The following is a 72089-nucleotide window of genomic DNA, read 5'->3' as shown; positions in this document are numbered from 1 at the left end:
TTATTATTTTTATGTGTTAAAATATTTTATTTAACGTGGCATTTTAATTAAGTTAATAACTAGGGTTATTTATCGAGTACTTTAGTTATTAAGCGAGTAGAGTGAGTTAACGCGTTATTGGGCCAAGCCAATTGGGCTTGAGGCCCAATGGGCCTTGAGTGTGTGTGAGGGGGCGCCCATTAAGGGCAAGGAAGAGAAAGAGAAATTCATTTCTCATGTTCTTTGTGTTCTTGAAGAGAGGAGGAGAGAGCTTGAGGAGCTAGGGCGAGAAGAAGAGCTAGGGATTCGAGAGCTTCGTCGTGTTTTCTTCGAATCCAGGTAAGAGAGTAGATTTCATATTCGTGGGTGACTCGAGGAAGGGGAGAATGTCGATTTCTCCTCACCCGAACTTCCTCCACCCCATTTTCGTTTTAGTTTGGATGGATTTTCTTAATGGAAATCGATTCTAAGGTTCATAACATGTTTAACATGCTCTTATCATGATGTATGAACGAATCTAATGGTTAAAAACGAGATTTATAAAGGATTAAACTCAAGAACATTGTGTTCTTGAGTGTTTTGAGTAAAAGTGTTCAATCATTACTTTTTCGATGTTTATGATGTAGATCTGAGAAATGAACTGTCCTTTTGTGTTTAGATATGCTTGTTGCACATGAATATAAACTTATTTGGGGTTTATAACATGAAAAATGGGATTTTTGGGTGAATTTGGGTGGAAATCGCATGTTTTGAGCAGTTCTGGCAGGAGCTGTTCGCTACAGCTCGCTGCAGCTCGCTACGAGCAGGTGAGCCACTGGTGTGGTTCGCTGAAGCTCGCTGACCTTCGCTTAGCGAACAGCTCGCTACAGCTCGCTAAGGCTCGCTTAGCCACCGTGTCAGCACAGCACTTTGCTGTTTTGGAATTTGAATGACTTTGAGGGTTCTAACATGTTATATTATGTATTTTACCCAGTTTTTCGAGTAGATTCCGATTCCGGAGTTTGTTTTATGATAAAATGCATGATTAATACACTTTACTTATATTATTAGTATTGTGTTAAAAATGTGAGTAAATGCATTGTATGTGTTGATGATTGTTGATGATGTTTGTTTAAATATCAAAGAAGTATATTAAGGTGTTAATCAACTTAATAAAGAAGGATATTAGAGTATGTTATTCTAATAAAGAAGTATATCGAATTATGTTATTCGATAAATACGGATATTAAGGTATTGATTATCTTAATAAAGACGAACGTTGGATAGTGTTCCACGTTATTGTTGATGGGCTATATGCCATAATTGTTGATGAATATATTCATGAGTTTTGAGTGCATGCATCATGAATATTTAGGGATATTGGCTTGTCCAATAAAGAAGGATATCGAACTATATTTGTTTGATAAAGAAGGATATCGGGGGTGAGATACTCTGATAAAGACGATGGTACCACATGCATTAGAGGTGTCTAGAGGACATAACATGAATGTGAAGCATTAGATTGCATTAGGGATTTTGTGTGCATTTTATGATAAATGATGTTTGACACATACTTGGTAAATGTTGATTGTTAATCCGTATGTGAGGAGCAGAGTCCGTCATGACTATAAAATGAACAACGCAGGGTCCGTCATGACCATAATCTGAACAATGTATTTGTTAATGTTTTGGTATTGTCCGAGACGACGTGAAACTATATGTTTGGTGTATTTTGTGAATGATTGATTATGTGATAAATGAAGTATATGCATGATATATGAATATGCATGAATGATGGTGAGGTATATGTATAATGTATGATTATGCATGTTTTTATGAAGAAGTGTCTAAGTACCATTTACTTACACTTATATTTTGAGTATGTTGTCTAACTCTCTTTTATGTGTTATGTGCTGGATCGTTGGGGGTCCAGATTTACAGGTTTTGTGGTATTCGATGTCGAGTCGTCGGTGAAGCTCTGCTCTGATTGTGACACGGGAAAGGGTTTTATATTGTATATAAAGTCTACTGTCTAGGTGGTTTTGTATAATCAATAAATACATTATTTGATTCAAAGATTTGTATAAACACTATTTTTACTAATTAATTACATTAGTATTATTTTGATAGAGGAGTGTAATACTCGAACCGATATTCAATAAATTAAATGTGATTTTCCGTTGCGTATTTTGAAAAAGATTTTACTAAAGGTAGAAATATATAAATAATGGGTTTGGGTGTTACAACCAGCTCGCTGTCGCTCGCCAGAAGCTGTCCATGTACTGACCTTGCTCGCCATCCCTCGCTAAGCCGTCGCTGAGCGACCAGTACTGTGCAGAACATATTTTGTTGATGTTTTAAAGTGAAATTAGGCTCTTGTAACATGGATTTAAGGTATCCTAACATGCAATTAGGTGTTTATAACCATGATTAATTGTATTGTGATGAATTGTTGATTATATTTGTGGAATATGATTGTTTTTTGATTGTGTTGATGATGTTTGTTTAAATATCAAAGAAGTATATTAAGGTGTTAATCAACTTAATAAAGAAGGATATTAGAGTATGTTATTCTAATAAAGAAGTATATCGAATTATGTTATTCGATAAAGACGTATATTAAGGTATAGTGTTATCTTAATAAAGACGAAATGTCGGATAGTGTTCCACATTATAAATGACGAGCAAAATGCTAATTGTGTGAGTGTGAATTCATGAATTACATACATGCATTCATGAATTGTTGATGTATATTGGATATTCCAATAAAGACGGATATCGAATTATATTTATCCGATAAAGACGATTATTAGAGGTGAGATACTCTAATAAAGACGATGGTACCACATGCATTAGATATGTCTAGGGGACATAGCATGAAGATTGTGGCATTAGATTGCATTAGGATATGTGTACATTATTTGATATTTGATATGTGACACATATGTTGCATTTATGTGATAATTGTTATGTGACACATATTTTGCTAAGTGTGCTTATTGATATTCGATGAAGTGATGTTTGATTTTAATGATCTAGAACTTATAATTGAATGATAGATGATGATGTATATGTATAATGTATGATTATGCATGAGTTAGAATATGCATGATTTGTAATGAAGTGTTTAAGTACCATTTACTTACACTTGGATATTATTTGAGTATGACTTCTAACTCTCTTTTATGTGTTATGTGCTGGACCGTTGGGGGTCCAGATTTTACAGGATATGTGTGTTTCGTTGTTCGAGTCTTTGGTGAAGCTCCGCTCTGATTGTGACACGGGAAAGGGTTGTATTTAGTATATAGAGTCTTCATGACTATTTGTATTTACTTTGGAAAATGTATCTTTATAAAGAAAATTTATTTTGTATAAACTAGCATTTTACTAATTAACTACATTAGTATTGTATTGGTTGAAGAGTGTAATGCTCGAACCATGACTTTTATAATAACAAACTTTGATTTTCCGCCGCGTATTTTGAAAAAGATTTATCTTGGTAGAATTTTATTAAATAATGGGTTTGGGTGTTACAATTGGTATCAGAGCCCCGTTGTCTTCGGACTGTGTGGGTTATGTGTCTATCAGAGCAGGTCTGTGCAGTCAGACCAAGTGAGTATTGTGTGTCAGTCGTGTTTGTCTAACGATTTTGTGTTGTTTGTTTTGTGAAATCATTCATGTTGTTCATTTAGGAACTATGAGTGATGTGAAATGGATTAGATTATCCATTCTTTTTGTGAGTAGTTGTGTGAGTGTTATACTTCTATGTTTATAATGGTTGTATATGATTAGAGTTTAACCTTTGTGTAGTTTAAACTTGGTTGGTTGATGCTTATTTGCTAATTGTTGACGATCCGGCATGATATAAAACTGCATATGACGATCCGGCATGATATAAAACTGCATGTGATGATCCGGCATGATATAAAACTGCTTGTGGTGGTGACGATTTGAAATAATTTTAAAAGAAAAACTAATGTTATTTTCTTGATGATGAAGATTTTGGTGAAAATATAGAGTTATTTTCTTTGAGTAAGTGAAAATTAAATTTTCAAAATGGCGAGAAGATTAGGATATTAATGTGTCCTGGTATGTGTTTGTTATATGTTTGTTTATAACATGTGCTAGATGATTACTAAGAACTTGAATTGTTATGCGTTTTATGAGTAAAAACATGAAGATATCATAATTCTATGTTGTGATTGTTGATGCATGATTCTAATTGTACTTTCAAGTCTATAATGATATTATATGCTTGAAGTTCTGGATTTTGTGGATCAGTGAGTCGAGAAAACGAGAGTTTAGTGAGCGTAAGTTCAAAACCGTAGCAGAGCACCCAGATTTTTGGATGTGCTCGCTAGGCGAAGAATGAACCTCGCTGAGTCTCGCTAAGTCTTGATAGATCCTGTGAATGTTTTGACTTGTCTCGCCGGGAGCTCGCTAGCTTTTGCTAAGCGGGGGAGCCAGACAAGAATTTTATTTTGTTGATGCCTTGTCCTAAGTTGATTGGATGTGAGATTCTTGTCTCCTTGTGTTTGTTAGGACTAGAATAAATGCGAATATGAATTATTGCGTTGTAATGTTCATTTTTCTTGTGTTGTTTTGATTTCCTAACTTTGAAAAGTGAGGGAAGTATAGGTTACTTGGATGCTTGCATGATTTTGTGTAAGTGTTTAGGTATCGTGGGTTGGGTTTTTCCCATGTATGCGACATGCGTGTAAACGATGTCAATACTAGTTTCTTCTTTTGGGAAGAATATGTTTAGAGACGATTGAACCGTTAGGTGTGAGCACCGGAAGTTCTAGTGGAAGAGTACGAGTGAGTTTGAAATAAGTGGGGGAGAAGGTTATATCCCTCCGAGATGTTTCGAACGTGAGAAGATGAGATGAGTAGAGATGCTCTTGAAGCGAAATATTCAGGAAGTGGTGACGTTGTTCGAAGTGGAATGAATGGGAGCAACAAGTTGTGAGAAACTACTATAAGAGAAGTTGTCGGACCAAGTGTTTCGCCGTAGGGGCGTTAGTGAGATTGGTTAAGTGAGATGAAGAGTATTCGGAACGGTTGGAGATCGTGTGTTGCACTAAAAGTAGGGGTGTACATGGGTTGGGCAAATCCGGTCGACCCGGTCAAACCCACCTAATCCAACCCAAAAAAGTGGGTTGGGTCGGGCAAGTGGGTGGATATGGATTTCAAAAATGAAAAACCCATTAAAAAAATCGGGTTTCGGGTAAAACCGGATCCAACCCAAAAAACCCATTAACCCACTAGTGCTATGTTTCTTGAAATTTTTTATGAAAATACTAAAGATTTTTTCATTTGATTATTAAATATTTTTATATTGAAAATGAGTTATACTATTTTTTACGAAAATAAAAAAAATTGAATAATTTTTATAAACAAATATGATAATTTTTCGCATTATTTTTTTAAAATTTAAAAAAATCGAATAATTTTCATAAACAAATATAGTGATTCATGGTTTAGTCATTTGATATTAAAAAAAGCAAAAAAATCATTTGAATAACACGCTATCCAACCCGTAAATTAGTAGATTTATACCAAAAAAAATGGGTGATTATTTTTTATAGTGAAAAAAAGTTACCCTATTTTTCAAGAAGATACATTGATTGAGTTATTTTTTATAAGAAAATATGATGATTCAACATTTAGATATTTAATTAAAAAAAATAGAAAAATAATTTGGGTAACCCACAACCCAACCCAATCCAACTCGGAAATTAGTGGATTTACCCAACCCGGCCCAATGTTATAACGGGTGGTTATTTTACTAAACCCAACCCGGAGTACCATATGTGGTTTGGGTTTTGGTTTTGGCCAAACTCAACCCAATCCGGCCCACGTACACCCCTAACTAAAAGTATGAAGGCGTCCTTTTTGTGGACCAAGGTTGAAATACCTGTTTGATCGGAAGGAGTCGAATATGAGAAAGAAGAAGTGATTAGGATTCTTGAGAGGATGATGATTTGAAGTAATTTGTCATCCAAGTGGATTGGATGTTGTAGTAGACGCTTGATTAAAGAAGTTTGTGGATAGATTAGTACTCATAGTAAAAGAGGTTGAATTGGTTGAAAAATTTGGAGTTCTAAGTCTAGTGTGCGAGGTGATTTCTAGAAAGTATGACGTTGGGTATGTTTGAAATGATTAGTCATTTCTTGAGAAGATTGGAGAATCTTGGGAAATAGATGTTAAGATTAGCGGACCGTTGGTGTTAATTAATCGAGGAAATTAAAGGAAGTAGCTTTTAAAGTAGATGAGAATGGAATTGAGAAATATCATAATATGATTGGTATGTTTGTTGAATCGTTGGAAGTAAGGATTGTATGAGTAGTCAAGTTTATTCGACGATGGAAGTAGGATAACGATTCGAAAGATTTTGTGAAAGGCTTGTCGAAGAAAGGGTAATTGGATTTGGATAATGACCGGACAATTAGTGTCGCATGTCGAACGAGAACGTAGAGTATTGGAGGTTGAAATGGAGCTAAGTGAGTAGTAACATCTTAGAATGATGTGAAATAAGAAAGTTAGCCGTTGGAGAACGAGCTGAGAATGAGTAATATGAGGTCATGTTGGAAGTGACTTGTGTTAGGTGAGAATTTGCGAAAAGGATTACCGCACATGTGAGTAGATGTTGTGTTTGAGCACATATAGTAAGGAGTTGAAGGCGATGCCTAATGTAAGTGTCGAAGAACTTGTTGTATTATCCAAAAGATAAGAGTGAGAAAGTATTTGCTAAGGAATCTGGATTTATGGAATAGGAAAGTCAGTGGAGACTAGTGTTGTTAAATTCATCGTAGTAGTTGGTGTAGTATGGTCTCATCGTGGACGACGGAACGATAGTGATTCGAGGAATAAACTTAGAATGCATTTTAGACGAGAATTTTTGGAAATTTTCTAGAGATGTCATACTGGGAGTAGACAAGGAGTCATTAGTAACAATACTAAGACAAGAGTCGATTAGAATTTGATGGATAGAATTAGATCGTATGGCGAATATTTGGAGCTTTGTAGATTTAATTCAAGAGTTTGATTTTGGGATCGAATGTACTAAGGAAGAGTTTAAAGATAGCTATCCATAGAGAGATGATGATTGGTAGAGGTCGGAGGTGAATAAGAAACCGATGGGTGAATAAACAGAGAAGAGTATGCTTGTTGCAATGCAAGATGATGAGGAACATGGATAGATGGATTGTGGACGAATTGAAGATGTCGTTTTGGAATCAACGAAATAGAAGTTATGATTGTTTAGAGAACCAATTTTAGGCGGTAGCCTAATTTTAAAGTAGCAAATTACTAAGGGATTAAGGAGAAGTGGTATTGGAAAATGTTTGCGTTAAGGAATGCAAAGGTTGGATGAGAGATTACTCGGGAACGGAATAGACGTATTGGGATTCGACTCAATGACTAGAGTTATGTGAAAAAAAAAGAAAAAGGAATTTGACGGTTAGAGACGGTAGTTTTTAGCATGTGTCAATGAAGTTTGAGAATGTTGGTCATCAACTAAATGATGAGATGGCATTATAGAATGTTAAGTTGGAATAAGGTTCAAATATAAATGGGTGATGTAGCTCGGTTAAGTGATTCATGAGGGAATCAAAGATTTATAAGGATTTGTGGCGTATTTCACGTCTTTTCGGAGTGTGTTCGATTGGTTGTACCTATTTTGGGGTAACATTGTGAGGTCGTAGAATGGGAATCTATGGATGTTTCGTGCGAAGTGGACGTTTTAGCGGTTTGATAAGAATGGTTTATGCCGATATCATAATTGTTGACTATCTATCGACAAATTGAGGAACTGGCCGTCCTTGATCTCTTGTTGATAAATAGACAAGAAAAGTGTTCGATGGGATAAACTAATTTTGTCAAACTTAGTTTTGTGTGGCGTTTTGTTGGAGGGTCGGATACAGGAGTGATCCGGAGTTGATTTAGTCGCGTAATTTTCGAGGGCGAAAATCTTTTAAGTGAGGGAGAGTTGTAACGACCCAAATTTATTATTCACTACGTAAGTGTTTAATTATTTGGTGACGTGGTTTTTAAGTAAGATAGTAAATTTAAGTTATTAATCGAGAGTTTTAGTTAACGCGCGAGTTAGTGAGAGTTAACACGAGTTGGGCCAAGTTAGTGGGCTTGAGGCCCAATGGGCCTTGTCTCATGAGAGGGGGGCGCTATTTATAGCCCATTAGAGAGAGAAAGTCTCATTTTCTCAACAATTGTGAAGGAGGAAGTGAGAAGGGAGAGCTCAAGAGCTAGGGCAAGAGGAAGTGAAGGGATTCAAGAGCAAATCTTCGAGTTTTTCTTCGAATAAGGTAAGAGAGTAGATTTCATATTTGTGGGTGATACGAGGAAGGGGAGAATGTCGATTTCTCCTCACCCGAACTTCCTCCACCCCATTTTCGTTTTAGTTTTGAATGGATTTTCTTAATGGAAATTGATTCTAAGGTTCATAACATGCTTAATATGCTTTTAACATGATGTATGAACGAATTTAATGGTTAAAAACGGAATTATAGATGATTAAACTCAAGAACATTGTGTTTTTGTGAGTTTTGAGTAAAAGTATTAAATCTTTACTTTTTCGATGTATTTGATGTAGATCTGAGAATCAATCCGTCCTTTTATGTTTATATATATGTTATGTACATGAAAATAAACTTATTTGGGATTTATAACATGAAAAATGGGATTTTTGGGTGATTTGGTGTGAAAAACACGAAGTTTGAACATTGCTGTCAGAAGGCCGTCGCTAAGCCTTCGCTTAGCGAACAGGTGGCGAATCCTGCTATCCTGAGGCCCTCGCTGAGCGACCAGAGGCCCTTGCTGAGCGACCAGCTCGCTGTCGCTCGCTGTCGCTCGCCAGAAGCTGTCCATGTACTGACCTTGCTCGCCATCCCTCGCTAAGCCGTCGCTGAGCGACCAGTACTGTGCAGAACATATTTTGTTGATGTTTTAAAGTGCAATTAGGCTCTTGTAACATGGATTTAAGGTATCCTAACATGCAATTAGGTGTTTATAACCATGATTAATTGTATTGTGATGAATTGTTGATTATATTTGTGGAATATGATTGTTTTTTATTGTGTTGATGATGTTTGTTTAAATATCAAAGAAGTATATTAAGGTGTTAATCAACTTAATAAAGAAGGATATTAGAGTATGTTATTCTAATAAAGAAGTATATCGAATTATGTTATTCGATAAAGACGTATATTAAGGTATAGTGTTATCTTAATAAAGACGAAATATCGGATAGTGTTCCACATTATAAATGACGAGCAAAATGCTAATTGTGTGAGTGTGAATTCATGAATTACATACATGCATTCATGAATTGTTGATGTATATTGGATATTCCAATAAAGACGGATATCGGATTATATTTATCTGATAAAGACGAATATTAGAGGTGAGATACTCTAATAAAGACGATGGTACCACATGCATTAGATATGTCTAGGGGACATAGCATGAAGATTGTGGCATTAGATTGCATTAGGATATGTGTACATTATTTGATATTTGATATGTGACACATATGTTGCATTTATGTGATAATTGTTATGTGACACATATTTTGCTAAGTGTGCTTATTGATATTCGATGAAGTGATGTTTGATTTTAATGATCTAGAACTTATAATTGAATGATAGATGATGATGTATATGTATAATGTATGATTATGCATGAGTTAGAATATGCATGATTTGTAATGAAGTGTTTAAGTACCATTTACTTACACTTGGATATTATTTGAGTATGACTTTTAACTCTCTTTTATGTGTTATGTGCTGGACCGTTAGGGGTCCAGATTTTACAGGATATGTGTGTTTCGTTGTTCGAGTCTTTGGTGAAGCTCCGCTCTGATTGTGACACGGGAAAGGGATGTATTTAGTATATAGAGTCTTCATGACTATTTGTATTTACTTTGGAAAATGTATCTTTATAAAGAAAATTTATTTTGTATAAACTAGCATTTTACTAATTAACTACATTAGTATTGTATTGGTTGAAGAGTGTAATGCTCGAACCATGACTTTTATAATAATAAACTTTGATTTTCCGCCGCGTATTTTGAAAAAGATTTATCTTGGTAGAATTTTATTAAATAATGGGTTTGGGTGTTACAAGTTTTCTCTCTCTACCTTGCCCTATATGGGCGCCCCTCACATGCCAAGGCCCATTGGGCCTCAAGACCAATTGCTTGGCCCAACTCGCGTTAACTCTCACTAACTCGCGCGTTAACTAAACTCTCGATAAATAACTTAAAGTTACTATCTTACTTAAAACCACGTCACCAAATAATTAAACACTTAAATAGTGAATAATAAATTTGGGTCGTTACATAGGCCCAACTCTAGAGTCCATGATGGGTGGTACTTGTTATCTTATAAATAGATAAGCTATGTCCCCTTTGCCGTCACGTTGTCAAGTTAGCAATAAGCTGAACGCTCATTTGTTGTCTTCCCCATCAAAGACCTCAAAGAATGGAGCATGTGATTTGATTAGGCAAAGGAAGATCTTGTCTAATATATCGATGTTTTCGATATTGGCGCGCTTCCGGTAACGATGGTTTGTGATTATGATTATAAAGTAAGTGTGTTCTAATTTCATATAATATGTCGATCTCTAATTGTTAATTCTTTCATATGGTATCAGAGCCCTTATTATATGATTTAGAACCCTAATCTTTTATCGTGAATCATAGCCGTGCTTGATCATTGTGAAATTTTTATTCGGCTATATGTGTTTTTCCGGTCAATCACGTTTTGGTATTTAAAGATTGATTTATCAATTGCCGGTGAATAGAGCCAATCATGATTATCACAGATTTATATGATTTCAGCCGTCACAGTATATATTAGGTTTTGCACGGAATTAAAATACAGTGTTATATATTATGATTATCACAGATTTAATACTTATGCCCTTTATCAAAAATTAAGTTCTGCCGCTTTGTAAATAAAATATATGGTTTTGTTTTATGATGCAATTCTATTTCAGAACTAATTAAAGGTCCGGTTCCAATTTATGAAAACCAATTTGTAGTTTTGTGCATTGATCCTGGACGTGTCACGAACGTTTTTACGTGGTAGCATTATATATGGTGTGTTTATTTACCATATTAAATTTATATATGGTGATTGGTGAAAGCATTTTTTTTTTTATTATATGAAAATCGTGTCAATTTATGACTTGATCAAACTAATTTTTTATTCATTAATGCTCTTATGTGCCCTTTGATTTCAATTGGATACAATTGGAATTAAGGTTAATTTTGTTTGATTCCTCATGGTTTTCAACCTTCGTTTTATGATAATTTTGGAATTTGTTTGGAATATTTAGACACATAAAAACATTTTATTTGATATTGACATATCATGGCAAGAATAGATTTGTCTTAATAAGTGAGGATTAAGATTTGATTTGTTTTAAAAATATTGATATATGTTCCTTACTATTTTTGGGAGACTGATATATCCCACTCTCCCAATTTATGTTCCTTACTATTTTAAGCCATGTTTTCCTATGTGAATTGAAATTTCACTCTTTATTGATAGCTTTCGGTTTTACATACATTAAAACTTATATATATTTTGCGATGCCAACACTTTATGGTAAGCAAGTTTGACAAGATAAAACCATATTGATTTTGTTTTATGTTTTTTTTTTCTTCTTTCTCTTGAGCTGCGGTTTTGTATATATACGAGCTTACCGTTTGGAATCAGTTCAATAGGAATGTATTGAAATATATTTGTTTTATGTGCTTCGTAAAATTTTGTTCCAGATTTATATTATTAATTTAAGTTGTAAATTGAAGGGAACAAGAATGAGCACTCTACTTGTCAATTACTATGAATTAAGTATATAGCACATCTCTATTTTTGTGCTTGCAACTTTGATTATAAGCTTTGATTTGAGTGATTAAATTCCAATATATATGGACAGTTTGTGTTGCTCAAGAATTATATTTGCATCATTAAATTTTCCAGAGCCATTTTATTTTGTTCTATGTGGGATTGCTACTATAATTCTATTTTGTAGCAACCATGTGAAGTATGTTAAGAGGAATTTTTATTTTTTTTTGGTACCAACCACAATTCAATTTAACGTGTTCTGTTATTAGTGTTCAAATTTTTTCTGTTTTGTTCAAATAGTATTTATTTAATATTTGTAGTTATGAGCAAATTCAGAATTTGGACTATTAATTTTCAATGTTGCTAGCATTCATATTTTCTCCTGCTTAGCCTTGGTGATTATCACTCTCTTTCTTTTGAAAATACTGCTCAATTATGAAATATATTTATAGAGAAATTTTTTGAGTAATTATTGAGGCGATTGAAGATTGAATTATCTTTGCATTGATTTATTATTAGATTTCTTTTATTATTATGATATAACAATTTGTTATTGATTTGTGACTGTTTGAGATGACACCGTCAAAGATCTTATCGTGAAATCATGGATGCTCATGAATTCTATTTGCAAGGATAAAAGTCACACTCTTGAAGATTAGTAGTGCAATTACTTATCTCTTGTGACTACATATATAATTGCTTATAAGGAGAAATTTGCTTCTAAATTTGTTTTGAAATAATAACTGTGCAATTATATATGAAATTGGTATTGTTTTTCCAGAATATTCTAAAATTATAAACTCTCTCCAATTATCAATTGACTTCTTGTTTTATACTCCAATTTTTTAAAATTTTACTCTATTGAGTGGGAGTATTTCAATTTTAATATTTTGAGAGTTCTATTGTGAAAAATATAAATTTAGTGTGACATTGATTCACATATCCATTGTGTGATAGAGAAAATAGTTGAATATTTGTTTAAATATTTTAACACTTTTGGATTGATAATTCAACTATAATTCTCTATCAAGTGGGAGATTTTGACATGACAACTATTTATAAGTGTTTATAGAGACTTATATTGAGGAGTCCTATGTTATTTATAAAAGTTCGGGACTATTTGTTTTATATCCTCAATAATATTCAAATGAAGTCTCATATAATTCCGCTGCATAAATTATGTATTTATTATATTGAGTTGACTGTTTCACAGTAATGATCTCTTATGAGTTGACTGTTTAATAGTAATGATCTCTCCCCTAAAATACTAATTTTCCGCATTAAAAGAAATATGTTGGGAATGTGAATTAAAATAATGAATGATCAATCTAGATGCATTTATATAGTGCGTATTTTCACTGTTCCTATTTTGACAAGCGCAAATGATTCCTATGCAAGAAAATTTTGTGCGTTGGTATAAACCGTTACCACCAAAGTGGGACCGCTTATATCGATTGATGAAATTTTCTTGGTAGTTTGAGGAATGTTTTTAATTGTAACATGTGATTTTCTGCCTAAAGGTGATAATTATATGTTGTAGTTAAAAATTAATTTGAGATGGAGTTATTGGAGGATGTATTGATCGGAGGAATTTGTCTGCCTAAAGGTGACAACTTTCAAAGTTCAATGTATACTCATTGATTAACTCATCTAAGGTTTTGACTAAGGTTTTGACCTTAGTTGGTGCATTCTGCCCAAAGGTGATTGTACTATTATATTGGCCTCTTATGATAATACTAATCCAATTTGGTTTTGATTCAAATGAATTTTTCCAACTATGTTTCCATTGAAATGTTGAACATCGTAGATCACTTGATTATTGGGAGATAACTTATATTCTCTTGATATGCTTGATTAGTGGGAGTTTGAATTTCATATTAACTCCTTTATAATGTTGGAATTATTTTAATCAAATATAAATAAATATTATAGCTCAGTGTTGTTGGGATCACTATGCCGGTGATCAACACTATTTTGGAGCTGAGGCATTATGTGTAAACATAAATAAATAAATTAAGCTCAGTGTTGTCGGGATCACTTAGCTTGTGATCAACACTATTTTGGAGCTGAGGCATTATGGTATCTTAAGAACCATGTAATTTCTCTGGCTTTGAGGCATTTGAGAGAAATTATGTCTAAAATATTGGAGCTCGATGTTGATTAGATCATTATACCGCGGTAGTCAACATTGTTTTGGAGCTTGGACTTGTGGTATCTTATGGACCATAGAATTTCTCTGGCTTTAAGGCATTTGAGAGAAATTGAGGACTGACGAAGAAAATGATAGTATGGTTGAGATCACAGACATATCATTTTCTCGCTACACTCTACATAAATGACTAGTCGACGAAGTTTGGTGGTATTTGTAACCATGGAAGGTGTTGTATTGATAATGATATAATTACCGCTATGATTCAATATCATTTAACTTTTGTTGGACGGAGTTTTAATTAGATGTTGCATCTTGGGATCAATGTGGCCACGTTAAAATATGTTATCAACCCGAAAGTCGTTTTCAAAGTGTTTTCTTTAAATTAAATATACACAATTGATTTTGCCCAAGTGGGAGAATGTTAGAATATTTTCTAATATTTTGTGGGCTGCAATCAATTGTGGCTTTTGATTTTAATAAAAACGGGTTGATGTTGTTGTGATCCATTTGATGATGCTTAAGCCCGATAATTGTGATCAGTAATAATGGGCTTGAACACTAATTCTGATTTGTGTAGAAACAAAGTGTAGACCCAACTCTAGAGTCCATGATGGGTGGTACTAGGGTTGTTATCTTATAAATAGATAGGCTAGGTCCCCTTTGCCGTCACGTTGGCAAGCTAGCAATAAGCTGAACGCTCATTTGTTGTCTTCCCCATCAAAGACCTCAAAGAATGGAGCATGTGATTAGGCAAAGGAAGATCTTGTCTAATATATCGATGTTTTCGATATTGGCGCGCTTCCGGTAACGATGGTTTGTGATTATGATTATCAAGTATGTGTGTTCTAATTTCATATAATATGTCGATCTCTAATTGTTAATTCTTTCACAATCACCCTTCGTTAAACGAATAATTCATCTTCTATATATACTACTAGAAAAAAATGAAACTGAGACGGAAATTTGTGACCGAATTAAATTCCGTCCCAAACTAATTAAAACTTTATTTATCTTGCTGGGACGAAATCTACATTCTGTCATTAGATTGGGACGAATAAAACTTTCTGTCACAATATTGAGACGGAATTTACATTTCTGTCCCAACGTTATTCCAAAAGTTTAGTGAAACAAAAGGCGGGGAAACTGGCGCCATTATATATATATATATATATATATATATATATATATATATATATAAAATAGGTTTTTTTTACAAGGTAAAAAAAAGTTATATAAATAAAGTAATTTTTTATTTTTGATAAAAATAACGTAAATTTTTTTGGGTACACTTTTAATTAATCTAATTGTACAAAAAAACAATCTATAATATATTTGGTAATTTTATTATTCATTCAAAAAAGATTAATTAAGTTCCTTATAAAAAAAATTATCTCTTCAAAAAAAAAAAGATTAAGTTTAATATTTTTGAGGCAAATCCCTAAAACCCAGTAGTTTGTTTGTACGCTTTATCAATTCCCAAAAGCAGAGAAGAAAACGCAGAGAAAGAAAGATGAACGAACCCTAACCTCACCATTGTCTCTCTTCTATCTTATCAACACCGCACTCTCTTCTCTCAAATCAACAATCACCACCGTCGTCGTCTCTTCTCTTCACCATCGTCTCTTCTCTTCACCACTGTCTCTCTCGTCTCTTGTCTCATATCAACACTTAATCGGTAAGAAATTTCTCACCCCCTTCTCCATTTCATGAAATTTCTTGACCCCTTTATCTATTGAACTGAGAATTTGTCACTTTTAGTTAGCCTTGACTATGTATATATCTTGTTAGTTATCACTTCACACTGTTATTTTTACTCTATTATTCAGTCTTATTTACCCACTTTATATGTATATGTAGTTCACACTTCCTTTTATTATTATGTCATGTTGTTGTTTAGATTCAATTGCTCTATATGATTTAGTAACTAGGGTGGAATCAGGATGAGTGGTTGAAATGATGTTTGGACATGATTTTTAATTCTTTCATTTGTCTTGAAACATATTTGGTATTTAGGCCATGGACGTGTCTGCAAATAGAGAATGGATGTATAATAGGGTTCTACCTGATGGAGTGGGACTAACAAATACCTTTTATGAGGGTGTTGAATTTTTTATTTTGCATGCTTGTGGATTAGATCAATTTAAGAATGAAGGAACAATTAGATGCCCATGTTTGATATGTGATTGTAGAAGAAGTGAAACTCCAAATGAAGTGATGAATCACTTATATAAGAAAGGATTTAGGAAAAATTATTTTTATTGGACATCACATGGGGAAGAAAGACCTGCATCGATTCCTATAACACATCCTCCACCATCTGTTTATGGGCGAAGTGGTTGTGGAGAAAACTTAAGATCATATGAGAGGATGGTAATGGATGCGGCAGGTCCAAGTTTTGCTGACAATCATGAACAAAGTATGGAGGAGACACCTAATGACAAGACTCAAGCTTTCTTTGACCTTTTGTCTGCAGCTCAATCACCTTTGTTTGAGGGGTGCACTAGTCACTCGGAGTTGTCTGCTTCGTTACAATTGCTTACGATTAAAGCGAAGCATAATATATCTCAAGAAGCTTTTAATAAAATTGTAGATTTTTGTAAGGAAGCTTTGCCCTCTGATAATTGTATGCCACCAAATTATAATAGACAAAAGAAGATGGTTGAAAGATTGGGTTTGAATTATGAAAAAATTGATTGCTGTGTGAACGGGTGTATGTTATTTTACAATCATGACATTAATGATAAAAGTTGTAGATTTTGTAAAGAAGAACGATATACGTTGAAGAAAACTAGTTGTAATAAGGTGAAGGAGGTGGCAAGGAAATGAATGTGGTACTTGCCTCTTGCACTGAGGTTGCAAAGATTGTATGCTTCTCCAGCCACATCTAGTAATATGAGATGGCATGCAAAAAATGTTCCTGAGGAAGGTGTCTTAATTCATCCATCTGATGGCGAGGCATGGAAACATTTTGATCGAACATATCCAAACTTTGCTGAAGAAACACGAAATGTAAGACTTGGTTTATGTTCAAATGGATTTAGTCCATTCAATATTTCAGGTAAGCCTTATTCATGTTGGCCTGTGATTGTTACTCCTTACAACTTGCCTCCTTCAATGTGTATGAAAGAAGAGTATCTATTTTTGACGTTGATCATTCCTGGGCCTAAGAATCCTAAGGGAAAAATAGACGTCTTCTTGCAACCATTGATATATGAGCTTAAACTGTTGTGGCATTCAGGTGTAACCAAATATGATGTCTCGCTGTCCCAAAATTTCCAAATGAAAGCTGCCTTGATGTGAACTGTAACACCCAAACCCCTTAACGCGTATTTATTGAATATAAATAAATAAAACACTTAAGAAAATTAAGGCGTCACGATTATAATACAAAACCACAGCAGAATTAAATCATGCTAGCACAGCGGAAATTAAAATCAAATATAGTTCATTGTGCATATCATACAATAACCATATTGTTCACACAATATCCCTAGGCTATAGGCCATATCAACAACAACGATATTATGTTTACAACAAAAAGTAAGGATTAGAAAGGTCAAATATGCCATCATGGGCTTAATACAATTCAAGCGAATAACCCGACACGGTAAACACCTAATCAGAGCAATTCTATACAACCCATCAAAAAGATATACAAATATCTAAAGGAGTAGTCTAAGCTAAACTCCTCACCAAAAAGTGTGCTACACTAAGCACAAGCAACGCCTCTAACTCTGAGCCGGATCCTCAACCTGAGAATCTGAACCCCCAACGGTCTAGCACATAACACAAAGCATGAGAGTTAGATCACATAATCAAAATCTAAGTGTAAGTAAAACGGTACTTAAACACTCCTTCATAATACATGCATAAATCACAATTATACATATACATCAACATCTATCATTCCATTATAAGTTATTAAACACATATAATCGAATACTCAACATCAATTATCAATTATCACAATTAGCCAAACATGTGTCACATATCACTTATCACATAAATGTACACATAACCTAATGCAACTCTAATGCTTCAACTTCATGAATGTCACCCTAGACATTTCTAATGCATGTGGTGCCATCTTCTTTATTAGAGTATCTCACCTCTAATATCCTTCTTTATCGGATAAATATAATCCGATATACTTCTTTATTGGAATATCCAATATCCTATTTAATTCATGAATGCATGTATATGTTTTTCATGAATTCACTCACAATTATTATAAAGCTCTTCATTTACTATGTGGAACACTATCCAACATACTTCATCATTAAGATTAAACAAATCTTAATATTCTTCATTTATAACTTCATACATGATTAACAATCATTAATGATTAACAATGAGCATTATAAGCATCAATAAGCATCAATAATCATGTAAGAATACCATTAAACAATGTTACAAATGCCTAATCACACTTACAAACATCAACAAAAGTTGCAGTCCCAGTACTGTTCGCTGAGCGAACACTAGCGAACACTAGCGAACTAGTTCGCTGAGCGAAGGTTGGCGAGCTCTGGCGAACCACACCAGTGAAACACCTGCTTGTGGCGAGCTGTAGCGAGCTATGGCGAGCTGTTCGCCACCAGTTCACTGAGCGAAGACCTGGCGAAGGCCTTCTGTCAGGAAGCTCAAAACCTGCAATTTTTACTCTAAATCACCCAAAAATCCCATTTTTCATGTTATATATCCCAAATGAGTTTGTATTCAAGTGTAACAAACATGTATAAACACAAAAGGACAGTTCATTTCATAGATCCACATCATAAACATCAAAAAAGTAAGGATTGAACACTTTTTCTCAAAACTCTCAAGAACACAAAGTTCTTGAGTTTAATCATTCATAAACTTCGTTTTTAATCATTAAATTCGTCCATACATCATGTTAAAAGCATATTAAGCATGTTATGAACCTTAGAATCGATTTCCATTAAGAAAAATCCATTCAAACTAAAATGAAAATGGGGTGGAGGAAGTTCGGGTGAGGAGAAATCGACATTCTCCCCTTCCTCGAGTCACCCACGATTATGAAACCTACTCTCATACCTCGATTCGAAGAAAACACGACGATTGATCTTGAATTCATTCCTTTCCTTTGCCCTAGCTTCTCTTGAGCTCTCCCTTCTCTCTAGAACTCTCACAAGAACAAAAGAAAATGACTTTCTCTCCCTATATTTTGCCCCTAATGGGCGCCCTTCACACACACACAAGGCCCATTGGGCCTCAAGCCCAATTGCTTGGCCCAATAACACGTGAACTCTCACTACTCGCTTAATAACTAAAGTATTCGATAAATGACTAAAGTTATTAACTTAATTAAAATGCCACGTCAATAAAATATTTTAACACACAAAAACAAATAAATGAAAATTGGGTCGTTACAACTCTACCCTCCTTAAAGAATTTTCGCCCTCGAAAATTACCTGTAAATAACTCTGGATACGAACTCATCATCTTACTCTCCAATTCCCAAGTCGCATTCTCACCAGCGGGTCCTCCCTATACCACCTTCACCGAGGCGATATCTTTGTTCCTCAACCTCTTCACTTCTCTTCCTTCAATCCGTAACGGCATAGCCTCGACGGTTAAGTCATCCCTCACTTGAACATCATCTGATTCAATCACATGTGACGGGTCTCTCACATACTTCCTCAATTGTGATACATGAAACACATCGTGCAAATTCGCCAATGACGGCGGCAAAGCAATCCTATACGCCACCTTCCCTACTCTTTTCAGAATCTGATAAGGACCAATAAACCTCGACGTCAACTTCCTTGATTTCAACGCACATCCTATTCCAGTAGTCGATGTAACTCTTAAGAAAACATGATCATCTTCTTGAAATTCAATGTCTTTCCTCCTCTTGTCATGATAACTCTTTTGGCGACTCTAAGATGCTTTCATCTTCTCTCGAATCATTCTAATCTTTTCCGTAGTCTCTTGCACTATCTCCGGACCAAGAATCACACTCTCTGCGGATTCAAACCAACAAAGCGGTGTTCTACACCTCCTCCCATACAAAGCCTCAAAAGGTGTCATTCCAATACTCGGATGAAAACTATTGTTGTAAGTGAACTCGATCAACGGCAAACACGAATCCCAACTTACTCCTTGTTCCAAAACACAAGCTCTCAACAAATCTTCCAAAGATTGTATTGTCCTTTTCGACTGACCATCTGTCTGAGGATGATAAGCCGAACTCAACCTCAACTTAGTCCCTAAAGCCTCTTGCAAACTCTCCCAAAATCTCGAAGTAAACCTTGGATCTCTATCCGAAACAATACTCGACGGAATACCATGCAACTTCACAATTTGCTCCACATAGATCTCGGCCAACTTAGGCACCAAAGTACCTTTCTTAATAGCAATAAAATGCGCGGCTTTCGTCAAACGATCCACTACCACCCAAATCACTTCGTAACCTTTCGTAGTCTTGGGCAAACCTCCCACAAAATCCATCGCAATACTAGCCCACTTCCATTCCGGTATAAACAAAGGTTGCAACAAACCAGACGGTTTCTGATGCTCAATCTTCGACTTCTGACAAACTAGACAAGCATAAACAAATTCGGAAATTTGCCTCTTCATTCCTGGCCATCAAAACAACTTTTTCAAATCTTGATACATCTTGGTTACTCCCGGGTGAATACTCATTCCGCTTCTATGACCCTCTTCCATAATCATCTTCTTCATCTCGGGCACATCGGGCACACACACTCTTCCATGAAACCTCACAACTTCATTCTCGTCAACTTTGAAATTAGCTTCTTTTCCTTCCTCAACGACTAGTGCCAACTTCTCCATTAACTTCTTATCCGTCTTTTGACATTCTTTGATATTCTCTAGCAAAGGATTCGTCAACTTCAACATTCCCAATTTAACACTCTTAGGAGTCACTTCACACACTAAACTCAAGTCTCGGAACTCTTCAATCAACTCTAACTCTTTCACCATAAGTGATGACATGTGCAACGACTTCCTACTCAACGCATCGGCCACCACATTAGCTTTTTCGGGGTGATAACTCAAATCAAAGTCATAATCCTTCAAAAACTCAAGCCATCTTCTTTGTCTCATATTCAACTCCTTCTGATCGAATAGATACTTCAAACTCTTGTGATCACTAAAGACTTCAAACTTCGATCCATACAAGTAATGCCTCCACACCTTCAATGCAAACACAACCGCGGCTAACTCAAGATCGTGTGTCGGATAGTTCCTTTCCTGAACCTTCAACTGTCTAGACGCATATGCTACAACTTGACCTTTTTGCATAAGCACACCTCCTAGTCCCATCTTCGAAGCATCACAATACACAACGAAAGATTCTTTAGCATCGGGTAAAATCAATACAGGCGCAATAGTCAACCTTTTCTTAAGCTCTTGAAAACTTTCTTCACACTTCACATCCCAAACAAACGCTTGATCCTTCCGAGTCAACTGCGTCAAAGGCAAGGCCAACTTCGAAAATCCTTCAATGAACCTTCTATAATAACCGGCCAATCCAATAAAACGTCTTATTTCAGAAACAGACTCAGGAGTTCCCCATTGCAATACGACATCAACTTTCGTTAGGTCAACCGCTATCCCTCCATTGGAAATCACATGACCAAGAAAGCTTACTTCTTTCAACCAAAAGTCACACTTCGACAACTTGGAATACAACTTCTTCTCTTTCAAAACTTGTAAAACAATCCGCAAATGTTCTTTATGTTCCTCCTCGGATTTTGAGTAAACTAAAATATCATCAATGAACACCACAACAAACTTGTCCAAGAATGAATGAAAAATCCTATTCATGTACTCCATAAAAACTCCAGGTGCATTGGTCACACCGAAAGGCATCACCGAATACTCATAATGACCATACCTCGTCCGAAAAGCAGTCTTTGGTATATCCTCCGTTTTCACTCTAATCTGATGGTATCCGGATCTCAAATCAATCTTACTAAACACGCAAGCTCCAACCAATTGATCCATCAAATCATCTATCCTTGGAAGTGGATACTTATTCTTGATCATCACTTTGTTCAACTGACGATAGTCAATACACAACCTCATACTCCCTTCTTTCATCTTAACCAACAACACAGGTGCACCCCACGGCGATACACTAGGTCGAATAAACTTCTTCTCAAGTAGTTCCTCTAGTTGCTTCTTCAACTCATTCAACTCTGACGCTGACATTCGATACGGTGCCATAGATATCGGGCTATTACCAGGCACCAAATCAATCGTAAACTCTACTTCTCTTTTTGGAGGTACATCTGACACATCTTCCGTAAATACATCGGGAAATCCACAAACAACCGACAACTCTTCCATCTTAACTTCACCTTCAAGTTTCAAGGATGCAAACAACGCATACACCTCTACATGTTCCTTCAAAGATTCTACTACTTCCTTCTTACTCATCAAATGCAAACTCTCCTCCGGTTTTGGAAACATAACGGTCTTCTCACAATAGTTGATATGGACTCGATTAAATAATAACCAGTTCATACCAAAGATCACATCTATACCACTAAGTTGGATACACACTAGGTCCATACCAAAGTGTCTACCAAACATGGTTACGGGACAATCACGACATACAAGACGGGTAGTTACAGAACCATTAACAGGAGTTTCTATTTCCATACGACCAGACATTTCAGACACAAGTATACTAAGAAGCTTCATGCAATCAACGGATATAAAAGAATGTGTTGCTCCCGTATCAATAATCGCAATTAAAGGAGTGTCATAGATGAAACACGTACCTCTAATGAGATTATCCACTTGATCCGCATCATCTCCACTTAAAGCAAACATCTTTCCCATAGTCTTCTTCGGCTTCTTGCACATAGGACTCTTGTGACCTTCTTCACCACAATTGAAGCAAGTCACCTTCACTTGACAAACATCCGACTTGTGTACCAATCTCCCACAATTGAAACACTTGTCCACCTTCTTTGGGCACTCATAAGACTTATGGTCCATCTCAACAACTTTCTTTCCCTTGTCACCATAGGGCTTCCCACGGTCTTGACCTCTTCCTATTTTGTCACTCATGGCCTTATAGTAGTTAGTCTTGGTCTTTCCATCATCATCACAAATACGACACTTATCCACCAAAGTTGCAAAGTCTCGGATTTGAGAAAATCCAATGAGATGCTTGATGTCCGGGCGCAACCCACTTTCAAACTTGACACACTTGTCATTCTCAGCTTCCGCGGTGTTGTAGTATGGACTAAACGCACGTAGCTCCTCAAACTTCACGGAATACTCCGCCACAGACATGTTCCCTTGCTTGAGCTCCATGAACTCCACCACTTTCTTGTTCCTAATATCAGCTGGAAAGTACTTCCTCAAGAACTCTCCCTTGAACATCTCCCAAGTGATTACCACACCACCAATTCCCATTCTTAGCTTAGCATTCCTCCACCACTTGTTAGCTTCCTCACGAAGTACATAGGTACCCAAGGTTAACTTGTTCTCCTCGGTACACCTCATCGCCTCAAAGACAATATCAACTTCCTCTATCCACTTGACAGCAGCTTCCGGAGCATAGCCTCCAGTGAAAAGCTTCGGATTATACTTCATGAATCGCTCCAACCTCATCTCATCTTCCCTCCCGGGTTGATGATCTCTAGCCACGATGTTAGTCAAAGTCGCTATTGCGTCTACCATCTGATTGTTACCTCTTCCATTACCTCTTCCAGCCATGATCCTGAACAACCAACCAATCCAAGAACAGACTTAGAAAGTAATATCAACAGTGTTATCTCTACACAAGTTGAATATACGGGCAACTAATCCTAATTGGTTCCACATGAACCGACCTTGCTCTGATACCACTATTGTAACACCCAAACCCCTTAACGCGTATTTATTGAATATAAATAAATAAAACACTTAAGAAAATTAAGGCGTCACGATTATAATACAAAACCACAGCAGAATTACATAATGCTAGCACAATGGAAATTAAAATCAAATATAGTTCATTGTGCACATATCATACAATAACCATATTGTTCACACAATATCCCTAGGCTCTAGGTCATATCAACAACAACGATATTATGTTTACAACAAAAAGTAAGGATTAGAAAGGTCAAATATGCCATCATGGGCTTAATACAATTCAAGCGAATAACCTGACACGATAAACACCTAATCAGAGCAATTCTATACAACCCATCAAAAAGATATACAAATATCTAAAGGAGTAGTCTAAGCTAAACTCCTCACCAAAAAGTGTGCTACACTAAGCACAAGCAACGCCTCTAACTCTGAGACGGATCCTCAACCTGAGAATCTGAACCCCCAACTGTAACGCCCGGGTCTGACGAGGGCGGGGAGTGGTTGTCGGTGCATGAGGCATGACAATTAACGGCTCCTGGCAGCTTCTAGGCAAAAACGAATCACATCGGAATGAGAGGGATCCTGAGGCTGTGCGGGTTTGAGACTGCGTGTTGGAAGGAAGGCTTATAATGATTGATGGGTACTACCTATACCAACAAGATGCATCTTCTTTTCGGTAGCTCATTCGATAAGAACTCCACAGTTAAGCGTGCTTGACTTAGAGTAGTCTTTGGATGGGTGACCTTCTGGGAAGTTTTCCCGGAAAGCGTGCGAGTGAGGACAAAGCACGCTGAAAAGACCCGTGTTGGTTTGTGGGGTCAGTCGGTCATCCTGAAAGCAGTTTGGGATGTTACACCAACGGTCCAGCACATAACACAAAGCATGAGAGTTAGATCACATAATCAAAATATAAGTGTAAGTAAAACGGTACTTAAACACTTGATCAGTGCATTTTGGCACATATTTTATGGCTTTGTACTTTGACATATTGGAAGCTTTTCTAGCCTAATATTAACTTTTTACCATGTTTCTAAACTTTTGGTCATAATTGAGCTCTAATGTATTTCTTTTATTAATTTTCGGATTTAATTGCATATTGATCCTGCTCACTCTACAGGTCATAACTTGAGCTACGAGTATCGGATTGAAGTGTGCGAATATGCGTTAGAAAGATAAGAGAAAGAGCTACAACTTTCATGTTGAGGTCAGAAGCCAGTTCAGAGTGAAAAGGAGTCATTTATTTACGTTTTTATTCCAGACTTATAATAATAATTAATATCGGGTTAAACATTGTTTTTCGGCCTGATTCTTTAAGAGCCCAATTTTTCTATGTAATATAAATAGAAAAACACAACCTAGGTCTGAGAATTCTGATTTTACGAAAGAGAAAAGAACAGAGGCTGCTTTGCTCTAATGGAAGCCTAAAAACCCTAGGTTGGTTCATTGGTGACGGAAACTCGTTTGCATATTCCTGAGGTTCGGATTCTAATAATAATTTCATTCATATGTCTATTGCTTCTTTATGTCAGTTTTATGTTTCTTTGATTATTCTATGAATGAATTCGTTTGATGCTTAATCTTCTCGAGTTTATGTTTTCATAATTATTCGAATCAATTCAACGCTTGTTTGAATTTATTCGAATAGAAACTGATATAATCTATGGCGCTTAGCAATAGGGCTGGCTAGATTTTGTTAGGATATCAGTCGCGTTGTTAGTGACTCTTGTTCACTGCCCTCGATTGGTTGAACACGTTCTTTGCTTAATCGAACGAATTTTGTAAACCTGGTAATCGCTTGTATAATCAGTTTTGCACCAGTCAAGCAAGAAACATTTGAATGAATATAATTTAGTAACCTGTGATGGATATAACAAACGAAGTTGCCTAACCAGTGAATCAATCATCCTTAATTAATCACTTTTCTATTAATTGATTTTCGTTTCTCTCTCAACTGTTTCCAGAAACCAACAATTAAAACCCCCATAATTTCATTGTGTTATTTATCATTCTTATTTTTCCTAATTATTAAATCAGAGGTCCTTGTGAGACGACCAAGGTTACTACCTTGTACTACTTATTTTAAAATTATTTTGATCACGAAACGACGGTGATCAAATTGGCGCCGTTGCCGGGGATCTCTGATTAGGATTAGTAAAATTTAGAACTAACTAACGTTACTAACACTTTTTGTTTTGTGAGTTTTTGTTGTGTTTCAGGTTCTGCCGTTGAATTTTGCAGTGAAGCTGAAAAATAATTAATTTTCGGTTGATATCTCAGATTGATCCGAAATTTGGCCCACAAATCCGAAAAAAATCAAGGAACAAAACTTTCGTATCTTTGATACGAAAATTGAGGCTGAAATTGCGAAATTCCTTCGTTTAGACCACTTTTTATTTTTTTTGAATTTTCCATACATTTAAAAAAAAATCCCAAAAAATTATATTTAGATTTGTTTGATTTTTAGAGATTTTAGGTATTATTTTTAATTTTTTTTAGATTTTATTTGTCTCGGTTTTTATTTTTCTCTTCATTTTATTTAGACAAAAAAAAATAAAACCAATAAAAAAATGGGAGATTCATCGGACCAGTTGGCTTATATCATAAATTGCTTGGATGCAAGAAAACAACAATCTTGCTATCAAAATTATATTCCAACTGTGATGTGTAATATTTGTTCTTCGAGTTTTCTTATAAGTGATGATTGTCCTATATTTTTAGATACTTTTTGTGGTGAGACGCAATTTGTAGGTAATTTTCAAGGACAATACTATCAAGAACAAAATTCATATCCTGCTGAGCAGCCTATTTGGTCACATCCACAGTTTCAGCAAATTGATTCATTGGTGGTTGAGCCACAACCTAGTTTGGAAGAATTGATAAAGCAGATGGCTGAACATAATAAGCAAATGGATGAATGGATGCAATCCTCTCTTCAAAGTTTAGCAGTCCAAGTTGAGCAAATAGTCTCCAATGCCCATCTAATTCAAGAGAAGAAGATGTTGCATGATGATGTACAACCTGCTGCACTCTTAGAGGTAATGCAATGTGATACAAGTGTTGATGAAATTGAAACTCCAGGTGAGCCCATTGAAACAATACTTGTTTCTGTTGATGAACACAAAATAAGCAACATAAATTCAAGTGAATGCATGGAAGAGATCACACCACAAAATTTCTTCGAATCTGATATTGATGAATTATATACTTCGCTTGAAGTAGATAAGTCTTTTGAAATTTTTGCTTCTAAATGTGATGTCTGTAATGTTTGTTGTGAGATCAATGCAACCATTGTAAGTGAAGAAATTTTGTTGCCGACAACCACTTGTGCAGAAATTCAAAAGAATTCAATAACAATTGAATTTGACACTACAAGTGTGGATGTTAGCCGCAAGCAACCATTGCCCATAGCGGAAAAATTGTTGATGAAACCTCTGATTAAGCCGCACAACAAGCAGCCATCCTTCATCATTTATGCATCTCTTCCACCTATTTTACCTGACTCACCAGTTAACTGTGGATTTTGTGATTTCCATGCTTTTGTTAATGGAGGTTCATTATATGTGCTGGCTATTCCTCCTAAGCCACCAGATTTTGTACTATTATACAAGTTCACGTGCTATTTGCTTTTTCTTGTTTCATGTGTTCATAGTGCAGAAAGGCCTCCACCAAAACCGCCGGACATGGACTTTCCAGCTGCTACAACTTAGCTCCTCGGGTGTGTTCCTTCCTTTTCTCACTTTATGCTTATTGTTATACATTGCGGACAATGTCTGTTTTAAGTGTGGGGGGAACATTTAGTTATTTTATTTTTCTGTCAATTAAAAAAAATAGTAATAATAAAATTAAAATAAATTTAGCATGCATGCAATTGTTATGAGTAGTTACATGTTTTAGGACTAGAGCAATATAGCTGTAGGATTGGTGAAATTTTTGGAAATTCTCGTTTTCATACTTGATATGGTGATCTTTGCACCTTAATGCACAATTGCTGAAAAACTTGCAAACTTAGTAGTGGCTTGATAAATCTTTAAAATACACAGTCATCTGCTAAGTTGTTTGAGTATAGAATATGATAAAGAGGTATGATTAGGACTAAGTTTGGGGGAAAACTGGATTACTTGATTGTAGGATCATGGCTAGATTAAATGATGGGATACTACACAATAAAAAAATTAAAAATTAATTATAGAATAAGTTCCTGTGCCCGAAACTGGAGGAACAATAATGAATATGTTGAGTTCCTGTGCCTAAAACTGGAGGAACAAATGCTGTGTAGGGTGCTCTATTCGGAGTAACAGGTTGGACTCATTACAAGTGAGATCCCGTCAGGTGAAAAGGTAGAGTAGCACCTAAAGCATAACTAAAATGAACTTAAGTGGTGGTATCCCTACGTATAAAAATCAAAAAGCCTGTGAGAACAAGAAAAGAATAGCTTCCCCTCAAGCTGAAATCTAAACTCAAACTCTGAGTTGTAGGAAAGAAAAGGTAGCTTAGTATCCTGACTGTGTAGTTTTTGAGAAGGATCATGTCATGACTTTGGTTGACAGTAATAGGCAGTACACACACACGCTTGATTATCATTGACAGTTGATATACAGGAGTTATGCCAATCTTTGAAATAAAATCCATGGTTTGAACTTGAATCTTAGAATGTGTTGATTGCTTATGACGTTATATCATGCTTTGTTATCTCTTCAAAAAAAAAAAAGTTTTACTTTAGTCCTTAAACTTGAGTTTTGCTCAGGAGAGCAGAAGAATAAGTGTGGGGGAATTTGATCAGTGCATTTTGGCACATATTTTATGGCTTTGTACTTTGACATATTGGAAGCTTTTCTAGCCTAATATTAACTTTTTACCATGTTTCTAAACTTTTGGTCATAATTGAGCTCTAATGTATTTCTTTTATTAATTTTCGGATTTAATTGCATATTGATCCTGCTCACTCTACAGGTCATAACTTGAGCTACGAGTATCGGATTGAAGTGTGCAAATATGCGTTAGAAAGATAAGAGAAAGAGCTACAACTTTCATGTTGAGGTCAGAAGCCAGTTCAGAGTGAAAAGGAGTCATTTATTTACGTTTTTATTCCAGACTTATAATAATAATTAATATCGGGTTAAACATTGTTTTTCGGCCCGATTCTTTAAGAGCCCAATTTTTCTATGTAATATAAATAGAAAAACACAACCTAGGTCTGAGAATTCTGATTTTATGAAAGAGAAAAGAACAGAGGCTGCTTTGCTCTAATGGAAGCCTAAAAACCCTAGGTTGGTTCATTGGTGACGGAAACTCGTTTGCATATTCCTGAGGTTCGGATTCTAATAATAATTTCATTCATATGTCTATTGCTTCTTTATGTCAGTTTTATGTTTCTTTGATTATTCTATGCATGAATTCGTTTGATGCTTAATCTTCTCGAGTTTATGTTTTCATAATTATTCGAATCAATTCAACGCTTGTTTGAATTTATTCGAATAGAAACTGATATAATCTATGGCGCTTAGCAATAGGGCTGGCTAGATTTTGTTAGGATATCAGTCGCGTTGTTAGTGACTCTTGTTCACTGCCCTCGATTGGTTGAACACGTTCTTTGCTTAATCGAACGAATTTTGTAAACCTGGTAATCGCTTGTATAATCAGTTTTGCACCAGTCAAGCAAGAAACATTTGAATGAATATAATTTAGTAACCTGTGATGGATATAACAAACGAAGTTGCCTAACCAGTGAATCAATCATCCTTAATTAATCACTTTTCTATTAATTGATTTTCGTTTCTCTCTCAACTGTTTCCAGAAACCAACAATTAAAACCCCCATAATTTCGTTGTGTTATTTATCATTCTTATTTTTCCTAATTATTAAATCAGAGGTCCTTGTGAGACGACCAAGGTTACTACCTTGTACTACTTATTTTAAAATTATTTTGATCACGAAACGACGGTGATCAACACTCCTTCATAATACATGCACAAATCACAATTATACATATACATCAACATCTATCATTCCATTATAAGTTATTAAACACATATAATCGTATACTCAACATCAATTATCAATTATCACAATTAGCCAAACATGTGTCACATATCACTTATCACATAAATGTACACATAACCTAATGCAACTCTAATGCTTCAACTTCATGAATGTCACCCTAGACATTTCTAATGCATGTGGTACCATCTTCTTTATTAGAGTATCTCACCTCTAATATCCTTCTTTATCGGATAAATATAATTCGATATACTTCTTTATTGGAATATCCAATATCCTATTTAATTCATGAATGCATGTATATATTTTTCATGAATTCACTCACAATTATTTAGCATAAAGCTCTTCATTTACTATGTGGAACACTATCCAACATACTTCATCATTAAGATTAAACAAATCTTAATATTCTTCATTTATAACTTCATACATGATTAACAATCATTAACGATTAACAATGAGCATTATAAGCATCAATAAGCATCAACAATCATGTAAGAATACCATTAAACCATGTTACAAGTGCCTAATCACACTTACAAACATCAACAAAAGTTGCAGTCCAGTAGTGCTCGCTGAGCGAACAGTAGCGAACACTAGCGAACTAGTTCGCTGAGCGAAGGTTGGCGAGCTCTGGCGAACCACACCAGTGAAACACCTGCTCATGGCGAGTTGTAGCGAGCTGTGGCGAGCTGTTCGCCACCAGTTCGCTGAGCGAAGGCCTGACGAAGGCCTTCTGTCAGGAAGCTCAAAACCTGCGATTTTTACTCTAAATCACCCAAAAATCCCATTTTTCATGTTATAAATCCCAAATGAGTTTGTATTCAAGTGTAACAAACAGGTATAAACACAAAGGACAGTTCATTTCATAGATCCACATCATAAACATCAAAAAAGTAAGGATTGAACACTTTTTCTCAAAACTCTCAAGAACACAAAGTTCTTGAGTTTAATCATTCATAAACTTCGTTTTTAATCATTAAATTCGTCCATACATCATGTTAAAAGCATATTAAGCATGTTATGAACCTTAGAATCGATTTCCATTAAGAAAAATCCATTCAAACTAAAACGAAAATGGGGTGGAGGAAGTTCGGGTGAGGAGAAATCGACATTCTCCCCTTCCTCGAGTCACCCACGATTATGAAACCTACTCTCATACCTCGATTCGAATAAAACACGACGATTGATCTTGAATCCTTTCATTTCCTTTGCCCTAGCTTCTCTTGAGCTCTCCCTTCTCTCTAGAACTCTCACAAGAACAAAAGAAAATGACTTTCTCTCCCAATGTTTTGCCCCTAATGGGCGCCCCTCACACACACACACAAGACCCATTGGGCCTCAAGCCCAATTGCTTGGCCCAATAACACGTGAACTCTCACTACTCGCTTAATAACTAAAATATTCGATAAATGACTAAAGTTATTAACTTAATTAAAATGCCACGTCAATAAAATATTTTAACACACAAAAACAAATAAATGAAAATTGGGTCGTTACATGGACCATCAATGATTTTCCAGCTTATGGCATGTTGTCAGGATGGTCTACGACGGGTAAGTTATCATGTCCTTACTGTATGGAACAAACAAAGGGTAAGATTCTTACTCATCGTAAAAAGGCATCATTTTTCGATTGTCATCGACGATTTTTGCCAATGGATCACCCATATAGAAGGAATAAGAATAACTTTACCAAAAATAAGCAAGAATATGCACCCCCACCACAATTTAGGTGTGGTGATGAAGTTTGGGAACGGGTATCCGTGATACCTAAGGCTCCTGAAAGTGGACTTAGACGCCAAGATGATTATGGAGAAAAACACCATTGGACCAAGCAAAGCATATTTTGGGATTTGCCATATTGGCGAACAAACCACATCCGACACAATTTAGATGGCATGCATGTTGAGAAGAATGTCTTTGATAATGAGTTCTATATTGTTAGGGACATAAAGGAAAAAACAAAAGATAATGTAAAAGCAAGACGAGATATTCACGATCTTTGTAGGCGTCCAGAGTTGGAGCTTGTTGATTTGGGAAATGGTAAAGTCAAAAAGCCTACAGCGCTATACACTTTGAGTGCATCTCAAAGAAAATGTGTGTGTGAGTGGGTTTTGCAATTGAAATTTCCTGACGATGATGCTTCAAACATTCGAAAATGTGTGGATTTAAGAACAGGAAAGCTACTCGGGATGAAGAGCCATGACTGTCACATTTTCATGGAGCGATTGCTTCCTGTTGCATTTAGCTCATTACCAGAAAAGATTTGGAATCCTCTAGTTGAGTTGAGCCATTTCTTTAGAGATCTTTGTTCAACTACATTAAAGGCTGATCACTTGGAGCAAATGGAAAAAAATATGCCAATCATACTGTGCAAGTTAGAACGAATATTTCCCCCGGGTTTCTTCAACTCAATGGAACACGTACCAATTCACTTAGCATTAGAAGCAAAACTGGGCGGGCCTGTGCACTATCGCTGGATGTATCCGTTTGAAAGGTAAAAAAATTTAGTTTGTCATTATTTATATTTTAAAAATGTTTAATAAGCATGCTAACTTTAAATTCAATATTGTGTTGAAAAAGGTTCCTCCATACTTTAAAGGATAAAGTTGGAAATAAAGCACGTCCAGAAGGAAGCATTTGTGAAGCTTATATTTTACAAGAGACAGCTACATTTAGTTCATACTATTTTGAGTCTCATATTCGGTCAAGAAGAACTAGAGTGCCAAGAAATGATGAAGGTTGTGAAGATCAATTGGTTCAGCCTATATCCATTTTTAATCAACATGGCCGAGCGGCAGGGCTACAAAGGCGCAAAATTATTGAAGAGAAAGAAAAGAATGCAGCTCATTTGCATGTACTTTTAAATTGTGAAGAGGTTGAGCCATATCAAGAGTAAGGAAAAACTATTCTAGTAGCTTCATTGTATTAACTTATGTTATAATATAACATATACATATTGTTTATTTTGCAGTTTATTTGTGGAAAATTTAAGGTTAGTTAGGCCAAACATTAGTGATGTAGATGTTGATCGGTATATTGAAAATGAATTTCCAATGTGGTTTAAACATCATGTAAGTCTATTGTGATTCCAAATAATTTTTTTATTTTGTTTAGAGTATTGATGTACTTAAGTTAACCTTCACTTTTTATCAAATAGGTGCATCAATCAAACAACACAACTCATAGTCAATTTATACATGACATTGCTTGGGGGGCATTGAATATAGTTTACACATGGCCTATTTATTTTGTCAATGGCTTTAAGTTTCACACATCATCATGGAGTGAAGGAAAATCTACTGCTAACAATGGTGTGTGTGTCAAAGGAACTGATTATGGGCAATGTCAAAATGACTATTATGGTACACTTGATGAGATTGTTCAATTGGAGTACCCCGGGGAACCGATTAAGAGAGTTGTGTTGTTTAAATGTTTATGGTATGACCCGACCTCTAACATTGGAACAAGAGTCCATAAACATCATGGAATTGTTGAAGTTAATTCACAAAGGAGATATTCAAAATATGAACCATTTATTTTGGCTCAACAAGCAACTCAAGTGTATTACACACCATATCCTGAAAAACGGCGTGATAATTCAAGCTGGTTGGTTGTTTTTAAGACAAAATCAAGGAGCACGATTGATGCAAGAGGCTTGGAAATAAGCCCACCACGTGCTTACCAAGTAGTTGAGAACATGCAAGTGTTGCTCGTTATTGCCGAGGTTGAACAAATTGGTAACTTAGGAGATGATGATAATACATTTGAAGAAGTAGATTGTATCCCAACCAATAACACAAATTCGGAATCTAAAGCATCTGATGATGAAATGGAAAATGAAATACTTGAAGAGGATTTTGATGACAGTGATTCAACTAATGAAGATGTTCCAGTTGATTATATTGAATCTGATGATGATTAAATTAGTTTAATATTTTTGTTTCTTTCTTTTAATTGAAAAAGTGACTATTATCATTTTGTTTATATTTGTGAATTCATATCATGTGAAAAAGTGAGTATTATCTTTATGTTTCTTTATGTCATATTATTCACACTATTATATCATTTGTTGGGTTTTTGTATGTTGGCTACATTTTGCAAAAACATATTTTAGCCAAGTGTTGAGACATATGTGTCTACCCCAAGTGTTGTGACAAATGCGGGTACACTTTGGAACAACACCTGTCTGTGTATCTGTGCGCGCCAGCTAGCGAGTTTTATTTTTTACTCAATCTTTTGAAGATTTGATTGAAGAATTGTTTCAAGGTTTCTTACAGAGGAAGGCGCATGTGTTTAATGTATTTCAGGAGGCAGCCAAACCCTAATTATATTTTCTAAAGGAATTATATTTTTGGAAAATATATTTTTGTGTTTCAAAAATAGAACTATTATTTTCAGAAATATATCAGCTGCTGCCGCAATTCTAGAAGCCCTAATTTTGTCTTGAAGCCCAAGTCGTTCTACTACTATAAATACGAAGGCAAGCATATGGTTTCAAGCATCTAAAATCGTGTCTTACAAAGCGTGTGTTTTAGGGATTTTAGAGTGTTGATTGTGAGCCTTTCTTGGGTCTCATTGATGCAAGCTTAGGACCTGAGTGTTATTGAGTTGTAAGTGTGAACTTCTCCTAAGCTTTGAAGTACGGAGATTGTTCTATTGTGTTGTGTGGTTTGCTCGCAAGCTTTTAAGCAAGAGTGAATCCTAGTTTCTTAGGAGTGTGTCTCCACCGTTTGTAATCGTTGAATTTAATAACAACGCTGAGTGTATTGTTAAGGTGGGAATTGGGACGGGGTCTCATATCTAGGAGTTCCTAGGTAGAAGTGTCATTGGGTAGTGATTAAGTGAGAAGTTGTAAACGGGTGAGTTTAGCTTCGAAGTAATACTGCTGATAGTGGACTTCATTCCTGGATTGGTATCCCCCAGAGTAGGCTGTTAGGCTGAACTGGGTTAACAACTCTTGTGTGTTATTTACTTTATTGTCTTTATCGTTTTATGTTTTATGCTCTGTTCTTAGACAAGTGTTGGTGCACCTTTCGCAACATCTGTCTAATACAGACAAGTGTTGATACATCTTGATCAACACCTGTCCACTGTGTGCCAGGAATTTCATCATTGGTAGAGAATATATTAATGCTTCTTTATATTTAATCTATGTGTCTTTATCATTATTTTAGATGTTAGGTATTGGTAAACCAAGAGGACGACCTAAAGGATCTGGAGGTAAAGGGAATGGAAAGACTGTTCCAACCATTTCTACTAGTTTGGAGCAAAGGAACACGACTAAGCACACAACTCCAGTTGTCAACACATCATCTTGGTCATCTGCTACTAATTCTGGTGCTCCTCTCAATAATGATCATATTTCATCCATTCCTTCTAATTTGCAGCAAAGGAACACAATTAAGCACACAACTCCAGTTGTCAACACATCATCTCGGTCATCTGCTACTAATTCTGGTGCTCCTCTCAATACTGATCATATTCCATCCATTCATTCTAATTCGTAGCAAAGGAACACAGTTAAGCACACAACTCCAATTGTCAACACATCATCTCCATCATCTGCTACTAATTCTAGTGCTCCTCTCAATACTGATCATATTCCATCCATTCCTTCTAATTCGCAGCAAAGGAACACAGTTAAGCACACAACTCCAATTGTCAACACATCATCATCATCTGCTACTAATTCTGGTGCTCCTCTCAATACAGATCATGTTCCATCTCCTACACCAACACATATCGAGTCTGAGACCGCACCAATAGAAGAGGATAATGATCACAATAGCCAACCTGAAAATTTTATACCATTTGGAGACCCTACCTTGCCTGGTCCTCATAACCCACATCTACCGTGGGGCAAAGACCATTCACATAACAAAGTTTGGATTTATACTCTGAAAGGATAGTAAGTCAAGTTGTCCATTTAATTTAATATGCATGTGTAGTTACAAGAATTTAATATTTGTAATTTATATACTTTTGAATTTGGCAGCTTTTATCCGGATGATAATGCAACTAAAGATATATCGAAGACAATTAAATCTATTTTTGACCGCCCTTACAACAATTGGAAATGTTGTGATGATAAAATAAAGAAAGTGTGGTTTAATGAATGGGCGGTAATGTATCTGTTATTTACTATTATTTTCATAATGTTATAACTAAGTTATTTTGTATTTAATTTTCTATAATTATTATTATTAATTGCAGAAAAGCTACAAATGGATTGGTGAACAAGAGGCGTCTGTTAAGGCCACATGGGAATCAAAAGCTAAGGATCTACTACGAAAGATTATGTCAAGAGCACGTGAGAAAGTGCCCGAAAAACCTGCCTGGATTAATAAAAAGGTGTGGGCACAATTGCGTGCAATGTGGGAAGATGAAGATTATGTAACATTACGACATGTGGCATCCTCTAATCGTCAATCTGATACCGGTGGTTCATTGCACACTCAGGGATCAAAGAATCAGTTAAAACATGAACTTGAATTAGTAAGTTATATTTTATTTGTGATAATATGTTAACTCAGTTTCTTATAATATACTTAGCATATGTGTGCCCTCTAAAAAATTGCAGAATAAGAGCTTAGGAAGAATTCCACACAAGGGTGAAGTATTCAAAAAGTGTCACACTAGGAAGGGGACACAAACCTTTGTTGATAAGAGATCAAGTGATGCATATGTGAGTATCAAGTTTTCTGCACTATTATTTTTTCTTGATTTGTGAAAGTAGAAAAAAGCCTAGACTTATAGAAAAAAACTTTGACTTTATTTTCTGCAATTATGGCCTTCTGTTTGTTGTGATTGTGTCCTTAATAATAAGAGATTGTTGCACATATATGTTTAGAGATAGCTTTGACAATTTGTCCTGTGTTTCTGTTCTTGCCAGAAAGTGTTATGCTTATTGTAGAAAACATTTTATGTTATGGTGCGGTTTTTTCTGATCGATCCAGCCGTGCCCTGTTTTTGCTGTGTTTCAGTGGGGTTGTTTAGTGGGGGAAGCGATCTCTCTTTTTGCTATTAATAAATTTATTTGCCGATAAAAAAACATTTTATGTTATGTGTCTGTTATGTTATGTGTCTGCACATGATTTCTGTTTGTTTATGTTGCTGTTCTTGTTGTTCTGTTTGTTGTTGTTCTGTATGTTTATCTTTGTTTATTTTTTCCTAGGATAACTTTGTAAATCTATATTCACAAGCTGAGTCTCAACCTCAACCTTCTGAGTCTGGTAATAATGAGAGTGGTACTCAATCGAAGCCAATTGATTATGATACACTAATGATTGAAGCTGTTGGAGGAAGAAATGCAAAGGGCATAATATATGGACTTAGTTTGGATGGACATAACCTCACCCGTGGCTCAACATCTACATCAAATAGATATTTGTTGGGGTTTTGAATGTTGGCTACAATTTTGCAAAAACATCATAAGCCAACTGCTGTACCCAGATGCCGTAGAATGCCTGTACAGCATGTGTCTCCAGAAACAGAACGCGTATACTCTGTTTTCATATCTTTTGAAGATTTGATATACAAATATGATTGTGCTTATCCAGCAAGCTAAAACGCTCTTTCTACTGAAAGATATTAAAAAGACGGTTTGTTTTATTTGTTACAAAAATATATTTCTATATTTTTGTTTCAAATCTTTTAAGATTAAAGAATTATTTTTTTGGAGTGAATCTTTATGGAAGAAATATTTGAAGAATATCTTGTGAGCTGGTCATCGCTTTTTCCAGCTGTCAAACAAAAGATTTCCTAGTTTGATTTGTTTTTAATAAAGGTTTCTTGGAGAAGAAGAATATTGATTAAAGCCCACAAAGCTCTCCCTATATAAGGATGATTCAAAGACCTTGTTTTATGACTCGAAACTGGAATCAAAACAGAATATCAAAGATGTAGTCTTTTAGGGTTTCGTGTCTTTGTAAAGCCTTGTGCTTTACTTTGTATACCTCTCTGGGTGCTGCCCCTGATTATCAACGTACAGAGATGGTTTGTTGTATATTGACTGAAGCCGCGATTGTCAAAGTGTCAATTAGGGTTTAGTCTATTCATTGTTATTTGTGAGTCTTTCTTGTGTCTCATCGATGCAAGCTTAGGACTGGGTTTATTGAGTTGTAATTGTGAACTTCTCCTAAGCTTTGAAGTACGGAGTTAGTTTGTTTTTTATTTGTGATTTACTCAAGAGCTTTTAAGCGAGAGTAGAATCTAGTTTTATTGGAGTGTGACTCCTTGCAGATTGCTGTTGATTGAAAACACAGGTTGTGTGATTGAGAGGAAGTGAGAGGGGTCTCATATATAGGAGTTCCTAGGTAGAAGTTAGCACGGGTAGTGGTTAAGTGAGGAGTTGTAAACGGGGGAGTTTAGCTCTGAATTAACACTATTATAGTGGATTTCCTTCATGGATTGGTATCCCCCAGATTAGGTGACGTTGCACCGAACTGGGTTAACAAATAACCGGTGTTATTTACGTTCTGCACTTTATTTAACTTGTCTATTGTTTTCTGTACTGGTACAAGATGCTGTAGCATCTGTCACAGCATCTGTCCGCCAGCCTGCAGGAATTCCAATATTCAAATTATGCTGATATTGCTCGTGGTATGAGTGGAGAGGTTGAGGCGCGATTAAGGCAGAAAATTGCAGACCAACAAACAATCAATTGCATCCTTGCACGTCAAAATAAAATGTTGGCCGCATTTGCTAATTATGCAAATATAGATTTAGACATGATGGATTTAGATGAAGATGATCCTTCCGCTGGTAATGGATCTCGTGGAAACAATGCAAATGATGGTACAAATGCCGATGAATAATATTAATGACTTTGGAATGTAGAACTTAAATTATGGAGTTTGATATTTTGTAGGCAAATTTAAGTTATTAGAACTTTAGCCTTTTGGATGTAGTGATAAAAATATGATATTTTGTTGTTATTTGGAGATACTTTATATGCTATGTTTATGATGGATCAAATGCTTGCAGATATGAATTTCTAGTTTGATATGAATTTTTAAATTAAAAATTGATGATACAATACAATTCAATGTGCACTATTTATATGATTGTATTTGTAAAAAAAAAAAATAGGGACAGAAAGGAAATATTCTGTCACAATATGTGGGCACGGAATGTGAATATTCAGTCACTTTATTGAGACGGAATTAAACCATTCTGTCGCAGCCTTGGGACGGAATAAATATAGTTGGCCAAATAATTTATTATATTTCGTCCCTGATTTCGTCCCTAAATTGTTACGCGACGGAAATTTCCATCCCAGATTGATTTTTTCTTCTAGTAGTGATAGAGGTTGTCCTTAGTCGGTAGTCTATACAAAAACGCTTGCCACGCTAGTGTAACAGCCCCCGGGCCCCATCATGGCGATCCCGGTGCTTTACCTCACGACCTTCTCCACCCCCCTCTCTAGTGGAGTTTTTGCCTTCCGTGGGAATCGAACCATGTACCCTGGGGTTCAAGTACATGTTCAATTCATTCCCACTACCAATTGAGCATGTAACGCCCGGGTCTGACGAGGGCGGGGAGTGGTTGTCGGTGCATGAGGCATGCCAATTAGCGGCTCCTGGCAGCTTCTAGGCAAAAACGAATCACATCGGAATGAGAGGGATCTTGAGGCTGTGCAGGTTTCAGAATGCATGGTGGAAGGAAGGCTTATAAGGATTGATGGGTACTGTTGGTGTAAGCCCTAGAGGCCAATACTTTTGATGCTTGTATCAATTTATTATTAATAAATAAAAGGCATTTCTTTATTATGTTTGTATGTCCAAAATGATAAAGTCCCTAGAATAGTTGAATCCATTTAACTATTCTTAAAGTATCCGTAGTCGAGTTTTATAATGAATTGGGATAATAATAAAACATAGAGACTATTATGAAGATAGACTGATGATCACATCTCATGGATCATAGGATAAGGAGTTATCAAGTCTTGACATAGGTATAAATATATGAAGTAATATTTATACTGGATTGACCCGCTATGAGAGTACTACATATAATGTTATGCAAGATGTCATAAGTTGCTCTCATGGTGGTAGTGGTGTATACCACCCTCTGACCTGAAACCACTATGGACCCTAAATGTAGAGTCAGGTACTTTGTTGCTGATCAAACGTTGTCCGTAACAGGATAACCATAAAGACAATTAATGGGTACTTCACAAAGCATGTTGTGGGACATGAGTGACCTAGATGGAATTTGCCCGTCCTACATAACAGGATAAATGTCTAAGGGCCCAATATTGAATCGAACAAGGGTGACACAGTGTATACCTTGTGTTCAATATAGACATAGGGGCAAAAGGGTAATTATGCACATAAGCATTATCACGGATAAGGTTTGTCAGATCACAAGACAATTATGTGACTTGGGTAGCAGTGATGTGTTGCTAGATACCGCTCACTGTTTGTTATAATTAAATGTATAACTGCCAACGTTACGGAAACCTACAAGGGTCACACACATAAGGACAGCCTAGTGTGAGATAAGGAACACCGTAAGGTACGGTGTACCTCAGAGGAACATGGAGATGTGATAAGGGTCACGGTAATTAAATAAGCGGTACACCATATGGTATGGTGAGGGAGCGTCCATGTGTACATGACACATGGGGCAAGCGCCCCTTTGGTTATTTAATGAAAAGGGCTTTAGTGTAATTTGGGCCCAATGACAAGTGTTTTTGTCTTGGTGCACAAGACAAGGAATTCTATAAATAGAACCCTTGTGATAGTGAGAAAATCACTTGAAGCAAATTCTCTTGCAAAACCCTAAATCCTAATTCCTCCCACCTCTCACTAAAACCTTCATCCTTGGAGCTAACACTCTTCTTGAAGGTTGTTGTTCGTGTGGACTAGCTAGAGGCGTTGCCGTTCATCTTCAACGCTCGTGATCAATTTTGATTGTGAATCAAATCTCATCCTTCACAAGAGGTAAAAGTTCTTAACACGAATCATGCTCATTCGTAAGGATCAACAAAGGAAAATTTTAAATTCCGCTGCCCTTTTTAATCACTATTTTCCTTCAGGTACTACCTATACCAACAAGATGCATCTTCTTTTCGGTAGCTCATTCGATAAGAACTCCACAGTTAAGCGTGCTTGACTTGGAGTAGTCTTTGGATGGGTGACCTTCTGGGAAGTTTCCCGGAAAGCGTGCGAGTGAGGACAAACCACGCTGAAAAGACTTGTGTTGGTTTTTGGGGTCAGTCGGTTATCCTGAAAGCTGTTTGAGATGTTACAGCTAGCGCCGAAACTTTGGAGGGGGCTGCACTCTTCCAAATTGATCTAAAAGCAAAAGCTTCACAATGAGTTGCCATATTACGCGGCCTCAACAAATGATCTAGGAACACATACAACGACTTAACCGTAAATCCTTCATCCACATTCGGTCTCCAAATCCACCTATCATCTTCTTCCGTAATTACCACGTTCCTTAAAACGTCATCAAACTCGCGAAGTAATTCTTCCTCACAAACAAACAAGTGGCGTCTCCACCTAAAAGCCCATCGCCACACACCATTCGTCCACCCTCCCACATCTTTATATAAGCGTCTTGTTGTAAAGAAATGTCGAAAAGCCGCTTAAACCTTTGTTCAATCGGTTGATCCCCCACCCAAACATCCTTCCAAAAAAGAGTAGAATTACCCCTACCAACTTTCTTACTTATCACTTGCCTAAACCACCCAAAATCACTATCCAAGATGAACATAATCTCCCATCAGCCCCATTTTCAAGGCAATGTACCCCTTTTTAAAAAAATCAGTTCTGAAGTGCAGCAGCAAAAAACATAGGATTTATTTATGAAATCAGTTATGATTCTCTTTTTAAACAAATCCTCCCTCGTCGCTAACTTATTTTGCAACAACCGCCAAGCAAACACCAATCTTAGATGGTAGATCATTTAGCCAAAGATCATTCAGAGCCATCACAATGTTATGGTCCAACATTTCGGAATGATTGATGATTCCGCAATCCATCTACGTCAGTCATCTTCCATTAAAATGGGTTTAATACCTTGGAGTACTGCTTCTAACTCTAATAATTTTGTTGCTTTTGTGTTAGATAAAACATCCCCCAATCCCAATCCCAATGCCAAGCCCAATCTCCTCCCTCCCAACTACCACTATTAGCGACCGTAACCTCTTTATTTTGTTCTCTGCAGAAAAGATAAGGAAACTCAAAACATAAAGAGGTTGTCCCCCAACCCACTTCTGTTGCCAAAAGTTAATGGTCGAACCATTTCCCAACACGTTGTTAACATTAGAAGAAAACCACCCGAGAATAATGCTAGCAACACACTCTTTAACAAACACACTCCAACACACTCTCTTTTATTGGTTGAAATTCATATGGGTCCCATAAAAAAATGTGGACCCATATAATTTTTATGGGACCCATATAAATTTTAACCAATAGAAGAGAGTATGTTAGAGTGTGTTTGTTAAAGAGTGTGTTGTTAGCACTCCTCAACCACCCGATATTTCCTTCATTCCACCCTCCAATGGAACAAATGTCTCTCCACCAAATTGAGTTGTTTCTAGCGCTCCTTAAACAGGAGGGGTTTGTTTTGTATTAAACTGAGGGTTCATTTTTTATTTATTTAACCTAATAATATAATAATAATAAAATAAAAGTAGACAACCAACGTTGACAAATGCTAACTCAATTGACACAAAATGTCGAAATTGCTAGTGTCAGACGTTATGATCAGGGTTATTTTCGAGGTCAGTTCTGAAATCAAATAATTTCAACTCCTCCCAATCGAAGTTGCAGGGATCTATTTATGTGAATTTTCAATTCCTTTATCATTTTGTAAAAAAATAAAATAAACAGGAGACAACCAACAAATAACAATTAATTAATCGTAGAAAATAGAAAATGACAAGAATTGGAAAACGGGTATTCGACTTGTACAATCCAGAATTAAATTCACTCACAGCAACAACATCAACACTGTGTGTGTTGAGAAATGAAAGGGAAATCTCCTCCTTGTCCCTTTTTTCTCGCATCCTCTCTCCGCTCCATACTTTGTTGAGGTTGTTGCTATGGAACTCAATCCCACGCTTCTTCAATTCCTTCTCCTTCTCTTTGCTGTTGCTGCTTTCACTTCCACTGCGGTCACTCTCTCTCTCTCTCTCTCTCTCTCTCTCTCTCAATCTTAAATCTGGTAATTAAATATCTTGTGCTGTGTACTTATTTTGTTTAACAAAGTTCTATTTTGTTGTTGTTACTTGTAGACACTTAATGAGACTTGTGGTCACCTTGATGGTTCATTCAATAGAGACACTAAAGGTATTATTTTTAACTAATTATTATTACTTCAAATCTGTTTAATTAGTCCGTTTCTATAAAATGTGTTAGTATTGTATCCTGATCTTTTACTGTAGTACTAATTTAGGTCTAAAACTGTTGGTGTATAAGGATTTGCATATTGATTCATTATCAAAATTATTAAATACCCTTAAACACAGTAATAATTTCAGTAACAATTTCAGAAATAATAAGTGATTGTATGTAATCACAAGTGTTACGTTCGTGTTAGACAATCAGATACTCAGACACGTCTTCAATCTGAAGTGTCATGTCAGTGTGGTGTTAGACAATCAGATACTCAGGCACATCTTCAATCTGAAGTGTTGTGTCAGTGTGGTGTTAGCTATGAAGCATGGACACAAGCAGACACCGAACACGACACGGATACGTGGACACCGATAATAATTTGAGAATGACATAATACGTGGACACCGATAATAATTTGAGAATGACATAATTCACTGTCGGTGTCCGTCACTGTCACTGACGCATTCCCGACACGGGACACCCCTAACCTGAGGAGTGTCTGTGCTTTATAGGGTGTTAGACAACCACAGATACTCAAACATGTCTTCAATCTGAAGTGTGTGTCAGTGTGGTGTTAGACAATCAGATACTCAGACACGTCTTCAGTCTGAAGTGTCTGTGCTACATAGAATATAACTACATTTGATTTGAATAATCCTTTTTCTTTGTTAATATTTTTGTCTTATTCTACTTATAGAGATACCAAAAGGAGTACGATCATCTTGGGTGGGAAAAAAATATAATGCAATGCTTTAAGTGATTTAAAGTTTAAACAATGTTTTAATTGCAGTTATGTCACGATCCTTAAAGTTGCAGTCAAATGTTACTCATGTTGTCGCAATTACGGTTGTACTCTGCAATTTAAAACCATGTATTGAAATGTAGGGAGGTTTTCTAATAAATAGAAGGATGTTTATTTGGTGATAATATTTTGAGTATTTTAATGAAAGGTAATTAAGTTATACACAGTTACATTTTACGGTAATTGGGACTCTTTAAAAGCTTTCTTAGTTTGATATTCTGAAATGGGTGGGTTAGTATTCATAGAAACGTAGATGAAAACTGATCTATATTTGAGATTTTACAGGAGTAGTTTATATAGTTGTTAGCTGGTATAAATGAAACAACAAGATTTACAAGTTGTTATTGACCACACTATGTAGTCAATAGCGGACGTAGTGTCGTAGCGGACTCTAGGCACTACAGAGAACTTCATTGCATTGCGGTTTTGAGAAGCGGTCGTAGCACCCGCAGTATCGGCCAAATAGAAGTCGTAATAGCTGCTATAGTGAAGCTCTTGTAAGAACTTGAACATGTCTTCAACGTGCAGCCGTTCCCCGTGTATTTTTGGACTTTTTTTCTTCATTTTACTAGCAAAATTTTGAATGACAACTGAATACTCTCTCCTGTCTTCTCATTTCTTCTCCTCGGAAACGGATTAATCTCTCTTCCTAAATCCTAATAGTTGTCTCCCCTCCTCACCTTGTACGGCCCTCATCTGGCAAGAATCACTAGGCAGCAAAATGAACGAGGAACCAAGCTGCCATTATAGACACAAAACATATAGGCAGAAGAGGGTGATGATGATGATGATGCAGAAAGTGTGAGGTCTAGTAGTGAAGAGCGTGAACATGATGATGAGAAAGTGCTTGGAGATAGAGATTCCATTTAAGGAATCACATGTATTTATTTTAAAAATGTTTATACAGTTATTTATTTTGAGGTTTTACATGTGTATCATATAAATTTCTAGTATTATTTCTAGTTAAAGTAAGAAGCCCAATAGTAAAAATCAAATTACTAGAGAATCATTTAATTATAACTGCGAGGCTCATTCTTCTGATGAGTTTGTATTCAGACCAGATGTATGCTCATGCCCACACCTAATGCATAATGCTTCATAGTTTTTAGTATTTCTACAATAACATTTATTCTATCTAAACTATAACTCACTTTATCTGAAGGTGCTTTAAAGTCGCAAAATGTAGTTTTTAGTATTTCTACAATAACATTTATTTTATCTAAACTATAGTACATTTTTGCCTCTTCTTGTGCAGCACCATGCCCAAATGGTTGGGTTATGGACCCTAATAAGACCAAGTGTTTTCTCCATGTTGGGAGGCCTCAATCTTGGAATGACTCAGAGACATGTTGTAACAAATATGGCGGACATTTAGCATCATTGGCTTCGCTTCAGGAGCTACATTTTGCTCAAAGTCTATGTGGTGAATCCATAAATAGTTGCTGGATTGGTGGAAGAAGACTCAACAACACTATATCAGGTTTTCAGTGGACGTGGTCTGATAATTCTCAATGGAATAAGTCCATGTTTCCTTTGGCTAATGTTCCACTTAATTGTACTGGAACTGGACAATCCTGTGTTAGGAACATTACAGAGAATGTATGTTCCGTAATGACTAATAATTCAAAATCTCTCATCAGTGAGAGATGTGATAATCCTCACGCTTCTCTATGTATACTTGACATAGGTATGCTCTTGTATATATTACCTGTGGATTCTTAATTTACATTCATTAGAAATTCAGTATGTATATTTTTTCCACTATTTAATTCATTCGTCCGTAAGGTTTTTCTTTTTCATTTTTATTCTTAAGTATGCTATTTTTTCTCCGTTTTGTTTCTTCTATCTGGGCTACATTTTGGCATTATTTTTTTTAATAATCATTGCCAACTGAATTGTCTCTTTTTCCCCCCCTTTTTCATCGCAGATGCGAAATGTAACCATATGCACTGCCACAGGGACTATCTAATCATCCTTGCTGTGGTGAGTGGATTGATACTCTCAACAACATTTGCAGTGGTTGTCTGGCTTCTTGTATATAAGAGGGGCAAGAAGAGAAGACGATCTAGAAAACTAACTGATCCTGCCGCTTCACTTCCATCATGGAAAGTCTTTACCAAAGAGGAACTAAGGTCAATTACGAAAAACTTTAGTGAAGGAAACCGTCTTGTTGGGGATGCCAAGACTGGTGGTACTTATAGTGGGGTCCAACCAGATGGCTCAAAGGTTGCTGTTAAGAGATTAAAGAGGTCAAGCTTTAAGAGGAAAAAGGAGTTCTATTCTGAAATTGGCAGGGTTGCAAGGCTTCGACATCCAAATCTGGTGGTTGTGATGGGCTGCTGTTATGATCATGGTGACCGCTACATTGTTTATGAGTTTGTAGCTAATGGGCCCTTAGATAAATGGCTACATCACATACCAAGGGGTGGTCGCAGCTTAGATTGGGCTATGAGGATGAAAATTGCAACAACGCTTGCTCAAGGAATTGCGTAAGTTCAAAATATACTTATTTATTGATAACTTTCTACATGTTAATTTAGAAATTTTCTCTAGTCTATACATGTTTCACTCGATTAGTAGTGTTCTTATGAAAGCTAACTATGCTTGGAATTTAGGTCATTATCACTTCATCGTTGCAGTTTGTATGCATTCTTAACAATTTCTACTGCACGGCCATTGGCCACTTTGGCTAATTTGTAAGATGCAAATTACATATGGGAACGTTTAATTAATTGCTTAATCACACATTCATACATGATCGTTATAGTAGGATCTTATTTCCAGAGTACTGTTGTCACTTCTCTGATGGATTATCATGCTTACGAATACTTTCTTGCTAAAATGCATTTGTTAAACCGACCATCCTGTTCTTGGATTTTAATTTTACATATGAGCAATGATCATCATTCTTCTGGCTTTTTCTATTGAAGATAGGTATTTCCCGTTATCCAATTCACATTAGTTAATTAGCTTGACTGCTGTTCTTGGTCCATGTTGCAAATTGCCTTGAAAACGTGAAAAAAACACTAATCTGCTGTTTTTCGCCCCGGGCGAAAAAACCCGTGCCCCGGGTGAAATTTGAAGCAGGAAAAGGGGGCTCTATGTTTTCTTGTCGCCCCAGGCGAAAGATTTGGTGCCTCAGGCGAAAAAAGTGGTGCCTCGGGCGAAAATTGCTGCAGGGTATTTAAAGGGTCACGTTTTCTGTTTTTTGACAACAAGTTTTGAGGGTTTCTTTCACCAAAACGGCGGCTAGGGTTAAGAGGGTTACTCTTGGTTCATCTCTAGGTTTTGGGTGTTGATTCTTTCATCTTGTAATCACTTATCATTGAAATCTCTTGGTCACGGGAAGAGATTTGGGAAAAGGGTAGAATTAGGGTTGAAGTCTAATTCTTGCAAATCTTTTGTAGTGAATCTCGTTGTAATCAAGCTTTTCATTGATAGTGGAACGGAGAGTGGCTCTCTCCCCCAGAGTAGGTCGGTTTTGACTGAACTGGGTAAACAATTGCTTCGTGTTCTTTACAGTTTTATTGCTTATCTTTTGTTCGTGATTATTATTGCTATTTCCACGTTTTGATTGCTTATTCGATTTGCTCCACACATCAAGATTATTGGTGTGATTCAATCCGAATTCACAACAGTCCACAATCTCGTTTGAAGCTATTTACTAACCTGATAGTTCATTGTATCAACTTATTGACTTGTTTTCCCTTTTTAGATACCATGCTTACCTTTGTTATATAAAAGAGAAATGTTACCAATCACACTATCTTACATACTATTTCCAACGCAGACTCTCCTTTTGGTTGAAACTCTTATGGGTCCCACCAAATTTGTGGACCCATTTTCAGAACAGGGTACTCGTTTAAATTTCAACCAATAGGAGAGTGTATTGACATTGAGACGAGTATGTTGCTATCACATTTCTTATACAAAATATAGCACTATTAGTTAGCCAAGGAAAAACATATAAAGGGTAACTTACGAGAAGAAATTAGGGAGGGAAGGGGTTGGAGAGGAGAGAACGAGAAATAAATTAAAACCCCATTTCCACGACACCACATATGTTTGTTGAATTTTACTTAATTATGGATAATAGTTTTCATTCCTTCTAACAGAAGTGCATAAGTATATTGTTTGACTTATTGAAATCTCTACAAGCCTGATTTACTAAAAAGAAAAAAAGGACTCCATAGTCCATAACATTTTAAACACGATTGATATATTAACCACTATTTATTTTTCTCTTCTGTTTCAACAGGTTTCTGCATGACAAGGTTAAGCCGCAAGTTGTTCACCGAGATATACGAGCTAGTAATGTGCTGCTTGACGAGGAATTTGGAGCACACCTTATGGGTGTTGGCTTGTCCAAGTTTGTGCCATATGAAGCAATGCATGAGAGGACTGTGATGGCTGGTGGAACTTATGGATACCTTGCTCCGGAGTTCGTGTACAGAAACGAGCTTACAACAAAGAGTGATGTTTATAGTTTTGGTGTCTTACTACTTGAAATAGTTAGTGGACGTAGACCGGCACAAGCAGTTGATTCTGTGGGTTGGCAGAGTATATTTGAATGGGCTACACCTCTTGTTCAAGCTCATCGATACCCTGAACTGTTGGATCCTTATATATCTTCCTCGTCTACTAGTATCATCCCAGAGACTAGTTCTATCCAGAAGGTGGTTGACCTCGTTTATTCATGCACGCAGCATGTCCCTTCTATGCGCCCTAGAATGTCGCACGTTGTTCATCAGTTGCAACAGTTTGCCCAGCCACCTGTAAAATAAAGCTAATTTAGTTGCCATGACTGAGATTTTAAATTGTGGTTGCATTTGTCTGTTACCTCACAATCCTTAAGATTAAAAAACTGCAGAAAAATTTAGCTGATACAACTGCAATTATGGTCGTAAAGATACCAAAATTCTTGACTTTGCAGCCGCTGACCGTAAGTTAAAACCTTGTCTGGATTTCAAGTTTTTGTATTTATAATTACATAGTTGAGAAAGTTTATTGTGTAATGTAATAGTTAAATATGTACTCTAACCTGCCCTTCTTTAGGGTTGAAATTAGATTTGCTTAATTATTAGGTAGCAATAGCTAGGCTGCCAGGAAAATTGTGTAAAACATACATGTATTATTGTGCAAGGTAGAATTTCTACTAGAATTTGTGTGTGAAGCTTTTGCCATTACAAATCATACTTTTATTCTGCATGATTTTTATGTTACTAATTTGAGGGAAGCAGAGAGAGCAGGGGATGGTAAGTCATACCAATACAAATATCTATACAAACACAGGTAAATATTAATATAGACCTGTAACCAAAAAAAAATTAAAAATTAATATAGACCACTTTCACAGGTTTTTACCTAATATAAACCACTTTCACAAGTAGTTTATCGTGATCGGTACTTAATAATCCTACAATGATCTACAATATACGATGTTGTTTGGAAGTATTAGCTAGTGATCTTTTTATTTTTACAATTGGAATAATGATTTAATTGATAATGGTTTGATTAAAACAACAAAAAATAAACATGAAACCGTTATTAAACTTATATCAATCATATCATTGTGATGAGTGTCATTAATTTTTACTTTTACTTTTAAAAAAGACTGCCAGCAGTCGTTAGAGTTTCTGATGATTTTAAGCATCGGTTCATGATAGACCACCGTAGTCCACCGAACCGCTCACCTACAAACATAAATCATTATGCGTCCTTGATGAAACTTCTGGTGGTTTTAATTAATAAAGAGGAAAATAGTGGAAAAAAGGTGGAATGAGTATGTAGTACCTCAATGTCCTCATAAAGTTTAGGGTTTGGTAGATAAATAATTGGTGAATGTTCATCTAACCCTCTTAAAATGCATAGTTTTACCGGAAATTTGACAGATTTGACCATATCAGGAGATAAAACGATCACCTAAATTATTTGAGCTAACTTACTTTTTGGTCTTTGTATTATACATTTATTTTAGTTTTAGTTCTTATATTTTCTTTTGTTAATCTTAATCATTAAAAAATAAAAATCATTTTCATATATTCCAAATAATATTTTATTCATATTGAATTTGCAAGATATGATTTACTCCGGGACATTTAGGATCATGCCAAACAGTGTCTCCAGGGCATTTGTTAAGTATACCAAAAAACGAAATAAAAAATAAAATTAATGATGGTAAGATAAATTTTTACACTTTTAAGATATTTGATGCACAAGTTACAAGACAATTTTTTTTTCTTTTTTTCTTATTAACATGTTTAGGGAGTAAGATAAACTATATTGAAAAGAAATTGCTAAACAACTCCATCACCTGATTATATGAGAAAGAAACAAAGAATTGCACAAAATTAATTGAAAACACATACATATGTATGGCATCATAGACATGGTCAGGCAGCATTACAACAAGATGTACAACACTTTCTTAAAACAATATACAAAAAATATAAAAAAATACAAGGTGTAGTTGAACGCTATAAGATAAAAATTAGACAAATTTACTCTTATAGTCCCTTAACTTAATTTCAGGTAACGATTTAGTCCTTTATCTTTTTTTCACTTTTGTCCTTTTTGATCCGCCATCCATCTTTGTATATGATTTTTCAAGTTTCAAATCTATGGTTATTTTGGAACATAACATATATTTACGATTGACAGCACCCAGAAAGAAAATTATAGATTTGAAGCTTAAAATTCATATTCAAATGTAGAAAAAGGAATAAAATGTTATCTGAAATTAAGTTAAGGGACCACAGAAAGGGAGACAGAATGGAATGATTTTGAACTAGCTATATTGCATGGGGTATCAACTTGCATTTCCAGAGCTCCTCTGATAGAATATAATGGCTGTAATTACTTTATTCCACCACTCTCTGCATCATGTGTCCAAAAAAACAGATTATAGTGGCCAAAATAGTGGATGTCGCGGCTGCTATAACACCGCATCTCATAATCACTTCAAAAATTTCAAAGAAGCCTGTCAAATTTAAAAGGCAAACACTTTTTACATCAAATTCACTAACCTCAATCTATGGATTCCGTTGCTTGAGATTGTTGCTCCTCTAATAAAGTCTGCATTCTCTGCAATAATCGTCAAATCCCGATGCTTAGCCAAATTAACATATCCAATTACAGAAACACATAACTAGGTTTTTTTATTCAATTTCTGCCTCAGAAAAGTTCGGTGCTTGTTTAGTTTCATAAAAGGTTTTGAGCTTTTGTTTTTTGTTTTCATTTTAATTATCTTATCTTATCTATTTAAAAAAAATTGTATATGAAATAGAGAAAACCATAAAAAAAATGTTTCACTGTTCTCCATACAAATTTTCAAAAACAGAAAACAAAATAAAAAAGGCGATAATGTAAAAACAGTAAATGAAGAGAAAAATAAATCTCAAACCAAGTTGTCCCTAAAGTTTCTGCTTCTCCTCATCCTAAAGTGATTATGGGCAGATAACAATACTATATGCAGTGTTTAATTTCTACCTTGACAGAGCTTCCGATTTCCTCCAGTTTCTGCAATAGTAGCATCTCCCCAGAATGAGAAGCATCTTCTAGTGTAGCAACTTGTCTCGAAACAATCTCATTTCTAATGTTTGATAGACGCATCATAACAGCCTGAAAGAAATGAGGCAAGGCAAAAAGCAGTTCAACATAACCCATCACTTAAAAGTAAAAAGAAGAAGAGGGTTCAAAACAAAAAAAAAGTAAAAAGAAGAAATACGAAAAGAAATGCGCGTACACACACACAATTTGATCAGGCACAATTAAATACCTTCCTGAAAGCATTAGGATTTGCAACACCGAGGATTTTAACGTCGTCACTGGGTGGCCTTCTAACTCCAACATTTTCAATTCTAAGAGAATATACACCAAAAAGGGATTGCAAGTACCCTGCAAACAGATATCATTAATCAGATACTCACATAGCTAGTGCAAGTAGCCTATGGACAGATATAATTAATGAGATACTAGAAATCATGATTTTAAATTGCGGTCCGCGACAGCATCGACCACATTTTCCTGCATTTTGCTGCAATATAAAGGTTCACAGTGTTGATAACCGCAACCGCGACCACATCCACAATCTAAAACCATGCTAGAAATTAGAACCCTGTGTCTACGAACAAATATAATTATTAAAACTCTAGGAATTAAAACCACATGGCCATAAAATGATTGCATCAGGCTGGAAGGCTAATTACAAGGCATAAAAACATAGAAGAAAAGGGTTGGTCAAAACATATATAGCATGAAACTAAAATTTGATAAGACAAAAAGGGTTGGTCCAAGAGCTTAAAGAAGACATAGAAGAAAACAGCAAAAACACTGCACCTTGTTCAACCACGACATCAGCCACAGAATGCAATAAAACATGCTTCTCTTTATGCAGCACTCCAAAACATGGAAATGGTACCGGCCTTGTAACCTGAGCTAGATAAAACGCATAACCATATTACATGCCAAGATATCCATACATGCAATCATCATCAATTCACAAGTTATCAAAATAAGTACAAAGCTAAAACTATCTGAAAACATGTCTAAAGCGAATGTCGTATAATAAAACATAAAATGAAGTTAACTTTTGGTATAAGCTACGAAGAATAACCCCTCGAATCAGGTAGGACTACACGAGCAACCAACAGAACCACAGAATAAACAAAAAGAGACTAATATTATCTTATCCAAACCCTCCAACATACACAATGCAGTTACTGATTTTGATCAGCGACACACAGCGTTGTCAATCGCAGATCGTGGAAAAATAGCGGTTTGTTACTTAACAACACTAATCATTGATTAAAAAATGTTTTTTCTTTAGAGAACATCACCTCCTATTGGAGTTAAAAATATCTTCCAAGTCTAAACCTATGAAGTATATACACACCTTGGATTAGGTGTGTCTAGTTGTCAGAAACGTGTATGTCTTCAAAGTTCAAACCAACACGTATGATTAAATTGAGTTATGTCATTTTTTCAAATTATTATCGGTGTTGCCATGTTAGTGTCATATCCGGAGATATTCTCCCAATTCCCACTAGTCTTCTTTGCTAACAAATTCAGAGTTTTTTTTTTTTATAATGAAATTCAAAGTTTACTATACATATTAATAAAAAAATTTTAATCATAATATCAACAACTTTCCAACAAAAACAATTCATAGAACTTATTATAATAATTTCTCAAATTCAATCAAATACAAATAAAAAGTAAGAAACTAGAGAAAATGTTACCTTGTAAACAATAGCATTTGGAGTAAGATAAAGAGTTCTAGAACGAATATCTTTTCTATGAGTAACCCAATTCCCCAAGCTAATATCAATAACACTGAGTAAAGTACCCACTGTACCGTTTGGTACTTGACAAAATTCTTCTCCATTTCTCTAAACGACGCCGCATACAACACTTCTTCTTCTTCTTCATCATTGTTCTCCAATAAACTCTTCTCTAAGGTATCAATTTCCACAACTTCCTCCATTTTTTTCATATTTGCTACCATTTTCTTTGCTAGCTACCGTTCAATGAATTTCAACTAAACAAACAAAAACTGAACATCAAAAACAATTTTTTGTTGGGTTATGCTATATATATTGGGCTTCTGAATTGCTTTTCACACGCCCATTTTCAATTAACACACTACATTTGTTTTGTTTTTATTTTTTTTACCACGAAGTTGAGCACAAGACCTCACTACTTTTCTTTAAAATACTTTTTATTTTTATTTTTATCATTTAGTATTTTTAAGAAAATGAATTACTTTTGTCCCCGTGAGTATATCTTAGTTGGTAAGGACATTACATGTAATATGCAGGAGCTGGATTCGAACCATGATATTCCAACTATTCACCTTGAAAGATAATATTCTAGCCACTAGACTAATTAATAAAAAAAATAAAATGAACTGCATTTTATCTTTTCAATTGCTAATGGGTATTTAGAAATATTTTGAAAAAGTAGAATATTTTAAACTTTTTCAAGTGCTTTTCTATCATGTAGTTTAAAATAGTAAGTTTGTATAGAAATTGTGCATTTTATATGAAAGGGTTAAATATGTTTTCAGGGCTAAGTCTATGGTGAAATAGTTGGTCAAATGCTGCACGGTACACAAAGTGTGAATAACACTATAGCGAATACAAATTTTATAAAATTCACCGTTGAATTGAAAGTTTATATCATATAGATCATCCATGTCAAATTTTACATAAATTAAAAATCATTTGATATGTATGTTATTGAGACTTATCGAAGAGTTTTTATTGAATACCGTTAATTTTAACGGGTCTCAATAACATATAAAATAATTTTCAATTTCTTTAAAATTTGAGGGAGATCATCTATGTGATATAAATTTTAAATCAAACGATGAATTTTGTAAAAGTCGTTTTCGTTATAGTGTTATTCACGACTTATGCACAACTCATACATTTTTTTCCGTTATCAAAATTAGTCCATGTTGTTAATTTTTCAAACGAAAGGTTGATGCGGCGGATTGAAAAATTGACACGTGTCACCATTTTATTGGTCAATTTAACAACCGCCAAGCAATTGATCAATTTTTATAACGAAAAAAATTGTATTTTTTTTTCACCGTAAAAGCAAAAAGGAATTATTTTTAGCTATAAAGTAAAATGTAAGGACTAAAAACATATTTAACCATATATAAATATGAGGGCTGCTAATTTAGACCTAGTTGGGTCTAAATTAGCAAAGTGCACCTTTTCAGTTTGACCAAAATACCCATTCTTTTTAATTAATTAACCAAATTACCATCAATGGACGTGGATCCAGTGTCGCGCGCGTACCGCAGGACCATGGTTACAGGCCGTTGATTTCCATCAGACAGCCAAGATCTGATCTCATCAAGACTGTCTGATCAATCAGACAGCCCATATCATCCGAATCCATCAGATTCCAGCGCGTGCACCACACTGGATTACACCCTGGAGAGAGAAGAATCTACTTTTTAAAAGCAGGACACGTGTCGCTGTCTGATTGGCTGGGCGTGATTTTTTTCCATTTAATACTTTGAACTCAATTATTTCGTTGTAAATTAATTTTTTATTTTTTTTTTATACCAAAATTCATAATTTTTTTTTCTCTACAAATAGAGACTTGGTTCGTTTGATTTGGACACAGAAAAAAAAACCCAATTTTTCACTACCTTAATCTCATTTTTCACTACCTTACATCAACTCACTGAAACCATTCTACCAGGAAAATGGTTTCAGAGTACATACAAATCTCTGAAACCATTCTACCAGTTAAATGGTTTCAGAAGCAAACACAATTAATAAATTACTCACTGAAACCATTCTACCAGTAAAATAGTTTCAGAGTACAACTATGTGCAACCATTCTACAAGCTAAATGGTTTCAGAAGCAAATAACTAATAATCAACTTACTGAAACCATTCTACCAGCAAAATGGTTTCAGATTACAACTCTCTGAAACCATTGTACCAGATAAATGGTTTCAAAAGCAAACACAATTAATAAATTACTCATTGAAACCATTCTACCAGTAAAATGGTTTCAGAATACAACTATGTGCAACAATTCTACCAGTAAAATGGTTTCAGAAGCAAACATTAGTTTTTAATTACCGTTTTATCTCATTTAATTAACTAAAAATAGTTTCAGGTCTCCAAAAATTTCATAAAATATACCAAAAGTTCCAGAATATTATCTACTATTTTCCTGGTATAATGGTTTCAGTGAGTTGGTTGAGTGGTGCGTGTTAAATTACAACACACAAGTAACGTATTTAGTAGACAAAAAATGAGATTAAGGTAGTGAAAAATTGCATTTTTTTTTCGGTGTCCAAATCAAACGAACCAAGTCTCTATTTGTAGAAAAAAAAATTATGAATTTTGGTATAAAAAAAAAAAAAAAATTAATTTACAACGAAATAATTGAGTTCAAAGTATTAAATGAACAAAAATCACGTCCAGCCAACCATTGTGTGACACGTGTCCTACTTTTAAAAAGCAAATTTTTCTCTCTCCAGGGTGTAATCCAGTGTGGCGCACGCGCTGGAATCTGATGGATCAGGTTGATCTGGGCTGTCGGATTGATCAGACAGTCTTGATGAGATCAGATCTTGGCTGTCTGATGGAAATCAACGGTCTGTAACCATGGTCCTTCGGTACGCGCGCGACACTGGATTCGCGTCTATTAATGGGTATTTTGGTTAATTAATTAAAAAGAATGGGTATTTTGGTCCAATTGAAAAGGTGCACCTTGTTAATTTAGACATAACTAGGGTCTAAGTTAGAAAACCCCTATAAATATATAACTTTTGAATAAACAATTATTATTTTTTAATACATAATTATTAATTTTAGTTGTTTTTACTCAAAAAATAAAAAAAACATGTGCAATTGCAAATGTTCGACAAATTCTTTTTTCAATTCCAATGAAATAGTTTCAGAAATTCTATCTCAAAAATAAAGAAAACTCTCTCCATTTTCTATTGTTTTCATTTCTTTTATTATCAAAATTTTTAAATATTTTTGGATGTATAAATGATATTTGGACATACTTTTACATTTATATTCACAAAATTATATAATAATATAGGAAATTAAAATAATTAAAAATAGAGAGGATTATAAGATAAAAAAAATCTGTCTCAAAAATAAAAAAAATACCAAATAATGCAATTTTAATCCCAAAGCCCTAATTTCTCTCTCTTCCCCTTGTTTCTGAATTCGCTTTCTCCCAACCCTCAAACAATGACGAACGCAGTTATAGCTTCGTTCTAACCTGCCTCCGTTTAGTCGTGCAGCCTCCGCGAACTGTACTGTGACGAACCTGCAACCTGTAAACTGAACTTCAAGAACTTGGTACTGAGAAAAATAGAACAAACGAAGCAAATAGCTTGGAACAGAGTAATACAATGGGAACAACGAAGAACACCAAAACCCAAGTAATCAAAAACAAACAAAACGACAAGAAAACCATCGCTGATGGAACCAACAAGGAAACCAAATCAGACAACAATAATGTTTTTGCTTCTTGTTCATTCTCTAGTCTTGGTCTTCACCCAACCTTATGTGATCAACTTCATGGTAATTTTTTTTTTTTGTCAATTTAGTAATTCAGTTAATGGGTATGTTTCAATTGTCCAAAGTTTTAATCTTTTTGAATTTTGTTTTGAACAGAAAGAATGGGTTTTGAAGGTCCAACATTAGTTCAAGCTCAAGCTATTCCTGTTGTTCTATCTGGCCGTCATGCGTATCCTTTTTACTTCGTGTTTGGGTACTACCGTGATTTTGTTGAACCTCTAAAGTATAGTTTTTGCCAAAATCACCGTGACAGTGACATAATGTGATTCTGTCAAACTCACCGTTAGTGATTTAAACACTTTGCATCGAAAAATGAGAATGTGAATAATGATTAACTGTAAAATTAAGAGTATTTTTTTTAGTTAAGTAGTCTAGTGACAGGGGGTTGCTTAGTGGTTAGACTCACACACAAGTGTGTAGAAGCAGGGAATCTGGGGTTAAAACCTCGGCCCCTCCAATAATGTCCCTGACAGGGGGTTGCTTAGTGGTTAGACTCACACATTAAGTGTGGAGAAGTGGGGAATTCGGGGTTTGAATGTTGGCCCCTCCAATAATGTCCCTGGTAGCTACCTAAGCTACGGTAACGGAAAAAATTATGAGTATTTTATTAGTGCAAATATACATTAAATGATTTCTTAACATGTGTGTAAAAGGCTTAAGATATGAAGAGGGAGTAGGAGTATGTTTACTTGATGCTATAGTTTGTTGGTTTTTGTTTTTTAATTTGGTTCTTTAATGAGAAAATTTAGACTGGTTAATGCTGCTACGGGCACTGGGAAGACTATTGCATACCTGGCTCCAATAATTCATCATTTGCAGAGTTATGAGAAGCGAATTCAGCGCACTGATGGAACATTTGGTATGTGCTATTTTTCTTTTGAACACTATTTAGTATCAATTATGTTATGTTATTTTGGATATAGTGATAACGATAAAATAATGAAAACCATTCTTTAAAAAATAAATTAGCAGATAATTAATTTTTATTTTGACAAACATTAGCAGATAAAATTTATTCATATGGTTTTGATACTTTACTTTATCGATTATCATGTTAGGTTGTATTTGTTTTCATTTTCATTTAATGCCACTTGTTTAGAGGACAGACTGTATGAAGTTTAAATGTCATTGTCAATGGCTTTATCCCGAAAGGCAAAAGCTTAAGTTGTATGAATACATGAGTAATTTTGTATTTCTAAGACTGTAACATGCTCCCTCATGGAAAACCCCTTTGATCTTACAGTATTGATAGTGTTGAACTTGCTTTATATTTGCTTAAATTCAACTTCATGTAGAAGAAATTGGTCTAGGATCAATCAAACTCATCACCACTTAGTCATGGAGGCTATGATAGATGTAAAATATCCAATATTTCAAAGCTTAAATTGTTATGTGTAAAGTGAACTCATTAGTTCTTTTGTACCCTAATATTGAGGATAATTCGTCATCAGAAACAGATGTCAAACTGTATTCATGAAAGGGTCATCTAACTAACCTATAAATTATCACTGTTTTATTGTGTGTAAAAATATTTATCAATTTCACAGATTTAATTGGTTTATTGGCTATAGCGTTGGTTCTTGTACCAACGCGTGAGTTATGTTTGCAGGTTCATGAAATTCTTCAGAAATTATTGCACCGGTTTCATTGGATTGTTCCAGGATACATTATGGGTGGTGAAAGTAGATCAAAGGAGAAAGCCAGGCTGCGCAAAGGTACAACTTATTTATTCATCATCAATACTCATCTTCTGACTTTGAAATGTTCTTCATTAGTTGTTGAAAAATCAAATCTTGAAGTTGTGTAAAACTAAATTATAACAGAAAATAAGATAATTGTAATAGTATCTTTCAAGGTAGTTAAAATTGTGATGTTATTTGTAACATGGTTCCATTTTATGTATTTTGGGTGCATCAGCGATCCCACTGCCGTGCTAGAATATTTTATGATTTTTTAGTTCGTCAGCAATCCCTATGTTTTGCCAGAACACAATCTGGTAAGATTGCGTTGGACTTCTGTGCATACTTGTTGAATTGGTTCTGGTCGTGTTAGTATACTGAATCAGCCAAAAAGAATTGCAGGTTACTTCAGACCTGCTTCTGAAACACGTGAACTCTTTTTTTTAAGCTCTTTATTAACTTCCTCGCCAATTTTGTGCATATTACTTCAACCGAAAACTTGATTTGGTTGTTATTCTCCGCCCACACTGGTTTTTCTGTTTCTGGTTGTTCATTTGCTTGGGGTTTGGTTGTGGTGAAGGTGGAATGGCTGTGGTAGTTGGTTCAAATAGTCATTGTTAGTTAATGTATTGTCACTTGCCAAAAACTTCTTATTTTGTTTTTGGAGTTGTTAATTTGTGTAAACTTTGGCATAAGTTGTTATTTTGTGGATTTCGAATTTATATAAGTAATTGCTTGTAATGATTTAATTAAAGGATTTTTCTTAATTTATGCATATATATATGAATTTTAGGGTCTTATAATCCATGTTATGATTCCATGATTTACCATTTTTAGTACCCTCCCCAATTCTATTTCTAGGCAGGATCTCAAACAAAATTAATCTATCATAGAAAGGAAATGTGATGACGACAAACATTGTATGTATGCATTGTCTGAAAACATTAACAAGATTTTAACCTCTGGTTCTTATTTAGGTATATCAATTCTTATTGCAACCCCTGGGCGCCTTTTAGACCACTTGAAGAATACAACATCATTCTTGTACACAAATTTGCGATGGATAATTTTTGATGAAGCTGATCGGTATGCTTTTCATCTATTGCTGCAGTTGAAATTACTATATCTAAGTAAATACGGTGCTTTCCATCTCATGGATGAATTGGCTTAACATGTTTGTTTTTTCGCAGTATTTTGGAACTAGGATTTGGGAAAGAGATACAAGACATACTAAATCTTTTAGGTTCAACGAAAACAGGTCACAATGACCAAGCGAATGCAGTTCCAAGTCCCTCTAAATTTCAAAGACAGAACCTGCTTTTGTCAGCCACCTTAAACGAGAAAGTAAACCACCTTGCTAAAATTAGCTTAGAGGATCCAGTGATGATCGGCATTGATGATAAAATAATGGAACCAACGTCAAAAATTAGATTTGATCATTCAGATTCTGATGAAGACAACGAAGACAAGAATTCCAGTAAAATACAAGCAGTTGGAGCTTATAAAGTGCCTGAACAGTTAATTCAGAGATACTTGAAAGGTATGTGATAATTATGACTTTTTTCTGTAAGCTTTCTTATTTAGCATAATGTTTTGAGATTTTACATACCTAATTTGATTATTTTGCAGCACCCTGTGGATCACGGCTTGCTATACTTCTTTCAATTCTAAAGCATCTTTTTGAAAGGGAACCTTCACAGAAGGTAAGGCTTTGGTAGTTGAAATCAGTAGATTTTGCACTTTGTACATTCTTCGATTGTTTTCAATGCTTGAATTATTGCTTGTCAATAGGTATATGATGAAATGAATGACACAAATCATGTTAGAACTATGACGTGAATCATGCTTTTATATTTGAAGCAAAACTACACCAGAGATCCTTCAACATAATTTAAATTTTCAAATATGCGCTTTGTCATTTTTTGTGTGTCAAGTTAGGTGTTTATGTTTAAAAACGTCAACAATGTTGCATCAAAATTCATTTCTTATCTATTTATGTTACCAAAAGTTTTACTTAACCATTCCAGAAGGTAAATTACATCTTAAATTCATCAAGACAGCATCTAAATGACATCATTATGACCGTTACTGTATCTAATCCATCAAAATTAACATCATATTGTCTAGTTTTTATCTTAAGATGGTGACCTCGTGGTCAACGAGAGTCGAATTGTGGTGCTGAGTGGTGAAACATTGTTTATAATATATCATTCAATGATCATGTGCAAAAATTTGTAATAGAAGTGGATTGAAAATGAATATTGGTTCAATGTTATAAATTATTTTTTTTTTGCAGATTTTTAGCTCCTTTCCATGAACTGACATTTGCCATTAATCACATTGATATAAAAATATTATGCCTTATAAGTCACATCATTCATCTATTGACACCACAGGTTGTGCTATTCTTTTCAACATGTGATGCAGTGGACTTTCACTATTCTTTGTTAACCAAATTCCTTTTTTCATCAAATCCACAAACCGAAGAAGGGAACAGACCGATGTTTCTTGGATGTAAAACTCTTCGGCTACATGGTAATATGGAACAGGAAGATAGGACACGGAGTTTTCAGGCCTTTAAAACTGAGAAATCTGCCCTTCTTTTGTCTACTGATGTTTCTGCCAGAGGCCTAGATTTTCCGAATGTTAGATGTATCATACAATATGATTCTCCGGGGGAAGCTACTGAATATGTGCATAGGTACCTAATTCTTTTGTTTTTCTTTGGTAGTGTTTATGTTACATTATTTATCTATGGTTTCTGTTCTACCAGTGGGGTCTAGCGCAAGTGGTTAGTGCAGTGTGTGAGTGTTGTAAATTCCGAGATACCGAGTTTGGTTCCTACTGATAAAAGAAAGTCAATAATTGAATATTGCTAACACATCACAAAACAGCAGACAAATAGGGAAAACTGGTATATTTATTTTAGTAATATAAATAGCTGAAGTTCATATGGGATTCAACCAACTATTACAGAGATGAAAGAAAAGAAAAAAAAAAACGATAAAGACTGTAAGGTAGGTAAGGCAATTCGAGAAGCCTTGGATCTCCCAGAGCAGTAACAATACTGACAAAATATCTGAATGATTATTCCCCATCGTAAACTCCCTAATTATAGCATCTAAATTCTATTTTCTCTCTCTGCCACCTGGCATAGTCATCCAAAAACCACTGAGTTTGTTGCTATCATTTAGGAGTGCTTCCAGTTCATATTTCATGAATCATAGTGAATATTTAAATATTCCTAATTAGTGGTGTTAAATTTTACTTTTATTATGAGAAAGGGCCTAGAAATAATCCTTATAAAAAATAAAAATGTAGGCGTAACTCCCATTTCTATTGCATTGAAAGAGTTAGGGCCTGTTTGTATTGGATTATTTGAACTTATTTATTGTCATAAGCACTTTTGAGACTGTTTGGGAGAGCTTATAGAAACAACTTCTAACATTTATAAGCTGTTTTCAGCTTATTTTCATAAGCTCTTCATGAAAACAACTTATTGCTTATGTGAAAACAATTTTATTTGATTTTATGTTATCGAAATAGCTTATACATAAACACTTGTAGAATCAACTTTTGACGTCTTCATAAGCTGTTTTCAGCTTATTTTCATAAACTCTTCATGACAACAACTAATTTCTTATATGAAAACAATTTTATTTTATTTTATCTTTGTTATAGAAAACGCTTATACATAAACACTAAATTAAGCTGTTTATCCAAACATAGGGTTTTGTTTGGATTGACTTATTTGAGTTATCTACTGCCATAAGTTTTGTGAGACTGTTTAGAAGAACTTACGAGAACAACTTAATGACAATTTTCATAAGCCTTTATCAGCTTATTTTCCTAAGTTCTCCAATATAGGTTATGAAAACAACTTATAAATATATAAAAATAATTTAACTTTATTTTTATGTTTTGCTATAGACATAGCTTAGGTAAGCTTATACATAAGCACTTCATGGTAAGCGTTTGTGCTATAAGCTGTTTATCCAGACAAGGCCATATTATAATTCTAGAAGCATAAATGTACTCGCTTTGACTCAGTTTGTTTCACTAGATATCTCATCTAGTTGATGCAGAAGCATCTTCCGGAATTTGTCGTATATGAAAAGAAAAAATCTTCAAATATGATTTGAAAGGCTATCTTATTTACCATCTATCATTAAATCGCGATGCAGAGTTGGAAGAACTGCTCGAATGGGTGAAAGAGGAGAGTCATTGTTATTTCTGCAACCAAGTGAAATAGACTATTTACAAGACTTGGAGAAACATGGTGTCTCTCTAGTTGAGTATCCTCTCGTCAAAGTGTTGGATAGTTTCCCAATGTCTGCACACAAGAACAACATAAAGAAATCTGTTTTCATAGACTTGCATCCGTGGATCATGTGTCTCCAGAAGGCACTTGAGTCCTTCATCTCATCCAAGGTGATCATCCTCTTTGCTAATTTTATTGAATTTTATGCTTGTGCTGATTGTCTGCGGCTTATCTAATTGAATTGTCGTTGAGGAAATTGTATCAAACTTCGGAAAACATGTCATCAAAGTTATAAATTTGGAATCATCATTGGATTTGTGTTTAGAGTTTATAACTTTTGAAAACAACGAAGCCATATAATATGATCCTATAATGGCTTTTTGTTTCTTCTTTGCATCACGAATTCTTTGCATCACGAACCAATTTTTGCCTTGTCGTTTTCAGCCGAAGATGGAGGAACTTGCGAAGAGGGCATTTTGCTCTTGGGTTCGTGCATACACAGCGCATCGTGGAGATCTGAAAAGAATATTTATGGTTAAGAAACTTCACTTGGGACACGTAGCAAAAAGCTTTGCATTGAAACAACAGCCCTCATTAGTTGGAAAGTCATTCCAAAACCAAACTAAGAAGAGAAAGAGATTTGAAAAGAAAAATGGGTCGTCGAAAACGAGAAAAGTTGCACGGAGTGTGAAGTAATGCAGACCATGAAAATGGCTTATAAATTATACTTTATGTTTGATTGACGAAGCAAATGTTGTCAAATGTTGACTAACAGAATATAAGATTGACCTGAGATCAAGCATCAACATAGCGCCAAAGGCATTCTAATTCATCGACAGACAAGAATGACACTAACATGCTGCATGTTTATTTCTTCATTTAGGAGTTCTTAAAACACGGTGGTTTCAACTCAAGAGATTCTTCTCACAGAATGGACCTCTGGAACGCGTCCCAGGTAATGTCGATTGTTGAATGGTGTGTGGATGTATGAGATTATAATTATAATTTTATTTAGTTATGGTTTTGGTGTTCTGTTTTGTAGGACTTGGATTTCTCATGTTACTTAGAATTTTGTTTTGTTTTGCTATGTTACTTGCACAATAAAATTTGAAGTATTATTATGAAAATGATCGTGATTTTACGATCATAAGTGGGATTTTATTTTACGCGAATCCATAAAATATGAAACAGTTTGTTAACGTTCGTTTTCATCTAAAAATTATCATTGTTAATATAAAAAAAAAAAAAAAAAGAGTATCATTGTTACTTTGTCTTTAAAATTAAGTTTTTTTGTTGCTAAAACGAGGTAGCTTCTGATATAGACTACTAAGCCATAAGCCATGGTAATCACACTGCTCATCTTTGAACCACTTTAGAGAGGCTTGTCGTGTATGTCGAGTCTCGAGACCTTGATCTCGTTGGAAGCTATCTGCTTGCCTTCATCCATGAAGCCTTTTTAACACTTATTCCTCGACGCATATCCACGGAGTAGTGTGCTGGTAATCTATCAACAAAATAAATGTGCTATTTTTTTTTAACCATCTGGTTCCCAAAGGAAGTGATCTGGTAAACCAAAGTTCGGCCGTGAGGTAAGTATATCCATCAGGAATCTGACAAATATGTGTTATTTTATTTATCTTAACCCCCCAATTTTCGGGAGGAGTATGACGTCCCTATGTTTAAGAGAAAAAGTAAAATGTTTAAATTCAATCAAACAAGTTTACTTTATCAAATATGTAATGTCGAGTATAGATTTAACAAGTATATGCTTCTGCGTAAAAAAAAAGTATATGCTTCTAAATGGTAAAAAAGCATACTCTTCTAATATAAACCATTAATGTATTGCATATTTGCATATATGAACTGTTCCAATTAAATATTTTGATGTTACTTTGATAATAAAACAGATTGATGTTGTTTCTGCACCTAATTTTGGATTCAGAGGAGTAATTGGTTATAAGTATCTAAAACTTGCTTTTCCCAAAATGTATCTCATATGTAGTGAAGTTTTGCCCTATATTTATCAAATTAGGTAAGATTTATTCCTTGGGCGTGCCCCCTGAAATTCCTCACGCGCCTCCTAAAATTATCAAATTAACTCCCTCGCTTTATAGGATGCGAGCACTTTTTGTACTCTAAGTAGCGAGTGATAATATTTTTCACTCAAACTTAGCGTCTGCGCACCCCTAGATGAAAAAAATCATGAAAAAAAAAGTTCGCATGCTAGGAAGCCAACTCTTTTTTTCATGATTTTTTTTTATCTAGGGAGGCGCAGCCATTGAATTTGAGTATAAAATATTGTCACTCGCTATGTATAGAGTGCGAACTGAAACACAATTCACTATTTAGAGTGCGAATTCAATTTACACTTTAACTAGTGTACCTTATAAAAATGTGGCCACCATCTTATATCATATTTTAATTTGCCACTGGAACGATTGTGATAAAGTTTACTAAATTGTTACTTTATTCGATATGACCAAGTTTACATTTATTCTTGCAATAGACATGTATCAAGCTACAAGAGTTGATAATTTGATAGAAAATAAAAAATTAGGTGAATGAATGGTTCACACTTTAACTTACGAACTATGTTTCATTTAAAGTTATTTCATGGGAGATGAGAGAAAGGTAAAGAAGACAAAAAAAAAAATAAAAAATTATAAGGTTAACATCCTAGAATGCGATAGCAGTTTGTAGTTTGTTATTTATAAAGTGAACTTTTTTTTCCCCAATTTTTTCTATTTAGACACTCAGCTTTCTAAGTAGCGATAGAGGTAAGTTTGGAATATCATGGGACTCGCATGGAAGCCGGGGGTTCGAAAAGTAAAACTATATATAAAAAGATCCATTTTTTTTGTACCAAGATAAAAAGTATGTATAATATTCAAGTTTAAATAAATAAAAGATAGTCCACCTTATTTAACAGGTTAACCGATTATAGATTAGAAAAAAGGATGATGTGTTTAGTACTCTCTCCGGTTTTATATATAAGAAAAAATTGACTTTTTAAATTCATTGTAAAATTCATGTATTTAGACAATAATATAGTCCAAATACATTCATTCTACAATGAATCTAAAAAATGAAATGTTTCTTATATATAAGACCGGAGGGAGTATTTCTTTTTATTTATTTATCAATAAAGTAAAGAACAGTGAAGTCGTTTAATTTTTTAATTAATTATTTATTTATTGATATACACTTGTTTGAAATATAAATATTTATAATGTATATAAAAATTTCCACCACCTATTTGACATGATTGAATAATTGTAACATGAATCATTGACCCACAAATCATGTGCAATGGAGAAACAATAAATTCGGTGGAACAAACGATCATGTACTACATTATCAGCAATTTAGAGCCCAATAAATTTTGATTGATATTTTGTGGGCTGTTTCCTTCTTTTGTAGGGTGAAGGGATGCAGATTGCTCTTATCTACTACAAATTATCTTTTCGTAAGTTCGAATTTGAGATTATCCACTTATCTCATATAATGCGAGACTTTTAACAATATGTGGATTCCATGCAAAAGCTAGCCAACATTTCCAATGACCTTATAAAGAGTTATTGATGTCAAAAGATTGGTAATTTTATCCAAGTTTTCAAGATGGCGACATGGCGTTGAGCTGACCTTTAGGCCCAACTTCAATTGCTTACAAACTTCTCAAGAAACTTGGTTTTTAGAACCCTACATTGCTCATAGGCCCCTCAAAAACTTCAAATTTGCCCTTCTAAACTGAAGATATATATATATATATATATATATATATGTTCAAGACGCGTTAGGTTTTGGAAGCCATCTTCCAAAATGTGTGGAGGGCCCGATAATTCTATACATTTTGAAAATGATCTTCTGAAACTGATGTAGTTGTTGCATTCATTCGATTACCTAACATAGATAGAATATAGGGAAAAAAAAAACTATTTATCTAATTTCTCTTACACATTGGAATTTTCTTCACCATGTTCACTTCAATGCATCTTTCATTTCGAATTAATCTCCACAAAATATGTTTCAGATTAATATTTGTGTTAAGATTATAGTGTTAATATTAATATTTTTGGACTTAGTGTAACTAAAACCAATTCTAATATACTTCATCCGTCCCAAAATAGAAGAACTCGTTGATCATTGCACGTACGCCAATATATAATTTTGATTACGAATATCTTTAATTGTCTATTAGTAAAAATTATAAAAATTTGATGTGTTGAAACTATTCATCGAAACAAGTTAATCAAAATCTTATATGATAATATTTACATTTATACTACCTCCGTCCCTAATTATAAGACCATGTTTGACAAAAATGTACTATTCATTTACATTGTTTTGATCGTATTTTTTTAATAATATATAAATGTAAATATTAGCATATAAGATTTTGTTCAATTTGTTTTGATGAGTATTTTCAAAATATTAATTTTTTTATAATTTTTACTAATAAACAATTAAATATAGGGTATAAATAGTGTCATACCCCCCTGCAAAATAGGCGAGTTTTGCGTTACCCCCCTGCAAAATATTTTTTTAAGATTACCCCCCTGCAATGTCAAGATTCCTTGCGTTACCCCCCTGGCTCAACAAGTGGGCATATGACATGGACGAATCTTGACGTGGCATGACACGTGGAAATTAATTTATTTTTAATTACCAACTCAGTAATTATTTATTTTTTAATTAAAAAAAATGAAAAAAACTTTTTTTTTTAAAGAAACTTTTTTTTTAAAGAAATCTTTTTTTTTTTAAAGAAACTTTTTTTTTAAAAAAAAACTTTTTTTTAAAGAAACTTTTTTTTTTAAAGAAATTTTTTTATTTAAAGAAACTTTTTTTTTTGGTTACTCTATTATTATTAGTTATTATTATTATTATTATTATTATTATTATTATTAGTTTTTTGGTTACTATTATTATTATTAGTTTTTTTTTCATCTTCATTTTTTTTTTGGTTACTCTATTATTAGTTATTATATATATATATATATATATATAAGAATTTTTTTTTATATATATATAATAACAACTTTTAGTAAAAAAAAAAAACTTTCTTTTAAGTAAGTTCATAAAAATATAACAACTTTTAAGTTTTTTTTTCATTTTTTTAATTAAAAACCCACATTAATTAATGAGTTGGCAATTAAAAATAAATAAAAAATAAATTAATTTCCATGTGTCATGCCACGTCAAGATTCTTCCATGTCATATGCCCACTTGTTGAGCCAGGGGGGTAACGCAAAAAATCTTGACATTGCAGGGGGGTAATCTCAAAAAAATATTTTGCAGGGGGGTAACGCAAAACTCGCCTATTTTGCAGGGGGGTATAACACTATTTACCCTTAAATATATTAGTGATCAAAATTGTGCATTGACATACGTGCAGTGGTCAAACATGATCTTATAATTAGGGACGGAGGTAGTATATGTTTAGACAAATGCAGTCAAAACAAGATATATAAATAATGCAAATTCGGTTCGCAGAAACCGAATTTTTTCTAGTGCAAATTCAGAGTAAATTTCAGTTTTTAGAAATCGAAGAGAAAATATCATAGAGTATTAAAGGGCAAAATTGAAAATTCAAGGTTTATAAAAAAAACACGGGATCGGAAGAAAAAATATCATAGAGTATTTAAATCCACGTCAATCTTTTTAGGTTGAACCAACACTCCGTGCAGGGTTACTCTTCTATTTTCATAGTTGCTCTTTGCCTTTTAAATTAATCAGAATTTTTTCATTTTTTTTATTGAAAGATATCTTTTCAATATTATTAATGCTAAATAATACAAATCATTTTATAAACTATCTTCTGATAATAAATATTTTTTTGTCGGGTCATGCTAAACAGTGCCCCTGGGGCACTAGTTAAACATACTAAAAAATGAAACAAATAATAAAGTTAATGATGAGAGAAAATAACTTTTCACTTCATTAAAACATTGAATGCACAATTTACGAGATAAAACTTCTATATTTATATCCTTAACTAGTGTCCCGGGGCACTGTTTAGCATTTTCCTTTTTTTGTTTACAATGTTGTAACTAAGGATCATGCCTAAAACATTATAAATATTACCCGAATTTCTAGTGTAAATAGTGCGGATCTTATTTTATTTTTGGTCAAAGATGAAAAATAAATGTATCAATAAAAACAAAATGAAAGCTGTAGATCTTTGAACATGGCCCACATTGTGTTCCTATGTCGAGAGCCCTTGTCCACAGTTTCAAACCCATTTAATTTAATTTATGTTTTGAGTGGTGACCTTTCCTAATTCATATATACTACTCCATACTTGACCCTTGTGTTTGTCTTGGAACTAGAGATGTTGCTCAAGACCAAAGGTAAAAATATAATAAAAACTAAAATATAATTTTATATGTAATAAAAAAAATTATAATATTAATTTTAAAAACAAGTTTTAATATTTTTGCATGAGTATTTTGTTTTTTTGGGGGTTTTCACCCCATGCTTATGAAGGTGTGAAAACACAAGAAGGGGGGGTTGAATTGTGTTTTAGCCAAGTTTAAAACTTTTTCAAGTTCTTAACTTAACTACAACGGCAGCGGATAAATAACACAATAAACAAGATAAGAGAGAGAGAGATCACACACAAGCAATTTATACTGGTTCCTCTCACAAAACGAGAGTAGTCCAGTCCCCTTGCACTTCCAAGGGATTTCACTATAATCACACAAGATTACACCTGCTCAAGCACACAAGCAAGAGACTTCTCAACAATGCTCAAGCACACAAGCTTAAGACTTCACACTTAAGCACACAAGCTTAAGTTTCCTCAAGTAATAGTAAAGTATATGAAAATATACAAAAGCTCTTAGATGAACCTAAAGAGAGCAAATACAAAGAGTACAGAGTATTTGACTAAAGTGCAAAAACACTTGATAAGAGGTTCAGAGCTTGTATACACAGAATTCAGAGTTTGTTCAGCGCACATTCAATCCTTGATAATTGTGTTTTCATTGCAGTTGATCCTTCTAGTATATATATCACCAGAAAAGAGTCGTTGCAAAAAGAACCGTTGGAGTTGATAATCTTTTGTCTTCAAGCAATCTGTCTTGATGCAGTTTGTTTGTATCTAAAACTGAGTAAGAGTTTCAGACACTTTGACTACTGCAGAGTGGACTTTCCTTATTCAGCTAACAAAACTGAGAACCCACGTTCTCAAGAGAGTACAGACAAACTGAGGGTAGCTGAACTGATCAGGCTTGAAGGGTCCTTTTCTTCATTGGTAGAAGAGTTGTCTTGCAAAGGGAATCTTTACAGATATCAAAAAAGATCTTCAGAGGTTGATGAGGCTTTAGTCACTCAAGAAGTTCTGAAGACTTCATCCTCTGAAGGTTGTAACTTCTGAAGTCCAACATCTTCTGAGCGCTTGTGAACTTCTGAATTCACATCCTCTGAGCTTTCACTCAGAGCTTATTTGATGCTTATATCTGCACACTTAAAATAAATTTTTAGTCCTTCCAATTGTTTATTAATACTTTGTTATCATCAAAACCTTTATAGATTTAGGGGCTAACATTTTAAATCAATTTTGTTCCAACAATCTCCCCCTTTTTGATGATGACAAACATAAGTATTAATTGACAATTGTTGTTAAATTAACTTATCATGTTTCTCTTAGGTTTGTGAGGTTTGCAAGCTCCCCCTAAGATTGATATTCCTTAAAGCCAAAACTTTAGGTTATATCCATGATATTTTAATTTAGTATAAGGTTAAGATAATTTGAAATAAAACAAGTTTCATATATTTCTTCAGAGTGAGAGGTTTGCAAGCTCTCCCCCTAAGTCTCATAAGGCTAAGTTAAAATTGCACTCTTAACTTATCCTTACTTATGAAATTTATTTTAGTTTCAACTAACTTAGTCTCCGCATTGAAATACGTAAAACAACTTAAAAGTAACAACTTTTAACATAACGGATAAAAGCGAGATAAAAGTGTGGTTTCAGTTTTTAGAACTTATCACTTATCAATTAATGCGTAACTACTCCCCCTTTTGTCATTATCAAAAAGTAAAAAAATTTATATAACCAAGACAGTCAAAGAAGAAGAGTGGTTGTTACAAAGGTGAATTAAATTCAAAAACAAAAACCAACACGCTCAAAGGTTTATAAAAGGTGAACGAGTGAACATGCCTGCTTCACGAAAAAACAAGAATAAACGAGTAAAACAAGAGAGATTAGGAATAATGAAAAGGTTTAGTTTACGCATTGCAGAGTTTCGGAGAAAGAAAGAAGACGAACAACACGAAAAAGATGAGAAAGATAAAGAAGACAACAAGAAACCACAAGATGCTGAGATAATAATCATCTCATCAGATTCTGAAGCTGAAGAGAATGAAGATGATGCTGACTATGTTGAGTTCTTGGCTGGCTATGTTCCAGAAGAAGAACAAGAAGAACAAGAAGAGCAAAACCCAGATCCCATAGAAATTTCATCAGATGATGCTGAGGAGAAATCAGAGATTTCTTCTGAGTTTTATCCATCTGATTAGGATTAGGTTGTCTTTTTCTTTTTCTTTTTACCAATGTACTCAACATTGTTAGAGCATTAATAAAAATTTCGTTTAAAAGCATCGTGTGTTCTTATGTTCTTATTTATCAAAGACAAATTAGTATAAGCAAAACATAAACACAATAACGTGAAATATATAAACCAGACAAAAAAAAAAAAAAAAAAATTGTTCAGAAGATAATCAAGAAAACAAACAAAAACAGTTTAAAACAAGTGCATAGAATCCTAGGGTTTCTTAAGGAAAGCTAAGAGTTGGTCAAATTTGTCATTCAGCGATCCCACATTGGAAACTAAACCATCCACCTTGGTTTCCAATGTTTGGTGAGCAGCTCTTTGCCTTTCCAAACCTTCCTGCTGTTCCCTCAGGGCTTCTTGAAAGATCTGCAACTGATTAACCACCACAGGAGCTTGATCTTCAATCAAGGGCGCTTGTTCTTCAACCAACGGTGCCTTGCCTTTATCAGAGGATTCACCTTCCTCTGGATAATCAATCATCAGGACATCATCCTGGTTCAGTACATTCAGTACATCCTCT

At 34.7% G+C, this 72089-nt stretch overlaps 3 protein-coding genes and 1 pseudogene across 3 annotated transcripts; 3 read left to right on the top strand and 1 right to left on the bottom strand.

The window, feature by feature from the left end:
- The first annotated feature begins 15546 nt into the window (after positions 1-15546).
- LOC123923032 lies at positions 15547-38662 on the top strand. The gene is made up of 8 exons (XM_045975684.1): positions 15547-15655; positions 35021-35180; positions 35379-35754; positions 35842-35968; positions 36060-36341; positions 36427-36531; positions 37021-37233; positions 38423-38662. Exons 2-8 carry the CDS (start codon positions 35021-35023, stop codon positions 38660-38662), a joined length of 1503 nt encoding a protein of 500 aa, XP_045831640.1. The 5' UTR covers positions 15547-15655.
- Positions 38663-42756: 4094 nt separating this feature from the next.
- On the top strand, positions 42757-49176 carry LOC123921682 (C-type lectin receptor-like tyrosine-protein kinase At1g52310). Its single transcript, XM_045974325.1, has 5 exons — positions 42757-42978; positions 43099-43153; positions 45259-45690; positions 45931-46492; positions 48262-49176. The coding sequence occupies exons 1-5, from the start codon at positions 42907-42909 to the stop codon at positions 48785-48787; spliced, it is 1647 nt and encodes a 548-aa protein (XP_045830281.1). The 5' UTR covers positions 42757-42906; the 3' UTR covers positions 48788-49176.
- Positions 49177-50353: 1177 nt separating this feature from the next.
- On the bottom strand, positions 50354-53592 carry LOC123919467 (annotated as a pseudogene).
- A 3065-nt stretch (positions 53593-56657) lies between these two features.
- Positions 56658-64160, top strand: LOC123923354 (DEAD-box ATP-dependent RNA helicase 17-like). The gene is made up of 10 exons (XM_045976041.1): positions 56658-57079; positions 57173-57245; positions 57826-57935; positions 58648-58791; positions 59733-59841; positions 59946-60295; positions 60385-60458; positions 61152-61456; positions 62940-63186; positions 63461-64160. Exons 1-10 carry the CDS (start codon positions 56908-56910, stop codon positions 63710-63712), a joined length of 1836 nt encoding a protein of 611 aa, XP_045831997.1. The 5' UTR covers positions 56658-56907; the 3' UTR covers positions 63713-64160.
- The last annotated feature ends 7929 nt before the right edge of the window (positions 64161-72089 follow it).

This window comes from Trifolium pratense, linkage group LG4, assembly GCF_020283565.1.
Source record: "Trifolium pratense cultivar HEN17-A07 linkage group LG4, ARS_RC_1.1, whole genome shotgun sequence".
Taxonomy (NCBI): Eukaryota; Viridiplantae; Streptophyta; class Magnoliopsida; order Fabales; family Fabaceae; genus Trifolium; species Trifolium pratense.
Note: the sequence above shows the minus strand (reverse complement) of the source record. Positions and strands in the feature narration are given on the sequence as shown.

Excerpts from the sequence above, each read along its gene's own strand:
- LOC123923354 (XM_045976041.1), top strand. The coding sequence starts at position 56,908 with ATGGGAACAACGAAGAACACCAAAACCCAAGTAATCAAAAACAAACAA. Across the intron at positions 57,246-57,825 it reads GTTCTATCTGGCCGTCATGC|ACTGGTTAATGCTGCTACGG; the intron begins GTATCCTTTTTA and ends GAGAAAATTTAG. Across the intron at positions 57,936-58,647 it reads GCGCACTGATGGAACATTTG|CGTTGGTTCTTGTACCAACG; the intron begins GTATGTGCTATT and ends TATTGGCTATAG.
- LOC123923032 (XM_045975684.1), top strand. The coding sequence starts at position 35,021 with ATGTTAGGTATTGGTAAACCAAGAGGACGACCTAAAGGATCTGGAGGT. Across the intron at positions 35,755-35,841 it reads ATTTATACTCTGAAAGGATA|CTTTTATCCGGATGATAATG; the intron begins GTAAGTCAAGTT and ends TGAATTTGGCAG. Across the intron at positions 36,342-36,426 it reads TAAAACATGAACTTGAATTA|AATAAGAGCTTAGGAAGAAT; the intron begins GTAAGTTATATT and ends AAAAAATTGCAG.
- LOC123921682 (XM_045974325.1), top strand. The coding sequence starts at position 42,907 with ATGGAACTCAATCCCACGCTTCTTCAATTCCTTCTCCTTCTCTTTGCT. Across the intron at positions 43,154-45,258 it reads ATTCAATAGAGACACTAAAG|CACCATGCCCAAATGGTTGG; the intron begins GTATTATTTTTA and ends CTTCTTGTGCAG. Across the intron at positions 46,493-48,261 it reads ACGCTTGCTCAAGGAATTGC|GTTTCTGCATGACAAGGTTA; the intron begins GTAAGTTCAAAA and ends CTGTTTCAACAG.